The sequence below is a fragment of the Cavia porcellus genome, unplaced genomic scaffold (genome assembly GCF_034190915.1).
Source record: "Cavia porcellus strain 051 isolate PalLab524CR breed Dunkin Hartley unplaced genomic scaffold, mCavPor4.1 scaffold_27, whole genome shotgun sequence".
Classification (NCBI taxonomy): Eukaryota; Metazoa; Chordata; class Mammalia; order Rodentia; family Caviidae; genus Cavia; species Cavia porcellus.
In genome coordinates this window covers 52051945-52124033 of record NW_026947510.1, presented here as the reverse complement: position 1 = coordinate 52124033, position 72089 = coordinate 52051945, and the positions used below count along the sequence as shown (strand labels likewise).

The window sequence follows — 72089 nt, the reverse complement described above, 5'->3', positions numbered from 1 at the left end:
CACAGGTGTGATTCAGTTCTGTTATTTCTTTGCTGATTTTCTTTCTGGTTGATCTGTCCCTTGGTGTCAATGGCGTATTAAGGTCTCCTGTTTCAATTGTGTTAGTGATAATTTGAGTTTTCATTTCTGTTAATAGTTGTTTTATATAACTGGGTGCTCTAGAGTTTGGTGCATATGTATTTAAGATAGTTATCTCTTCCTCTTGGAGTTTTCCCCTCACGAGTATGTAGTGACCTTCTTTGTCCTTTATGATCATTGTTGGTTTAAAGTTCACGTTGTCTGCAAACAGAATGGCTACTCCTGCCCTTTTTTTGGATTCCTGTTGTGTGAAGTATTGTTTTCCATCCTTTGACTTTCAGTCTGTGAGTATCCTTCTGGGTTAGATGGGTTTCCTGTAAACAGCGTATGGTTGGATTTTGTTTCTTGATCCATTCTGCTAGTCTGTTTCTTTTGATTGGTGCATTGAAACCATTTACATTAATGGTTATTACTGTTGAATGCTGGTTTATTGTTGACATGTTATCTCTCTGCTGTTGCATCTTTATCTTTCTGTTCTGTTTAATTATCTGCTTTGCTTAGTGGTTTCTTCCTTTGTGTATCTAAACTGTCTTTCAATATTTTTTGCAGGGTTATTTTGGTGTTCATAAGTTCTTCAGCTGTTCTTTTTCATGGAGGTATCTTATTTCACCATCAAATTTGAATGATAGTTTTGCAGGATACATCAGTCTAGGTTGGAAATCGTTTTGCTTTAAGATCTGGAATACTTCTCTCCATGCTCTTCTTGACATTATTGTTTGTGCTGAGAAGTCTGCTGTGATTCTGATAGGTTTTCCTTTATAAGTGATCTGTCTTTTCTCTTTGACAGCTTTTAATAGTCTATTCTTGTGTTGGATTTCTGGGATGGTGATTATTACACGTCTGGGTGTAGTTTTATTTTGGTTATGACTATTTGGAGTTCTATATGCTTCACTGATCCTGATGTCAGTTTCTGATCTCATGCTTGGGAAATTTTAAGCTATTACTTCTCTAAATATCCTCTTGACATCCTTTATGTTGTCTCCTTCTTCTTCATTAATCCCTATCATTCTTATGTTATTTTTCTTTGCATCATCTTGCAGTTGTTGAATTGTTGTTTCCTGATTCCTTGTTATTTTTAAAAGATCTTTCCTTTCCTGTTCACTAGCTGCAATCCTATCTTCAAGGTCTGAAATTCTATCTTCACTTTCATTGAGGTGGTTTTTACAACTTTCAGTGGAGTTGTTTTATTTCCTGTATATCTCTGTGCATCTGCATTATGTATTCTGTTTGTTTCTTATATTGCTCGTCTTGGGAGTCTATCTTTTTGTTTAGTCCCTCTAATTTTTTAACTGTGTTTTCTTTAGATATATTCAGAGTCTCTTTCATTTCTTTTATCATTTCTTCCTTTACCTGGGAGATTATTTTAAGTTTGAATTTCTTTAAAGCTTCCTGGAGTTGCTTGTTAATTTCAGTAGCTATTGTGTCCGATATTTGAGGTGAATGGCTTATATTTTCTTCTATATACATTGCTCCCAGGGTTTCTTGAGATGGGCTGGAGGTTTGAGGTTGTAATTTGTCATTTTCTATATTTCTGTGTTTCAAGTGCTATTTGAAAGCTTCCTCAGGGTCTGTTGGAAATCCCCTTCTATGTTTGCAGCTCCTGAGACCCTGGCACCCCGTTACCCCAAGCCACTGGGCCTGCAGAACCAATGGCTCTCCTTTGCCTGTTCAGAACTCTGCAGTTCCAGGTAAGGTGGGCCTCAGGGACACTGTGTGCCCACCTGCCTGTTGGAAGCTCCACAGCTCTCCAAGCGCAACCGGGATGCGGAGGCGATGTAGACGCCTCAAACCCACCTCTCCACTTCACTGCACCCAGAAGCCTGGAGGGTCCCGAACAGTCTGGGCTTTGGGGAGAGTGCACTGAGCACTCACCACACGCCACGGTGCCTCTGGAACCTGCGATCCTCCCCTGCTTGCTGAGATATCCACAGCCCTCCAGACACATGGGGAAGCTGATGCAGGCGCCCCAGATCTGCCCAGCCCTTCCTCTGCACACTGATGGGGAGGTGCAGAAGTCCCAAACAGGCTGTGCTCCGGGGATAGCGTGGGCCCGCCCACCCGTTGGAAGCTCCACAGTTCTCCAAGTGCAGCTGGGATGGGGAGGCCCTGAAACATTTTAAAGTATAAATTCAAGTACTTTCAGCTTCTTAAAACCTATCAGAATATATTTAGGTCTATTAAATGTGTTTGTTAGATTATTGCTTTATAAAAACATTTTGTGATGTACTATCAAAACAATACTTTGAATCTGGGGGACTGGGCTCCCAGAGGTGAGAGTCCATGAACTGTCTCGAGCCCCAGGAGCGTTTAAGATCATCACTCTCAGTGGTCAAGGAACTGCACAACTCCTAGCCACACTCAACCAGCTCTGCAGGTTTCATGCCTGCCTTGGCCACTCCCAGTGACCCCCTCTCAATCTGAGGAACTGGGTGGCCAAGGGTGAGTGTCTGTGCACCACCCCAAGCCCTGGGAGAGTTTAGATCATCACCCCCAGTGGTCAAGGTCCTGCTCAGCTTCCAGCCACCTAGATTAGACTAGGTTTTGTGGGAGGTTTGTGGCCTGACTAGATTATGCCCAGCAACCTTTTTCAATCAGGGGAGTTGAGGGCATGTGAAATGAGTTCCAGAGAATTGGTCCTTGCCTGGGAGGGCTTTGGACCATTATATACAGTGGTTAGGTGCCCACCCAAATTCCTGGAACACTGGAGGTGACACGGAAGGTCCTGTGGGCCTGATTGGCTCACACTCATCAACCTCCATTCAGTCCCAGGAGCCAAGAGCATAGAAGGCCATTTCCAATATGCCTAGGGGAAGCCTTGGAGCAACTCTTGAAACACAGAAATTTAGGAAAATGACAAAATGAAAGACAAAAATGCAATCTTAAACCTCCAGCCTATGCCTGGAAAGCTTAGGAGCAATATACATAGAAAAAAATATATGCCACATACCTGAAATACTAGAAATAATAGTAACTGAAATACAGAAGCAACTCCAGGAAGCTTTAAAGGAATTGAAACTAGAAATAATCTCCCAGGTAAAAGAAGAAATGATAAAAGTATTGAAAGAGATGTTGAACACATCTAAAGAAGACATAGTTCAAAAATTAGAGGAATAGAGGAAAAGAATCCTTGGATGAAGAATATAAGAAACAAACAGAATACATGAAGCAGATTCAAAGAGATATATAGAAAATCAAAGATTCCATTGAAAGCTGTCATAATTGCCTCAACAAAATTGAAGATAGAATTTCAGACTTCAAAGACAAGATTGCAGCTAGTGAACAGGAAAGGAAAGATCTTTCAAAAATAACAAGGAATCAGGAAATAACAATTCAACAGCTGCAGGATGATGCAAAGAAAAACAACATAAGATTGATAGGGACAAATGAAAAAGAAGGGGACAATACAAATGATATCAAGAGACTATTTATAGAAATAATAGCTGAAAATTTCCCAAACATGAGAATGCAAACTGACATTAGCATTAGTGAGACATATAGAACTCCAAATAGCCATAACCAAAATAAAACTGCACCTAGACATATAATAATTATGACCTCAGAAATCTAACATAAAAATAGAATATTAAAAGCTGTTAAACAGAAAACACAGATCACTTATAAAGGAAAACCTATCAGAATCACAGTAGACTTCTCAACACAAACAATGAAGTCAAGAAGAGTATGGAGTGCAGAATTTCAGATCCAAAAGGAAAATGATTTCCAACGTAGACTGATGTACAATGGAAAACTGGTCTTCAAAATGGATGGAGAAATAAGATACTTCCATGACAAAGAACAGTTAAAGAACTTCATGATCACCAAGTCAACCCTGCAAAGAACACTGAAAGACAGTTTACATATGCATAGGAAAAAAAACACTAAGCAAGGCAGACAATTAAACAGAATGTGAAGATAAAGATGCAACAGTAGAAAAATAACATGTCAATAATAAACCAATATATAACAGTTATAACCATTAATATAAATGGTCTCAATTCAACAACTAAAAGAAACAGACTGGCAGAATGGATCAAGGAACAACATCCAACCATATACTGTCTACAAGAAACCCATATAACCCAAAAGGAAACTCACAGACTGAAAGTCAAAGGATGGAAAACAATACTGCATGCAACAGGAAACCAAAAAAAAAGGGGGGGGGTAGCTATTCTGTTTGTAGACAATGTAAACTTCAAACCAAGAATGATCTGAGGAGATAAAGTAGGTCACTACATACACGTTAGGGGAAAACTTCAACAGAAAGACATAATAATCTTAAATATATATATGCACTAAATTCCAGAGCACCCAGTAATACAAAGCAAGTATTAATAGAAATGAAAAATCAAACTAGCAATAAGACAATTATAACAGGAGACCTTAACACACCATTGACACCAAGGGACAGGTCAACCAGACAGAAAATGAACAAAGAAATAACAGAACTGAATCACACCTGTGAACAAATGGACTTGATAGACATATACAGAGGGTTCCATCCAACAACATCAGAATATACATTCTTCTCAGCAGCACATGGGACATTCTCTAAAATAGAACATATATTAGCTGACAGAATATACTTAAATGCAAAAGAGTTGAAATTATCCCATGCATGTTACTGGATCATAGCACCATGAAACAAGAAATTAATGATAAGAAACTGAAAAACCCCCACAAACACATGGAAATTGAATAATATACTTGCAAGCAATCAGTGGATCACAGGGTAAACTAAAGAAGAAATTAAACAACACCTACAAACAAACAAAAATACAAATACAACTTACCAGAATCTGTGGGATGCAATGAGAGCAGTCCTCAGAGGAAAATTTATTGCACTGAGCTCTCACATCGAGAAAAGAGAACCATCACAAATAAATAACCTGAAGATACTCCTCAAACATCAAACCCAAAAGCCAAAATAAGGGAGGAAAACTCCTCAAACCCAAAGCCAAAATAAGGGAGGAAATTATAAAAATCAGAGCAGAAATTAATGCAATAGAGACTAAGGAAACAATCCAAGGAATCAATGAATCAAAGAGTTGGTTCTTTGAAAGAATAAAGAAAATTGATAGGCCCCTAGCCAACCTAATTTTAAAAAGGAAAGAAAAAGCTCAAGTCATGCAATAAGGAATGAAAAAGGTGAAATCACTACAGACTCTGTGGAAATAAAGAAGATCATCAACAACTATTTTGAAAACCTCTACTCTCATAGGCTCGATAACACAGAAGAAATGGACAGATCCCTAGAAACGTATAAAGTACCAAAGCTGGGTCAAGAAGATGTAAAACTGCTGAATAAGCCAATTTCAATTAATGAAATTGAAAATGTAATTAAGTCCTTACTTACAAAGAAGAGCCCAGGCCCAGACAGATTCAATGCAGAATTCTACAAGAAATACAAAGAAGACTTAATGCTGATACTCATCAAACTGTTCAGTGAAATCAAAGGGAAGCAATTCTTCCTAAGTCATTCCTGGAAGCAAATATTACTCTAGTACCAAAACCTGAAAAAAACCCAACTAAAAAAGAGAACTGTAGACCAATCTCTCTAATGAAAACAGATGTAAAAGTCCTTAAAAATAATTGCAAATAGGATGCAGAAAATCATCAAGAAGATTATACACCATGACCAAGTGGGATTCATCCCAGGCATGCAGGGATGGTTCAACATATGAAAATCAATAAATGTAATTCACCGTATCAATAAAGCCAAAAGTAACAATCACACAAAAGTAAGCCAAAAGTAAGAATGCCCATCTCTATAGATGCTCTCTATAGAAAAAGGTTTTGATAATGTCCAATCCTCGTTCATGATAAGGACCTTACAGAAAAATGGAATAGATGGTCTTTACTTCAATATGATAAAGGACATCTATGACAACCCACCAACCAGCATCATATTAAATCACCAAGAACTGAAGGTCTTTACCTTAAAATCAGGCACAAGACAAGGATGTCCCTTATCACTACCCTATTCAATGTAGTACTGGAAATACTAGCCAGAGGGATTAGACGAGAGAGAGAAATAAAAGGGGTAATGAAAGGAAAAGAGGAAGTTAAATTATCATTATTTGCAAATGACATGATACTGTACATAGAAGACCCCCAAAACTCCATTAAAAGACTCCTAGATATAATAAATAAATTCATAAGTGTAGCTGGATACAAAATCAATACTCAAAAATCAATATCATTTCTATACACTAACAACAAAGTCACAGAAAGAGAAATAAGCGAAGCCATACCCTTCAAACTAGTACACAGAAAAATGAAATACTTAGGAATTAATCTCACAAAAGAAGTAAAAGATCTATACAGGGAGCAGGGGGAGAAAAAATGGTGGCTTGCTAGGAAGCTGGATAGAGAACCTCTGTGGGGAAAACAGCTTAGATGCTAGAACCCGACAACATGAAGAGGGGCAGATGATTGGAGAATGATTCTTATTAAGCCAGGAGGAAGCTGAAGGGAAAAATAAAATTAGGAAGAAGAAGGAAAAGCATGAGTGGAGGGCTGAAGCCCGACACACTCACTGAAACCTGTTCTGTGCTGTGCTGAGTGCGCCCTAGAGTTGGAGGATCCAAAGTCGTTTTGAAGCCGCAGCTGCCAATAATGGGAGTTAATGAGTTCTAGGCCCTTGATGGGAGGACAGTGTGCAGATTGGAGTGGAGCCAAGGTGGAGAGCTTTATTGGCTCTCGGTGAGTACTGGCAATTGGGTCCCGGGGCCCTGCGCATAGCACCTGGAGCCACCTGGCTGCACCGGAGGAGGCCGCAGAGTGGACCGTGCACCTGGGCACCAAAGCTGGGTGCCGCACAGATTTCTGAAGAGGCAGGATGCTGATCTAAACATGGAAAAATCACATCATGCTAGAATCTACCTCTGCAGAGGAAGGAAAAATGTGAATGGAGAGCTTGAGCCCTACACACTCACTGAGACCAGTCCACAGTGTGCTGGGAGCACCCTGGAGTCAGGCGATTCAAGGTCAAGCTGAAGCCATGGCTTCCAATAACGGGAACTGTTGAGTCCTGAGCCCTTGGTGAGAGGACGAGGTGCAGCATGGAGTGGAACCAAGGTGGAGAATTGCATTGATTCCCAGTGAGTGCTGGCAATTGGGTCCTGTGGCTGCTGTCACTGACTGGAGTACATCTTGGAGTTGGTCAGAGCCTGACACCATAGCAGCATCAGTCAGCCACCCCTGGCACAGAGAGTACTGGTGGGCTTTGCTTGGGTTGAGGTGCGCCTCTGGTTGGGACTCAGTAGCCAGGGACAAAACTGACATGACTCTGTAATGTCCACAAGGTACAGCCTAAGTTGCTGAAGGAAATTGCAGGTCAACTGGCTCAGAGGCTCAAGGCTACCCTGCACCGTCCCTGCATCCCTGCATGTACCTCAGATAACAGCAAATGGGGGAGGGCAGCAAAACCCCAGTCAGCATGCTGCAGAAAGACCCGAAGCAATATGGAGAAGGCCAGTGACCCCCCCGGACACACCTGTCTGAAAGAAACCAGAAACATGACAAGAGATAGAAATAAAAAAAACTTCCAGCTACTGACCCTGAGAAAAGAAGCCCGGAGAGGTAAATACAGAAGAGAATCAGTGCAGCAATCATGCAATATTAGACACAGCACCAGTAGACATAAAGAAATACCTTTGTGACCTCATACCCAAATATAAAACTGTACTTCTTATCTAAGTGAGGCAAGATACATAAAAACATTAATTAAAAAATGATAAGCCCCTCCAAAGAGAACACAGATAGAAGAACAGAGGAACTCAGAAAAGGAAGAGAAACCTTTGATGAAGAACATAAACTTAATCTAGAATACATGAAACAGATCCAAAGAGATTACAAGGAAACTTCGAATTTGGTATGCTTGATAGTATCAAGTCTAAGAGTAGAGGCAACTACTCTGAATAGGACAAGATGTAAAAGATATCCATTCCAGTTTTGATTATTAACTGCTTTCAAGTCCTACTTCAAAGTTGTGTTTTTATATAGCTATGTAAAGCTCTGCTTAACTATATAATGCCTGATGATGTGGACAATTCTATTGAAAATTACAAGAGAAAGTATAGTAACTACTGTAGATCACCCAATATTGTGTTCTTATATGTCTTTTTCATTTCATGTTTTCTAGAAATTTGTTTTGTTGTCTTCTTTGGATCCGTTTTTCCCTATAAAACAGAAAAGATAGATATACATATAGAAATTAACACATGGAAAGAATTTTTAAACTATTTACAGGAATGCATTATATAATACATGATGTAATAAACGGATACTCTAAAGAAGAGACACTAAGAAACCCAATGCTAATTCTGTACCATTATGATGTAAAATCAAGCAATACTATTATTTGCTGTTCAGAATGAGATTAGTTTAGTCTCATGTTCAATTTCAGCATATGTAAAGATAAAGACAGAAACTACAAAGAGAATGAGAGGCATTATGGTAGTCATTATTGACTTCCCCCAAATCAGGTCTTGAAACCTAAAAAGCCTTTATCATCCTGTAATGAATTGTTTAGTTCTATAATGTTCAATATGTTCAATGTGTTTGAAGATGGGGACAACTACTTGGAAGAAAACTAGATACAATAAGATAGACAGCGAATATCTCCAATGCACTTGCTTTGAAATCTGTGTTTCTTTGTTTTTTTAAACTTTATTTAAAGAGAAAAAGAAAAAAATCAGAAAAAAGGTGCAAGTAATAGAAATTTCAAAAAAATAAACAGTAAGAAATCACTAGCTAATAGATTACATATTGTCATCATAGAAATAGTTGTTCAAGTTACAAAATTAAAGCTTACAAAGTGGGCATTCAAACAGTGAGACTACAAACAGTTCTGTTCAATGATCAAACAAAAAACTCAGTAACATGGTTATCAATCTTATACACTTAAATATACATGCAGTGATATCCTTTAGAGCACTTTCTTTTCCTCTCTTTTTTACAATAACAATTAAACATTTTGGGTTTTATTACTCCCACAGTTCTTATTACTTTTTTTGAAGAGAATAAAACCAAATGTGACAAAACAAAACAAAGTCAAATCTAAAGGATGGACATAGTGCACGATGTAAAAACAGAATACAAGGTGATCAACAATGGTTACCATAATGCCTCTTGCTATCTTAAAAAATTGCCTATATCATCAGTTATAAGTTAACAAAAAAGTACAGAACAAAACCAATAAAAGTAAAACATTAGAGACATTACAGGACTTCAAAAGAAGATAATAGTCAAACCACAATGACTATCATAGTGAATCTTATTGTCTTCAAAGTAGTTGCCTATACCCTCAAACTTGATAATATCAAACAAAGCAGAACAGAGTAAAATGAATCAAAACAAGATGGTAAGAGCAATACAGGGCTTCAAATGAAGTTAATAGGAAATCAAAATGCTTACTATAATATATCCTGGTATTTTTCTTTATTTTTCCCTTAATTAAAAAATAAAATAAATAAGTAAAAATAAGATTGAGACAAAGGAGGACAGAACAGCACAACAGCACAGGTCAGAACAGAACAATTTAAGCAACATAGTGTTTTCATCACAAGATAACCTGACATAATAGTAGTTAGCACACTGTCTCTTACTTTGAAATATTTGACTTGGTATACTATACTATACTTCATATAGTACAGCATCAAACATATCAAGACAATGTAAAACCATTAAGACAATGTAAAACCATTTAAGAGAATGAAAATATTACAGGGTATTTAGAACAAACTAACATAAAATGAAAAATGGTTTCTATATTATCTACTTGTCTATAAAAGTTTCTGTTTGTACTATCACATATAATAAAATCCAATAAGATACAACATGATAAGACTCATGGAGACAGAAGAAAAACAGTTTGATGGGACTTCAAAACAAGATGATATTAAATCAGCACTAGCTATAATGATGTCTTATTTTATTCAAAATAGCTGTTCATAACATCACAGACAATAAAATCAAACAACCCAGCATAAAACCATTACAATTAATTAATGGAAACATTATAAGGCTTTAAAGCAATACAATGGGGAATCATGATTACCACACACGTTTATGTATTGTTATCATTCTTCCACTAGGGAAACTATTTGGTATTTATACATCTGAGATTGACTTATTTCACTTATGAGTATGGTCTCTAGCTGTGCCCATTTATTTATAGATATTTCAAATCTGAATCATTCTTTATAGCTGAGTAGTACTCCATTGTATAAATAAACCACAATATTTTTATCCATTCCGCAGTTGATGGACACCTAGACTATTTCCAAGATCTTGGTATTACAAATTGTGCTTCTATAAACATGGGAAAACATATATCACTGTGGTAATATGCTTTCAGTTCTTCTGAGAATATGCCTTGAAGTAGAATAGCTGGAACAAATGGGACTTCCAATCGCAGCTTTTTGAGAAATCTCCAGATTGATTTCCACAATAGTTGCACCAGTCTACACTCCCACCAACAGTGCAGGAGAGTTCCTTTTTCCCCACAACCCCTCCAGCATTTGTTGTTGTTGGTTTTCTTGATCTTGGCCATTTTTTTCAGGAGTGAGCTAATATCTCAGTGTGGTTTTAATTTGCATTTCTATAATGACTAATGATGATGAACATTTTTCATCTATTTATTTGCCATTTGTATTTCTTCATCTGAGAATTGCATACTCATCTCAGATGTGCATTTTTGGATTGGATCTTTGAATTATGAGCATCTGATTTTTTAAATTCTTCATATGTTCTAGCAGAAGTCCTTTGTCTGAGTGAGAGTTCACTATGATTTTTTCCCAGTTTGTGGGTTTTCTTTTCACTATGCTGGAGATTTCTTTTGACATACAAAATACTTTTTAATAAGAAGTAATACTAAGTTAGAGCAACAAGATGGCCTTGGTGGTAGCTCTGCACCTCAGTGCGACAGCCCTGGAAGCTATAGACGCTGCTGCTGGCCTTGCCACTGTGCAGCCCTGAGCGCTTCCAGGCCACTCTCGGTGTGCCGTGACAGGCCATCTCTGCACTGCTGTGCTCCAGCAGCCGCCTCAGTCTCTGTCGATGCATGCCCATGGGAGGCTGCGGGAGTTGAGAGGCTTGGCGCTCCCCGGATCCGGGCCGTATCCTGGAAGGTGTGAGGAGGAGGGTGTGTTGTGGGGTCATGGGCGTGGAACCGGACCTGCTGGACACATCGCCACCTTCACCCTCACGACTCGTGCTATGACCCGAGCCTGCGGCCACTGTGTTGAGCAGGCCCCCGCTGCCAGAGTGCCCCTGAGGTCCTCAGGTGGGCGAGTGTGTCTTCACTGTTGCTGGGCCCTTGCAGCCAGAACCCCAAAGAACCGCAGCTGTGGACGCAGCCCAGGGAGAAAGAACAAGAAACATGAGAAGAGGAACATTTGATGGAAGAAAAGAAAAAGAAAAAGCAGGAAGAAAAGAAAAAGAAGGAAGGTGCTCAGAAAAAGACTGCTGATAAAAAAAACAAAGGACTACTTCCTGGCTTCTGGAAGAACATAGCGGATAAATAGCAGCAGCCTCAGAGGCTCTCTGAGAAACCACACTTGAAATCCAGGAATGGTGCCGGGCAGGAAGTCCTAGGCAAGGGGGGATATTGTTTGCTGACCCAATAATGAACTAAATTAAGAGAAACCAACTGGAAACACAATCCCGGTGATACAGCAGGAACAGATAAGGTCTCAGCATGGAAGCCAGACCCCATGCCACTGGAAACTGTGATTTGAATTTCCTGCAGCCGCTGTTGCATCCCGGTCGGCACAATGGGGAGAGAGGCGCAAAAGCTCAGAGAGGGGGAAGCATTGAATGGAGTTGGGAGCCAGACTGGCCAGGTGCCCTGCATCGGCCTTCAGTGAGTGAGCAGATGGGGACCCTTCCATAGAGAAGGAGGCTTCAGCGGAGGACATACTCAGACCGGGCAGACTTCCCGGAAGGAAATGCTGCAGTGACTTCAGTCACATATCCCCCTCTCAAGTGGGATTGGTGGGGAGTGCCTGGCCTGCGAGACACTACTGGCTGAGACCCAGTAGGCTAGCACAACCCAGGTTGCAGCACCTGGAGGTGCACCCTAGCGGTGAAGCCTTTGGTAGTTTGACATGGAGGGGTGGGCCCTGCATTGACTGCCCAGGTCTGTGTCTCCCTGGTGTGCTGCAGTGGGCAGGAACACCTAGCCAGCCCAATTCAAACAGACTGTGGCTGACAGGGAAGGGAGCTGGGCCTCCTATATACACCTATACGTAAGGAACAAAGAATATGGGAAGGGGGAGCAACAAGAAAGGGTCCTTGGCCCCCAATCCTGAGAAACATGCAATAGCAGACATGGCACCAATAGACATAAAGCGATATCTCCAGAGCCTCATAGACGAGTTCAGAAATGAAGTTATTAATGACCTGAAGCAAGATATAAGGAGAATAGGTAGAGAAATGCTAAGCACCACCCAAGAAAAAACAGATGGTGGAATGGAAGAACAGAAACAAAGGGGAGAATTGTTTGATGGAGAAGATAGAGAAAACATAGAATACGTGAAGCAGGTTCAAAGAGATTACCAGGAAACTAAAAACTCTATTGAAAACTGGCATGTCAGATTGAAAGAAACTAAGGATAGATTATCTGAAATGGAGGATATATCAATCTTGGCTGGAGGTTATTATCTTTCAAAGCTTGAATTATTTCCCCCCATGCTCTTCGTGATTTGACGGTTTGTGCTGAGAAGTCTGCTGTAATTCTGAGGGCTGCTCCCTTGTAAGTGATCTGTTTCTTGTCTCTGACGGCTTTTAGTATTCTGTTCTTATATTGGATTTCTGGAATTTTGATTATTATATGCCTGGGTGTTGCTCTGTTTGGGTTGTAGGTGGCTGGGGTCCTATATGCCTCATTTATCTGAGTATCTTTACCATTTGCTAAATTAGGGAAATTCTCTTGGATTATTTCTGTGAATAGCTTTTGTAGTCTATTTGTGTCCCCACTTCTTCTCTTATGGTCTTAATTCTTAAGTTATAGATCCTCTTATCATCTTCTAGTTTTTGTATTGTTGCTTTTTTTTGTTATTTTTAAGAAGTTTTTCATTTCATGCTCCCATATTATAAATCTGTCCTCCAGTTCCCCTAGTTCCTCTTTATCCTGGAAGTACCTTGTTTTTCCATCAATTTCTAGGGACAGTTGTGCAGGATATATCAATCTTGGCTGGAGGTTGTTATCTTTCAAAGCTTGAATTATTTCTCCCCATGCTCTTTGTGATTTGATGGTTTGTGCCAAGAAGTCTGCTGTAATTCTGATTGGTGTTCCCTTGTAAGTGATCTATTTCTTTCTCTGATGGCTTTTAGTATTCTGTTCTTATGTTGGATTTCTGAATTTTGATTATTATATGCCTGGGTGTAGCTCTGTTTGGGTTGTAGGTGGCTGGGATCCTGTATGCCTCATACATCTGAGTATATTTACCTTTTGCTAAATTAGGGAAATTCTCTTGGATTATTTCTGTGAATAGCTTTTGTAGTCTATTTGTTGTGTCCCTACTTCTTCTTTTATGTTCTTAATTCTTAGGTTGTAGATCCTCTTATAGTCTTTGTATTATTGCTGTTTGTTTTCTTGTTATTTTTAATAAGTTTTTCATTTCATGCTCCCATATTACAAGTCTGCCCTCCAATTCAGATAATCTATCCTTAGTTTCTTTCAGGCTTGTTATGCCAGCTTTCAATAGAGTTTTTAGTTTCCTGGTAATCTCTTTGAACCTGCTTCATGTATTCTATGTCTTCTCTATTTTCCCCATCAAACAAATGTCCCCTTTTTTTCTGTTCTTCCATTCCACCATCTGTTTTTTCTTGGGCAGTGCTTAGCATTTCTCTAACTATTCTACTTATCTCTTGCTTTATTTCATTAAATACTTCATTTTTAAACTCATCTATGAGGCTCTGGAGATATCGCTTTATGTCTATTGGTGCCATGTCTGATATTGCATGTTTTCTGTCTTCCTTTGCATTTCCCTTTCCTGGATCAGTGTTCTCAGGATTGGGGACTGAGGACCCTTTCTTGTTCCTTCTTCTTCCCATACTTTTTGTTTCTTCCATACAAGTGAATGTAGGAGGCCCAATTTTTTTTCTCTTTTTCGGTTACAGTTTGTTTGAATTGTGCTGGCTAAGTGTTCCTGCCCATTGCAGTGTACTCGGAAGACACAGACCTGGGCAGCCTGTGCTGGGCCTGCCCCTCCAGGTCAATCTACCAAAGGTTTCACTGCTAGAGTGCACCTCCAGGCGCTGGGACCTGTTTAGGGCTCATCTACTGGGTCTAAGTCAGTGGTGTCTCGCCGGCCAGGCACTCCCCACCAATCCCTCTTGAGAGGGGAATATGTGACTGAAGTCACTGCAGCACCCATTCAGCAAGTCTGCCCGGTCCCAGTATGTCCTTTGCTGGAGCCTCCTACTCTATGAAAGGGTCCCCATTCCCCTCACTCACTGCAAGTCGATGTAGGGCTCCCTGCCAGTCCTGCTCTCAACTCTGTTCACAGATTCCCACTCTCAGAGCTTTTGTGTGTCTCTCTCCCTGCCCTGTAGATTTGGACGCAGCAGCAGCAGCAGGAAATTCAGATCGCGGCTTCCAGTGGCGTGGGTTCTAGCTTCCGTGCTGAGATTTTATCTGTTCCTGTTATAGCACCAGGATTGGATTTCCAGTTGGTTTCTCTTAGCTTAGTTCATTCCTGGGTCAGCAGGGTGTATTTCCCCTTGCTTAGGACTCCTTGTACTGCAGCATTCCTGGATTCTAAGCAGGGTATCTCAGAGAGCCTCCATAGCTGCTGCTATCTGTCCACCATATTCTTCTGGAAACATATTGTCATCTTAGAAACAGTTGTCCAAATTATAAAATTAAAGCATACAAAGTGGACATTAATACAGTGAGATTGCAGACAGCTCTGTTCAGTGATCCAACAAAAACTCAATAATATGTTTTTCTATCCTACACACTTAAATATACATCCAGTTATATCCTTTAGGCCATTTTCTTTCCACTTTTGGGTTTTATTACTCCCATACTTCTTATTGCTTTTTTTTGAAAAGAATAAAACCAAATGTGACAAAACAAAACAGAGTCAGAACAGAAGGGTGGACATAGCACATGATGCAAAAATAGAATACCAGGTGATCAAAAATGAGTACCATTATGCCTCTTGCTATCTTGAAAAGAGTTGCCCATATCATCAGGTATAATAGAATTGAACAAAACAGTACAGAACAAGACCAATAAAATTTACACTGGAGACCTTACAGGACTTCAAAAGAAGATAATAGTCAAACCATAATGGTCATCATAGTAAATCTTATTGACTTCAAAGTGGTTGCCTATACCCTCAAACTTGATACTATCAAACAAAACAGAATGTAGTAAAATCAGACAGAACAAGATGTGGAGAGCAATACTGGGGTTCCAATCAGGTTAATAGGAAAACAAAAAAGTTACTGTAATATATCCTGCTATTTTTAAATTTAGTTTTCCCTTAATTGAAAAATAAGAAAACAATTTAAATTAATTAAAAAAGTGGGAGATTGAGATAAAAGAGACATTGTAACAGAACAATACAGGTCAGAACCGAACAATTTAAGCATCACTGTGTTTCACCACCAGATAACTTGACATAATAGTAGTCACCATAGTGTCTCTTTCCTTGAGTATTCCTTGAGTATACTCTTTGAATATAACTTCGTATACTATAGGATCAAACATATTAAGACAGTGTGAAGCCCTTCAAGAGAATGTAAGAATTACACAGTATTTAGAACCAGCTAACAGAAAATGAACAATGGTTTCTATATTATCTCTTTGCTTATAAAAAATTTTGTTTATACTATCACATATAGTAAAATATAATAAGATACAACATGTTAAAACCCATGGAAACTGCGAACAACAGCTTGATGGAATTTCAAGACAAGATGATATTAAATCAGCTCTAGATATTATGATGTCTTGTTTTCTTCAAAATTGCTATTCGTACTATCACAGACAAAAAGTTGAACAACCCAGATTAAAACCATTCCAATTAATGAGCGAAAACATTATATGGCTTCAAACCAATATGATTGGGAATCATGATTACCACATACTTTTATGTATTCTTATAATTTCTTACACTAGGCAAACTATTTGGTATTTATACATGAGTTTGATTTCTCTCACTTACGAGTATGGTCTCAAGCTGTGTCCATTTATTTATAAATATGTCAAAGTGATCATTCTTTGGAGCTGAGTAGTACTCCATTGTATAAAAATATCACAATTTTTTAACCCATTCCTCAGTTGATGGACACTTGGGTCATTTCCAAGATCTGGCTATTACAAATTGCAGTGCTATAAGCATGGGTGCACATATATCACTGTGGTATGATGCTTTTAGTTCTTCTGGGAATATGCCTAGGAGTGGAATAGCTGGGTAAAATGGGGCCTCCAATCCCAGCTTTCTGAGAAATCTCCAGACTGACCTCCACAATGGTTGCACCAGTCTACACTCCCCCCAGCAGTGCAGGAGAGTTCTTTTTTCCCCACAACCTTTTCAGCATTTTTTGTTGGTGGTTTTCTTGATCTTGGCCATTCTTTCAGGAGTGAGATGAAATCTCAGTGTGGTTTTAATTTGCATTTCTCTAATGACTAATGATGATGAATATTTTTTCATGTATTTATTTGCCATTTGTATTTCTTCATCTGAGAAGTGTGTATTCATCTCAGGTACCCATTCTTGGATCCGGTCTTTGAATTTTGGGGGTCATTTTTTAAAATTCTTTATATGTTTTAGACAGAAGTCCTTTGTCTGAGGGGCACTTCACTAAGATTTTTTCCCAGTTTGTGAGTTTCCTTTTCACTATGTTGGAGATTTCTTTTGATGTGCATAAACTTCTTAATAAGAGGTGATCCCAATTATTGACTGTGGGAAGTATTTCCCGTGCAGTTTGAGTCTTGTTCATGAATTCTCTACCTACCCTTATGTCTTCAAGGTTTTTACCCAATTTGTCTTCCAATAGATTTAGTGTTTCTGCTTTAGTATTTAGATCTTTGATACATTTAGATTTTATGTTAGTACAAGGTGATAGGCATGGGTGTAGTTTTAGTTTTTGGCATATGGAGAGCTAGTTTTTCCAACACCATTTATTAAAGAGACTTTTGTTGTTCCAGTGAACATGTTTGGCCCCTTTATCAAAGATAAGGTGGTTGAGTGTGTTTGTAGTTGTGGTTGTATCTTCTAATCTATTCCACTGAGCTTTGGCTCTGTTTTGGCTCCAATACCATGTTGATTTTACTACAGTTGCCTTGTAGTATAAATTCAAGTCAATGATTGTGATGCCTCCTGCCTTGCCTTTGCTGCTTAGAACTGTCCTTGCTATTCTAGGTCTCGTCTCGCTCCAGATGAATTTTAGGAGTGATTTCTCAAGATCTATGAGGTATGTTAATGGTATTTTTATTGGGATTGCATTGAATCTGTATAAGAGTTTTGGGAGATTGGCCATTTTCACAATATTTATTCTTCCTATCCATGAGCAAGAGATGTCTATTTTCTGAGATCATCTTCAATTTCATTTTTCAGTGTATTATAATTTCCCCTGTATAGGTCTTTCACTTTTTTTGTGAGAGTAATTCCTAAATATTTTATTTTTTGGTTGCTAATGTGAAGGATGTGTCTTCTCTTATTTCTCTCTCTGTGATTTTTTGTTAGTGTATAGGAATGCTATTGATTTTTGAGTATTGATTTTGTGTCCAGCCACATTGCTGAATTTATTCACTGTATCTAGGAGTCTTTCAATGGAGTTGTGGGGATCTTCTATGTATAGTTCCCTGTCATCTGCAAATAATGATAATTTAACTTCTTTTCATATCTTTATATCTTCCATTTCTCTCTTTTCAAATTGCTAGTTACATGAGTCTTAACATGTATTTCTGTCCTTTCTATATTAGATGGAGAAAAAAAGAAATCCAGACAAAACAAAACATATTCCTGTAAACACATGAAATGAAATAAACATATAAGACCATTGTACAAGGAGTTCTACTATAGTCCCTGTGTTGTCTCTTGTTATCTCTAATAGAATTTGCTATATCATCAGACATAGTAAAATTTAATATTTCAGTATATAGCAGTATTAATAAAAACACAACTTTGTATATAGTATAGAACTTCAAAACCCAGCAGTTATCAAACCAGAATAGGTATCATAGTGAATCTTTTCATCTTCAGTGTAGTTGCCTATATTCTCAGATTTGATACTGTCAATCATATAAGTTTTGTTTTTTTTCTTTTTTATTTTATTTTATTTTATTTTATTTTTTTTATTTAAGAGGAAAAAGAGAAAAACACAAAACAAAACAAAGCGGTGTAAGGGTACATGTAATACAGAACTACAAAAAAAAATAACAGTAAGAAATCACCTGTTAGTAGATTACATATTATCATCTTGAAAATAGTTGCTCAAATCACAGTATCAAAGAATACAAGGTGGACATTCAAACAGGGAGACTGCAAACAGCTGTGTTCAATGATCCAAAAACATTGATATAGTCAGCTATTTAACACCCCTAAACACACTTGCTGTTATATCCGTTAGAGCTCTTTTTCTTTTTTTTTCTTTTTTCTTTTTTTTCCCTCTCTTTTTTACAACAAAATTTACACATTTTGGATTTTATTACTCCTTAGTGCTTATTAATTTTTTGGGGGGGGAGAATACAGTCAAATATGGCAAAACAAAGCTGTCAGTCAAAACCAAGGATAGACATAGCACATGGTGTAGAACAGAGTACAAGGTTATCAACAATGGTTATCAACGTTGTCTCTTGTTTCCTTAAAAAGAATTGTCTATCTCATTAGATATTATAAAGTTGGACAAAACAGTAGAGAACAAGACCAATAAAACTTAGGCATTGTAAACATTACAGGACTTCCAAAGAAGACAATAGTCAAACCAGAATGGGTATCTTAGTGAATCTTATTGCCTTCAAAGTAGTTGCCTATGTCTTCAAACTTGATACTATCATATAGAATGGAACAGAGTCTAATCAGTCAGAACAAGATCATGGGAGTATTACAGGACTTCAAAACAAGTTAATAGGAAATCAAAAAGAGTTACTATTTATATATCCTAATTTTTTAAATTTTTTCTTTAATTAAGAAAAACATAAGAAATGACTAAATAATTTTTTTAAAAGAATAAGGGGGAGATTGAGATAAAACAGGACATAACAATATAACAATAGAGGTCAAAGCATGACTGTTTCAGCAACCTAGTACTTCACCACCATATAACCCGACTTAATAATAGTTACCATAGTGTCTGTCTTTTTCCTTGAAATATTTGGATAAAACTTCATATACTCTAGCTTCAAATATTTCCATTTCAAGAAGCCCAGAATAAAGCCTTTCTAATTAATGAGTGAAAGCTTTATAAGGCTTCAAGGCCACCTAATGGGGAAGCATGATTACCACATATTTTTATATATTTGAATCATTACTTACATTAGGGAAACTATTCGGTATTCACACATGCGAGATTGATTTATTTCACTTATGAGTATGGTCTCAAGCTGCGCCCATTTATTGATAAATATCTCAATGTGATCCTTCTTTATAGCTAAATAATACTCCATTGTATAGAAATACCACAACTTTTTTATCCATTCCTCAGTTGATGGACACTTGGGTTGTTTCCAAGATCTGGCGATTACAAATTGTGCTGCTATAAACATAGGTGCACATATATCCCTGTGGTATGATGCTTTCAGTTCTTCTGGGAATATGCCTAGAAGTGGAATAGCTGGAATAAATGGGATTTCCAGTCCCAACTTTTTGAGAAATCTCCAGACAGACCTCCACAAAGTCTGTACCAGTCTACACTCCCACCAACAGTGCAGGAGAGTTCCTTTTTCCCCACAGCCTCTCCAGCAAATCATATAAGTTTTGAATAAAAGCCTCTGTGTCTCATTTCTGTTATGCTCTTTTTTTGTTATTAGTTGTCTGCTTTTCTTCTTTCTGTTTTCTGCTCCATTCATTGAACCTGTCTGCCACTGTTCCTGGAATCCTAGTACTTTTCTCTCTCTCTCTAGAATGCCCTGCAGTATTCTGTAGAGTTGGATTGGCAGTTGTGATTTTCCCAAGTTCCTCTTTGTTTTGGAAGTGTCTTATTTCTCCATTAATTTCTAGAGACATTTTAGGAAGATATATCAATCTGGAATGGAGGTTATTCTCTTTCAGGGCTTGGAATATTTTGCTCCAGGCTCTTCTTGACTTGATGGATTGTGTCTAGAATTCTGCCATTATTCTGATGGGCCTTCCTTTATAGGTGATCTGTTTCTTGTCTCTAACAGCTTTTAATATTCTTTTCTTATATTGAATTTCTGGAATCTTGATTATTATATGCCTGGGTGTAGCTCTGTTTTGGTTGTAGGTGGCTGGAGTTCTGTATGCTTCGTATATCAGAATATCATTTCCTTTTCCTTTGTTTGGGATGGTTTCCTTAATTATTTCTGTGAATAATCTTTGTAGTTCCTTTGTTTGTACCCCAACTTCTTCATTCACATTCTTTATTCTCAAGTTATAGATCCTCCTGTTATCTTCTAGCTTTTGTATTGTTACTACTTGTTTCCTTGTTATTTTTAAAAAGTTTTCCCTTTCATTCTCTCACATTGCAAAATTGTCCTCCAGTTTCGATAATCCTATCCTTAATTTCTTTCAAGCTCATTTGCCATCTTTTCATAGAATTTTTAATTTCCTAGTAATCTCTTTGAATCTGCTTCATGTATTCTATTTTTTTTATATTCTTCATCAAATGGTTCTCTTCTTTGTTTGAGTTTCTCCCTTCCTCCATCTGTGTCTGCTTGAGGGGTGCTTAGTATCTCTTTTATTAATCTTCTTGTATCTTTGTTTATTTGGATAAATATTTCACTTTTGAACTTGTCTATGCGGTACCGATTATATCTCTTTATGTCCATTGGTGCTGTGTCTGATATTGCATGTTTGCTGTTCTCATTCTCCTTTGTATTTACCTGTCCTGGGTCAATGTTCTCAGGATTGGGACCTTGGGACTTTTTTTGTATAAGTTAAGCTGCTATGGCCTGCACTGTATTACTATCCACTGCCTCCCCTCTGGGTCAGTCATGCTGCTGCTACCAGTAGTGCATTGATTTGCATTGCCTCCCCTCTGGGTCTGCCAATGTGCTGTGGCCTGTACTGTATTACTTTGTGCTGCATCCCTTCTGGTTTAGTCAAACTTCTGAGGCTTCACTGGTTTAGTGTCGTTATTGTGCGCTACTGATGTAGGGACTTGATTGCAGATAACCTATTGGGTCTCAGCCAGGTCACATGACCCAGGCCTAGCTCACTCCACCAATCCCATTTGGGAAGGGAACAATTGACTTCTGTCACTGCTGCCCCTTGTATTTGCCAGTCCTGCCCAGTCCCAGAATGTTGTCCGTCATAGCTCCCCTTTCAATGGAATGGCTCCACTCCTGTCACTCACCACAGGTTGATGTAGGCACCCTGCCAACTCAGCTCTCCATTCAGCTCACCATCCCCCGAACTCAATGTAACTGTGCCTCCAGTGAGTCAAAGCAGCAGGACCTTGGACTACTCGGCAAGTCACGGTGGGACTTGGCAAGTCATAACGGGACCTGGCAAGTTGTTGCAGGACCTGGAATGGTCAGCAAGTCGCCCACTGTTGCAGGAACACTGAACCTTTAGCTGTTCCAATAATAGCACCAGGACTGTAAGTTAGGTTGGTTCTTCTCACCTTAATTTCTTTTTGGGATGAAGGAGTTCATCTCCCTCTGTTTTGGGCTCCCCACTCTGTATTATGTTGAATTCTATGTTGACTATCTCCGGAAGCCTCTGTAGCCAGTTGTTATCTACCTGCCATCTTTGCTCCTCCTCTTGTAGTTTTCTTTTTTAGTTGGATCTTTCTCAGATTTTGGTACTAGAGTAATATTTGCTTCCAGGAATCACTTAGGAAGGATTGCTTCCTTTTTAATTTCATTGAAGAGTTTGAGGAGTGTCAGCATTAAGTCTTCTTCGTATTTCTTGTACAATTCTTCAGTGAATCTGTCTGGGCCTGGGCTCTTTTTTGTAGGTAAGAACTTAATTACATCATCAATTTCATTAATAGAAATTAGGTTATTCAACAGCTTTACATCTTCCTGACCTAGCTTTGGGACTTCTTATGTTTCTAGGAACCTGTCAATCTTTTCTGTATTATCAAACCTATGAGAGTAGAGGTTTTTGAAATAGGTGTTGATGATCTTTATTTCTACAGAGTCTGTAGTGATTTTGCCTGTTTCATTCCTTAGTGCATGAATTTGAGCTTTTTCTTTCCTTTTTACAATTAAGTTGGCTAGGGGCTTATCTATTTTAGCTTTTCTTTCAAAGAACCAACTCTTTGATTCATTGATTCATTGGACTGTTTTTTTAGTCTCTATTGCATTAATTTCTGCTCTGATTTTTATAATTTCCTCCTTTCTTTTGGCTTTTGCTTGACTTGCTCTTCTTTTTCTAGATATTTGAGGTATAGCATCAGGTTGTTTATTTGTATTCGTTCTGTTTTCCTGATGTGGGAATTCAGTGCAATAAATTTTCCTCTGAACACAGCTTTCATTGCATCCCACAGATTCCAGTAAGTTGTATTTGTATTTTCATTTGCTTGTAGATATTGTTTAATTTCTTCTTCAATTTTCCTTGTGACCCACTGATTGCTCAAGAGTGTATCATTGAATTTCTATGTGTTTGTGGGATTTTTCAGTTTATTTTATCATTAATTTCTAGTTTCATGGAGCTACGATATGATAACATGCATGGGACAATTTCAATTTTTTACATTTATTTAAATGTGTTCTGTGGGCTAGTATATCGTCCATTTTAGAGAATGTGCCATGTACTGCTGAGAAAAATGTACATTTTGATGTTCTTAGATGGAACATTGTATATATGTCTATCAATTCCATTTGTTCACAGGTGTGATTAAGTTTTGTTATTTCTTTGCTGATTTTCTGTCTGGTTGTGCTGTCCCTTGGTGTCAACAGTGTGTTAAGGTCTCCTGTTATAATTGTGTTATTGCTAATTTGATTTTTCATTTGTATTAATACTTGCTTTGTATAACTGGGTGCTCTGGAGTTTGGTACATATATATTTAAGATTGTTATCTCTACTCCTTGAATTTTTCCCCAAACCAGTATGTAATGACCTTCTTTATCTCTTCTGATCATTCTTGGGAATAGCTAGCCCTGATTTTTTTTTTTTTTGGTTCCTGTTGCATGAAGTATTATTTTCCATCCTTTGACACTCAGTCTGTAAGTTTCTTTTTGGTTAGATGGGTTTTGTAGACAGTATATGGCTGGATGTTGTTTCTTGATCCATTCTGCCAGTCTGTTTCACTTAATTGGTGAATTGAGACCATTTATATTAATGCCTAGAAGTGTTATATACTGATTTATTTTTGACATATCTTTATCTTTCTGCTGTTGCTTCTTTATCTTTCCACTCTGTTCAATTGTCTGCCTTCCTTAATGGTTTTATTCTAGGACTGTCTAGAATGTCTTTTAGTATTCTTTTCAGGGTTCTTTTGGTGATCATGAAGTTCCTCAGCTGTTCTTATTGTGGAAGTATCTTTTTTCTCCATCCATTTTGAAGTACAGTTTTGCAGGGTATATCAGTCTAGGTTGGAAATCATTTTCCTTTAGGATGTGAAGTACTTTGCTTCATGCTCTTCTTGGCTTCATTGTGTTGACAAGTCTGTTGTGATCCTGATAGGCTTTCCTTTATAGGTGATCTGTTTTTTCTCTCTAAAAGCTTTTAATATTCTGTTCTTATGTTGGATTTCTGGGTTGGTGATTGTTATATGTCTGCATGTAGTTTTGTATTTGTTATGGCTACCTGGAGTTCTGTATGGTTCACTAATCCTAATGCCAGTTTCCATTCTAATTTTTTGGACATTTTCAGCTATTACTTCTGTAAATACCTCTTGATATCACTTGTGTTGTCCCCTTCTTTTTCATTTATCCATATCTATCTTGTTTTTCTTTGCATCATCTTGCAACAGTTGAACTGTTGTTTCCTGATTCCTTGTCATTTTTAAAATATCTTTTCTTTCCTGGTCACTAGCTGCAATCTTGTCTTCGAGGTCTGAAATTGTATCTTTACTTCTGTTGAGGCAGTTTTGACAACTTTTAATGGAAGTTTTGATTTTCTTTATGTCTCTTTGAATCTGCTTCATGTATTCCATTTGTTTTTTATATTGCTCATTCAAAGTTTCCATCTTTTTGCTTTGTTCCTCTAATTTTTAAATTGTGTCTTTTTTAGATATGTTCAGCATTCCTTTCATTACTTTTATCATTTATTGTTTTATCTGGGAGATTATTTTTAATTTCAATTCCTTTGTAGCTTCCCTGAGTCGCTTCTCTCTTTCAGTTGCTGTTATTTCAGGCATGTCAGGTGTATGGCTTATTTTTTCTTTTATGTTCAGGGCTCTTAGGCTCTCTCGAGCTGGGCTGAATGTTTGAGATTGCATTTTGGGTTTTTGTCTCATCATTTCCCTATATTCCCATATTTCAAGTGATGTTCCAAAGCTTCCCATGGGTTTGTTGGAAATTGCCTCCTGTGCCTTTGGCTCCTGGAACTGAATTCAGGTTTCTGAGTGTGTTCCAGTCAGGCCTGCGGGACCTCCCATGGCATATCTGGTGTTCCAGGAAACTTGTCCGGCTACTAACCACTGTTGCTTAAAGCTGTCCCTAGGCTAGTGTCCAATAGCTGGAACTCACCTTATGTGCTCTCAGCTCCCCTGATTGAAGGAATGTCACTGGGCATGGTCTAGTCAGGCTGGGATACCTCCTGAGTCTACTAGTCCAGTGTGTCTGGAAGCTATGTGGTACTTAACCACTGGGAGCTATGATCTTAAACTCTCCCTGGGCCCATGCAGGTGTGTTGGAACTCACCTCGGGCAGCCTCAGCTCTCCAGATTGAGAGAAGGTCACTGGGCATGGCCAGTCAGGCCCACAAAACCTGCGGAGACTAGTCCAGTGTGGCTGGAAGCTGGACAGGTACTTAACCACTGGGAATAATGATCTTAAACTCTTCCTGAGACTATGCAGGTGTGCTGGAACTCCATGGACAGCTTTTTGAAGAGAACAAGAGACATTATGGCAGCCATTGTTGATTTTCCTATTGTCTGGTTTTTAAAAAAATTTTATTTAAAAGGAAAAGGAGAAAAAAACAGAACAAAAGAAAATAGTGTAAGGGTACAAGTAATACAGAGCTACAAAAAAAACCCGGTAAGATATCACCAGTTAATAGATTACACACTGTCATCTTAGAGACAGTGGTTCAGGTCACAGGATCAAAGCATACAAAGTGAACATTCAAACAGTGAGACTGCAAACAGTTGTGTTCAGTGATCCAATCAAAAACATTAATATGGTCAGCTATTTAACACACCTAAACACACTTGCTGTTGCATTCTTTAGGGCACTTTTTTCCCTCTCTTTATTACAACAAAATTTACACATTATGGGTTTTATTGCTCCCATAGATCTTACTACTTTTTTTTTGGAAGAGAATAAAATCAAACATGATAAAACAAAGCTGTCAGTCAAAACCAAGGATAGACATAGAACATGATGTAAAAACACAGTACAGGGTTATCAACAATGGTTACCACAATGCCTCTTGCTTCCTTAAGAAGAATTGTCTATCTCATTAGGTATTATAAAGTTGAACGAAACAGTAGAGAACAAGACCAATAAAACCTAAACATTGTAAACATTACAGAACTCCAAAAGAGGATAATAGTAAAACCAGAATGGGCATCATAGTGAATCTTATTGCCTTCAAAGTAGTTGCCTTTATTCTGATACTTGATACTATCATGCAGAACGGAACAGAGTCTAATCAGTCAAAACACGATAGTGGGAGTATTACAGGACTTCAAATCAAGTTAATAGGAAATCAAAAAAGTTACTATAATATATCCTGCTAGTTTTTTTTTTACAATTTTTTCCCCTTAGTTTAAAAGAGTAATAAAAAAAATTAAATAATTTTTAACGAATAAGGGAGAGATTGAGATAAAAGAGGGCATAACAACATAACAATACAGGTTGAAGCATGACAGTTTCAGCAACCTAGTGCTTCAACACCAAATAACCCTACTTAATAGTAGTTACCATAGTGTCTTTTTCCTTGAAATATTTGAATATAACTTCGTATACTATAGCATCAAACATATCAAGACAGTGTAAAACCATTCAAGTGGATGAAAGCATTGCAGAGTATTTAGAACCAGCTAACAGAAAAATGAACAATGGTTTCTATATTATCTCTTTGCCTATAACAATTTTTGTTTATACTATCACATGTCACAAAATCCAGCTAGATACCACATGATAAAACCAATGGAGACAGAAGAGCCATAGTTTGGTGGGGCTTTAAAACAAGATGGTATTAAATCAGCACTAGCTATTATGATGTCTTGTTTTCTTCAAAATAGCTGTTCATTGCATCAGAGGCAATAATATCAAACAGCCCAGAATAAAGCCATTCCAATTAATGAGTGAAAACTTTATAAGGCTTCAAGGCCACATAATGGGGAATTATGGTTACCAAATACTTTTATATATTTGAATCATTTCCTACACTAGAGAAACTATTTGGTATTCACAGATGCGAGTTTGATTTATTTCACTTATGAGTATGGTTTCAAGCTACCCCCATTTATTTATAAATATCTCAATGTGATCCTTCTTTATAGCTGAGTAGTACTCCATTGTATAGAAATATTGTAACTTTTTTTATCCATTCCTCAGTTGATGGACACTTGGGTTGTTTCCAAGATCTGGTGATTACAAATTGTGCTGCTATAAACATAGGTGCGCATAGATCACTGTGGTGTGATGTTTTCAGTTCTTCTGGGAATATGCCTAGAAGTGGAATAGCTGGAACAAATGGGACTTCCAATCCCAGCTTTTTGAGAAATCTCCAGACTGACCTCCACAAGGGTTGTACCAGTCTGCACTCCCACCAACACTGTAGGAGAGTTCCTTTTTCCCCACAGCCTCTCCAGCATTTGTTGTTGGTGGTTTTCTTGATCCTGGCCATTCTTTCAGGAGTGAGATGGAATCTCAGTGTGGTTTTAATTTGCATTTCCTTAATGACCAATGATGATGAACGTTTTTTCATGTATTTATTTGCTATTTGTATTTCTTCATCTGAGAAGTGTGTATTCATCTCAGATGCCCATTTTTGGATTGGGTCTTTGAATTTTGGGTGTCTGATTTTTTTAATTCTTTATAAATTTTAGACAAAGTCCCTTGTCTAAGAGGGAGTTCACTAAGATCTTTTCCCAATTTGTGGATATTCTTTTCATTATGCTGGAGATTTTTTTTGACTTGCAGAAACTTTTTAATAAGAGGTAGTCCCAGCTATTGATTCTTGGAAGTATTTCCCGTGCAGTTTAAGTCCTGTTCACGAATTCTATACCTACCCCTATGTTTTCAAGATTTCTATCTAATTTGTCTTCCAATAGATTTAGTGTTTCTGTTTTAATATGCAGATCTTTGATCCACTTAGATTTTAATTTAGTACATGGTGATAAGTTTGGGTCTAGCTTTAGTTTTCGGCATTTGGAGAGCCAGTTTTTCCAGCACCATTTATTAAAGAGTCTGTCATTCTTCCAGTGAACCTGCTTGGCCCCTTTATCAAAGATAAGGTGATTGAGTGTGTTTGTAGTTGTGCTTGTATCTTCTAATCTATTCCATTGATCTTTGGCTCTGTTTTGATTCCAATACCATGCTGATTTTACTACTGTTGCTTTATAGTATAACTTCAAGTCAGGGATTGTGATGCCTCCTGTCTTGCCTTTGCTGCTTAGAATTGCCTTAGCTATTCTAGGTCTCTTCTGGTTCAAGATGAATTTTAGGAGTGATTTCTCTAGATCTAGGTATTTTGATGGTATTTTTATTGGGATTGCATTGAATCTGTATAACAGTTTTGGCAAAATGGTCATTTTCACAATGTTTGTTCTTCCTATCCATGAGCATGGGATGTCTTTCCATTTTCTGAGATCATCTTCAATTTCTTTTTTTAGTGTATTATAATTGTTTAGGTCTTTCACTTCTTTCATAAGAGTAATTCCTAAATATTTCATGTTTTTACTTGCTAGTGTGAAGAGTGTGGATTCTCTTATTTCTCTCTCTGTGAATTTGTTGTTAGTGTATAGGAATGTTATTGATTTCTGAGTATTGATTTTGTATCCAGCTACATTTATTTATTATATCTAAATTAAATTTATTTATTATATCTAAGAGTCTTTCAATGGAGTTTAGAGGGTCTTTTAAGTAGAGTATCATGTCATCTGCAAACAATGATAATTTAACTTCTTCTTTTCCTATCTTTACCCCTTTTATTTCTCTCTCTTGTGTAATTGCTCTGGCTAGTACTTCCAGTACTATATTAAATAGGCGTGGTGATAAAGGACATCCTTGTCTTGTGCCTGATTTTGAAGTAAAGGCTTTCAATTTTTGGCCATTTAGTATGATACTGGCTGTTGGTTTGTCATAGATGGCCTTTATTTTATTGAGGTAAAGACAATCTATTCCAACTTTCTGTAAAGTTCTTATCAGGAATGAATGTTGGACTTTATCGAAGGCTTTTTCTGCATCTATAGAAATGATCATGTGATTCTTACTTTTGGCTTTTTGATATGGTGGATTATATTTATTGATTTACATATGTTGAACCATCCCTGCATGCCTGGGATGAATCCAGCCTGGTCATGGTGTATAATCTTCTTGATGATTTGCTGCATCCTATTTGCCAATATTTTATTGAGGACTTTTGCTTCTATGTTTATTAGGGATATTGGTCTGTAGTTCTCTTTTTCAGTTGGTTCTTTCTCAGGTTTTGGTACTAGAGTAATATTTGCTTCCAGGAATGACTTGGGAAGGATTGCTTCCCTTTCAATGTCATTGAAGAGTTTGAGGAGTGTCGGCATTAGGTTTTCTTTGTATTTCTTGTAGAATTCTGCAGTGAATCCGTCTGAGCCTGGGCTCTTCTTTGTGGGTAAGGAATTAACTGCATGTTCAATTTCATTGATAGGGATTGGGTTATTTAGCAGTTTTACATCCTCTTGATCTAGCTTTGGTACTTCATATGTTTCTAAGAATCTGTCTATTTCTTCTGTGTTATCAAATCTTTGAGAATAGAGGTTTTTGAAATAGGTGTTGATGATCTTCTGTATTTCTATAGAGTCTGTAGTGATTTCACCTTTTTCATTTCTTATTGCATGAATTTGAGCTTTTTCTTCCCTTTTTTATTTTTTACTTTTATTTATTTATTTTTGTCAGTACCAGGGCTTGAACTCACTACCGCCTGCTTGCAAGGCAGGTGCTTATGCTGCTGAGGTAAATCCTCAGCCCCCTTCTTCCCTTTTAAAAATAAGGTTGGCTAGGGGCTTATTGATTTTATTTATCTTCCAAATAACCAACTTTTTGATTTGTTGATTCTTTGGGATTGTTTTCTTAGTCTCTATTGTGTTGATTTCTGCTCCAATTTTTATAATTTCCTCTCTTCTTTTGGCTTTGGGCTTGACTTGTTCTTTTTTTTTTTCTAGCTGTTTGAGGTGTAGCATCAGGTTATTTATTTGTATTCGTTCTGTTTTCCTGATCTGGGAACTCAGTGCAATATATTTTCCTCTGAGGACAGCTTTCATTGCATCCCACAGATTCCGATAAGTTTTATCTGTGTTTTCATTTTCTTGTAGGTATTGCTTAATTTCTTCTTTAATTTCCTCTGTGACCCACTGATTACTCAAGGGTGTGTTATTCAGTTTCCATGTGTTTGTGGGAATTTTGCAGTATCTTTTATCATTAATTTCTCATTTCATAGCACTGTGGTCCGATAGCATGCATTGGATAATTTCAACTCTTTTGCATTTATTTAAATATGTTCTGTGAGTTCATATATGGTCTATTTTAGAGAATGTCTCATGTACTGCTGAGAAGAATGTGTATTTTGTTGTTGTTCGGTGGAATACTCTGTATATGTCTATCAATTCCATTTGTTCACAGGTGTGATTTAGTTCTTTTATTTCTTTGCTGATTTTCTGTCTGGTTGATCTGTGCATTGATGTCAATGGTGTGTTGAGATCTCCTGTTAGAAGTGTGTTACTGCTAATTTGGTTTTTCATTTCTGTTAGTACTTGTTTTATGTAACTGGGTGCTCTGGAGTTTGGTGCATATATATTTAAGATAGTTATCTCTTCCTCTTGGAGTTTTCCCCTAACCAGTATGTAGTGACCTTCTTTATCCCTTCTGATCATTATTGGCTTGAAGTTCACTTTGTCTGCAAATAGAGTAGCTACCCCCACTTTTTTTGGGGTTCCTGTTGCATGAAGTATTTTTTTCCATCCTTTGACTTTCAGTCTGTGAGTATCCTTTTGGGTTAGATGGGTTTCTTGTAGACAGCATATGGTTGGATTTTGTTTCTTGATCCATTCTGCCATTCTGTTTCTTTAACTGTTGTATTGAGACCATCTACATTAATGGTTAGAACTGTTATATATTGGTTTATTGTTGACATGTTATTTTTCTGCTGTTGCATCTTTATCTTTCTGCTCTGTTTAATTGTCTGCTTTGTTTACTGTTTTTTTCCTAAGTGTATCTATGAAGTGTTTTCAGTATTCTTTGCAAGGTTGGCTTGGTGATCATGAAGTTTTTCCGCTGATCTTTGTCATGGAAGTATCTTATTTCTCCATCAATTTTGAAGGACAGTTTTGCAGGGTACATCAGCCTAGGTTGAAAATCATTTTCCTTTAGGATCTGAAATACTTCACTCCATGCTCTTTTGACTTTATTGTTTGTACTGAGAAGTCTGCTGTGATTCTGATAGGTTTTCCTTTATAGGTGATCTGTATTTTCTTTCTGACAATTTTTAATATTCTATTCTTCTGTTTGATTTCTGGGATGATCATTATTATATGTCTGGGTGTAGATTTACTTTGGTTATGGCTATTTGGAGTTCTATATGCTTCACTGATCTTGATATCAGTTTCTAATCTCATGTTTGGGAAATTTTCAGCTATTACTTCTCTAAACATCCTCTTGACATCCTTTATGTTGTACCCTTCTTTTTCATTTATCCCTATCAACCTCAGGTTGTTCCTCTTTGCATCATCTTGCAGGTGTTGAATTGTTATTTCCTGATTTCTTGTTATTTTTAAAAGATCTTTCCTTTCCTGTTCACTTGCTGCAATCTTGTCTTTGAGGTCTGAGATTCTATGTTCACATTCATTGAGACGGTTTTTACAACTTTCAGTGGAGTTTTTGATTTCCTGTATATCTCTTTGCATCTGTTTTATGTATTCTGTTTGTTTCTTATATTGTTCATCCAGGGATTCTATCCTTTTGTTTAGTTCCTCCAATTTTTTAACTGTGTCTTCTTTAGCTATGTGCAGCATCTCCTTCATTTCTTTTATCATTTCTTCTTTTACCTGAGAGATTATTTCTAGTTTGAATTCTTTTAAGGCTTTCCAGAGTTGCTTCTTTATTTCAGTTACTATTATTTCAGGTATTTCAGTTATGTGGCATGTGCTTTCTTCTATGCCCATGGCTCATAGGCTTTCTTGGGATGGGCTGGATGTTTGAGATTGCATTTTGGTCTTTCATTTTGTCACTTTCCTGTATTTTTGAGCTTCAATTATTGTTCCAAGTGTGGGAGAGAGTTCCCCCAGCCTGGAATGGGGTTTCCTGCAGCGGCCCCACTCACTGGGTCCCGACTGGGAACCGTGGCCTGGCCCTCAGGCCAGGAAGAGAGTTCCCCCAGGCTGGGGTGGGATTCTGCACAGCTGCTCTATTGACTGGTTTTGAAGGCCGTAATGCCTGCATCATTCTGTTCTGATCAGCTTAATACTATTTTGTTTTGTATGAATTCATTGTGTGTGAAGATAAGGCAATTATTTAGAAGAAAACAAGAGACATTATGGTAAGCACGGATCTTCTGTTGTCTTGCTTGGAATCTGTATCACTTACATTGTTTTCTTCCGATCTGCTTTGTTCTATTTTGTTGTGTTTAGTTTTACCCTCTTTTAAAAAAAGAAACATCTAACAGAAAACTAAATTTATCTGTGTGTATGTCTGTGGTGATTATTAGGTTGGCCAGTAAACTGAGGTTCAAGGATCCAATTTAAATGTGTGTTGCACCAACTAATAGACTTGGAGCCACAATGGAAGAAAAAAAGGAAAGAAGAGGAATAGTTTCTTTACTGGAGGAGCTCTCTTCTTCACCACTGCCATTGTGTGTTGGTCTCTAGCTTCCCCAGCACAGATGTCCACCAGTGACCCTGGTGAGCTACCAGGCTTTTAGTTTCACTTGTTACTGGATCCTCTGGCTTTCTGGTTTAAATTCTTCTTCTTCTGACTACTCAGATTTATACTATGACCCTTCTGAAAATCTACCAATTAAATCCCTTTGTGTAATTATACTTTTATAGATTCTGCTTGTCTAGAAAACCCTAATATGTCTCATCTCCATTCTGAAATTTACCAGTCCTTTTAGTCATCATATTTCTTTTGTTTATGAGAAAGTTTATTGATTAAAAACAGGACTGTTCATGTGTGGAGATGTGAAAATACATTAAAATATTAGGCTACACAAAATACATATTTTGTGACTTTGTATGCTTTATACATAAGTATTATATGTTCAAAGCAGTATTAAACTTGTGAGTCATTTCAAATTTTGATTTTCCTGTACTTTTCATCAGAATTTTTGAGACATTTCCCAACAAACATATTAAGACTACAGAAACCAAAAGATTAGAATAGGCAGCTAGATAAGAACAATTTGGGAGTGAGAAGTAAGTTGTCTAGGAACAGCATACATTTAAGTTTCAAAGTCTTAAAAATTGAAACAGTTTTTAAAATTTCCTTTCTGAAAGCATGATGATTATAACTTTTTCCTTCCCTCTTCTGGTACCAGGAACTGAACTTAGGGCCTTGGGCTGAGCAGAGATACATCACCAGACATAAAAGATTTTCTTTTTTAAATGTAGTTCCAGGGATGTTTCAGACCCATTAGGACTTTAAATAACTTCTTTTTGTGATATTAGTGACTGAACCCAGGGCCTTTGAACTGAGCTACATATTCCCAGATATTTTAAAATTTTGAGACAGGTCTTATTAAGTGGTTAAGTTGCCCAGGTTGAGATCAAACTTGCAATCCTACTATGCCAGTGTCCCAAAATGCTGGGATTACAAGCATGTACCATCACACAGAACACATTTAAAAATCTAAAGCAGAAGCTACAAGCAATGAATCTCAGTGGTAGAATGTTAGTCTATCATGTGTGAGGTCTCTGACTCAATCTTCAGCACTACCCTGAAGACAAACCCTAAAGCAAATATTTCTCTTATTTCCCTTCTCCCCACCAAAAATACCTAGTAGAATGGCTAGCAGGAATGCAATGACCTGATTGTTTGTGTTTTTTGGCTTAATGTATTAGGGTGAAAATATGCAGTTCTACACAATCTGCAGCTCTGCAGAGGATTTCCGTGGGCAGATGTTTGTTCTACAATATTTAAAAATCTTTCCTGGCCAAAAATAATCAGTTACACTCATGAGAGAACAATAAGTAATACAGAAAAGGGTGGTAAATAAAATCATTTGTAATCTTTTCACACCGACGTGCAAACTTACTGGCAATATTCTAGTGTTTATTTCCTAACTTCATGCATGGTATAAAGATGGTTATACTGATTACAGATTTGCGATAAGTGATTTTTGTTTTGAGACAAGGTCTGACTTCATAGTGCAGGTTGGGCTTGAATTTACTATGTAGCTCAGGCTGACTTCAAAGTCCCAATTCCTCTGCCTCAGCCTCCGAGGGATTATAGGTGTGTACCACCGCGCCCACTTGAGATACTTTAAAAAAATTAACTAAGTATTGTTCAGCTCCTTCCTCTCCTTTTATATATTACATAAATATGAATATCTCTGAAGTGGGATCTCATTATTGCCCAGGCTGGCCTCAAACTCCTGGGCTTACCTGAGATTTTCCCAAATCAGCCACTCAAGTAGCTGGGACTACAGGCATGCATCACGACACCTGCCTTCTGTTTTTATGTTTTCTAATTTGCCAAAGACAGCATTTATTAATGCGGCTCTGAATTTGAGGACCTTTAATGTTTTCTTTTGTATATTTATATTTAATTATACTGCACAAAACTGTAAAAGTGGAAAATTTTAAATATATATTCCATCTTTTGGGTAACTAAGCCTCTCAGCTTGCAATTCAACCAGCACCAGACCACTTTATGTTTTCAGAACTCTCCAAGGTGAGGATGAGCCAATGAGTCATTTCCTGCCTGCTTCCCATCCTGGAACGCAGGTCATGTTTTCGGGGGCCCATCTGGAAGGGGCAGAGTCTATGTTCAGTCACGTGTGGATAACTGAAGGTCTGCTTGTGAGTTCCATGTGGGGAACTCCTTCAGGCTGTAACACAGAGTTTGTGGTTTGTGATCCAAGCTATTTCTGTCACAGTGTATAAAATGGATATTGTTACTTAGAAGGAAATAGAAATCAAAAGCTGAGCCCAAAAACTGAGGGTTCAGCCTTGCTGAGCTGGGTCTCCTTGGAAATCAGAGGGCCAGTCCATGCCTGCCACAATTCCTCATATTCCTTATACAGTATATTTCATATCTAAATATTCCTTTCACTTCTTTTTAATTTTTTATTGCTATGTTGTGAGTCTTATATTTTCACCACAGGAATTTTCCCCTACCTTATTAAACCCTGTTAAAGCAATTACTTCCAAGTTCCATCTGTTAATTCTAACATTTAGGTCATCTCCTGCCTGGCTCCTATTGTCTTCACTTTGTGAATGGTTACATTTTCCTTGCTCTCTCTGTGTGAAGAAATTTTATTTGTCCTGGAATTCCATTGAACAGACTATGGATTCTGCTGCATTTCTCTAATGAGTTGATGTTTTGAGTTAACAGGAAATTGACTTGTTTATCCCTAAGTAGGTAACTCTGTCTTGTCTTTGATGAAGGCAACTAAGGTTTCCTTTCATATAGCTTTCAGTCTGCTTTATGTGTGATTTAGGATCAGTCAGACACTTAGGGTTTTCCTCCTTTGGCTTTCTCCAACATTTTCACCTGATTCTCCAACAGTCATGGCTGAACAGGCATCTGTTCTCCCTCTCCCAAAGTCTAGGAAGATGGTTGGTTGGAGTGTTAGACAGGCAGCTGTTCCATGGGTACTGTTACCTTCAAGGAAAGCTGGAATGATGAACTGAGCCTGCACCTACCACTTCCTCCTATACTGACTCCTCTTCAAAATTTTCATGTTTTGGTTCACTCCCTTGATCCTAGAAACTGTGCTTTGTATTTTGTCTAGTGTGCACAGTGTTATTTTCAGACCAGTCTAGAACCCACTTAACTTGTTTGCTTCACTGATCCACTGTGTCAGCCTTAACAAGCCATGGTCCCTGCCTCACTTTCCATACAGACACAAGACAGCGCTTTCTACTCAAAATAAATGCATTGCAAGAAGTAGTATATGCTTCTTATAGAAAAATACCAGTGAGTCCATCCATTCATCCTTCCCAAGCTACTCAAGATCCAGAATGAACCATGGACCTTCTACTCGGGGAATATAACTTTGAAGAGGGTTTGAGATTGGATTTCCACATACTAGCCCTTGGTGAAACATCAGGAGAATTAAGGTCTGCAATGTGGGAGTCAGACCTCTTATTCTCTCTCTATCCTTGAGCCTTTGTTGTCCTCCAAATCTTCCTCTATATGATATGTACCATTTTCACATTGTGGATGTGAGAAAGAAATACAAAGTGCCTTTCAAAGATCTCATTGCAGAGCTGATTGCTGCCCTCCTGCATGCCAACAGTAAATGACATTTGCTTTCCCTCTTTGTCCTCTTAAACTCTTGCAGTACTCACTCCACCCCTAGCTTCCTCTGTTTCCAAAGAAGGATGCATTTTGATACAGGACTAAAGAGCTACAGAAACTCTTACCATGTTCTTTGTCCATAGACTTAGAATTTTCTAATAATAAGTGGTATTTAGTACTTCCTATTACTTTAAAATGATATGGTCAAGCCCTCTATGTAATCAAGCCCAGGTTTCACACAGATGCTTGGACACAGATGCACATAAAAAACCCACAAAGAAGACATGTTGTCCCCATGTAGGGATACAAACAAAGCAAGAAGGCACCTGGCTATGTTTCAGGGCTCCAAAATGTCATGGAATGACTGCACTGTGACAGGTGACTCTATCAGAAAAATATAAATGGCTTTTTAGAAGAAGTTTTTCTATGTGTGGGTTTGGATGATGAAATTTTCAAGAGCTGGAATCAAGTGTTTTCAGGAAAGGAAACAGCACAAGAAAGCACCTAGCTGTGATGGAAAGTATATAGCATGAAATGACAGAAATCATCTCAGCTGTTTCTCTCCTGACACCATCTCCCTAGCCCTAAAGCTTTGAGCTCAGCAAAACCACATACCAACACTAAGGAGGCTCATGATAAAGGAGATAGAAAAAGCTTTTTCAAGTCATGTGGAACTTTGTGATGAGACAGCTCACCGAACAGTGATCTTAATATAATTCTCAGGAGTCCTCCACTGGCATTGGTATGTGGCACCTAAAACATCCATATTTGACACTCACAACCCAGCACCTGATTTGTGGTCCAAGAAGTGAGTTCTATAAGAGTAGTTGGTGATGACAAAAATGATATCAAGAAGCGTTGAATGAGGTAAGAAAGATGGATATGAAGGAGAAATTCAGCAAAAGACAAAGATTATGAAGAACCAAGCAAAAATCTTGGAAATAAAAAGTGCAAAATGTCACATAAAAGCTTAGTGAAGAAGCTCAGAAATACACAGTATCCAACAGAAGATGAAATTTCAGAGCGCAGAGATGAGGTTAGTGAATTATTACAGTTAAAAATTTATCAAGAAAAGAAATTTTGAGAGCACAGGACATGATGCTCTCATGATGGAGGAAATGATGCCCATAGAGCAAGGTTTGCATTATGTCAGCTTTTTTTTTGTCACTGGCAGCTGCAACTACAGGACAGCCAAGTACCCCACCCTCAGTGAGAAAGCCCAGCATCCTTCTAGCCTGACAAAACCAGAAACCAGAGCTCAGGGCAACCAGGACTGCAGGAGACAGAGGGGAAAGTGCTAAAGGAGACGCTGAAGAGAGAAAACTCCAGAGCCTGTGTTTAAGGTTGATCCAGTGTCTGCCTGACCCTGAATCATACACATGAAGCTAACTAACAAGAACCAGGAATCAGATCTTAACTGCTTCCCATCCCAGACAGGACAGAGTCTCCTAGCATTGCTCTCCAAATCAGTTGCCTGCTAAAGGAAAAGCTAGTCATTGGGGAAATACAACAGAATTCATAGTATCTTTGCTATAGCATTCATAACTTCAGGCTCTAATGAAATGTACTTGATATAGAAAGAGGATGGAAAATTCAACCATTTTCAATAAAAAAGACAAGGGCAACCCTGAAATGACACAGATGTTGGAATTAACAGATGAACATGTGAAAGCAATTATTTTAACCATGCTAGAAAATATACTGGATTGAAATTATAGCACTCTTAAGAAAGAAGATAAAATAGGGAGAAAAAAGGCAAAAGAAAAATTTAGAAAAAAAAGAATAAAACAAACAAAAAAGTTTAGAACAAAAAAGAAAAAGTACCCAGTGTCTGAAATATAAATATTGAATGGATGTGCTTAATATCAGAATGGAAATGATAGAAGGGTGCAACATTTAGAAACCTTTTAGAAATTATTCAATATGAAGTAATACTAAGAAAATTTTGAAAAATAATTCTGTTTGGGATCTGTGGAGAAATGTCATAATTTCTGAGGATAGATGGAAAATTGGAATTTTAGTAGCAGTGAAGACAGAATGGAATGGGGGAAAGTATTAAAGAAACGATAACTTATTGGTCCCAAATTGGGTGAAAAAGAGAAATGCATAGATTGACTAATTCTGTAAATATGAAATAGAATCAGTATAAAAATTTTATCTGAGTCCATCATAGGTAACCTCTTGAGAACCAAAAATGAATGCGAAATCTTGAGAAAACCTAGAAAAATTAACATAGTTAATATAAGGAACATACACATAATATATGAGTACATATGAATAAATGCTACCTTCTAACAGAAAAAGCGTGTGTGCTTGGGTGTATGTTGTCTGGACACTTATGCTTAAATACCAATATAACTTTCTCACATCTGACTCCAAATTCTGTCATCCTTGATGCAGTTTCCAATGCTGTAACCTTCCATAAGCCTGAATGGGTAACTCATTGTACCAAAAAATGCATTGGCCCCCTCCCTGAATCTTTTAGTTGTGTTCCCTGAATTGTGTGTGTGCATACATGCATGCATGTGTGTGTGTTTGTTTGTGTGTGTGTATGTGTGAATGTGGGGCCACAAACATGCCCAGTTACCCCCAGGGCCTGTCAATACTGTCTTCAACTTACTCAGGTATCAGTGAAACTGGGATGCCATGTCACTCTGATGTTGGGCTCAGAGTTATAGTCTTCCTGATTCAGCCCCCGTGAGTGGTGGGATTACAGGCTTGTGTCACCATGTACAGCTCACCTTTGCCATTTTAAGTGTACAATTCAGCCGTGCTGATTTCTTTCACATTGTTGCCCAACCATCACCACTAACATTCCCAGAGTACTTTATATTTTAGCAAAAGTCAATCTCTGCATGCCTTAAGTAGTAACTTTCCATGATCTCTCCTGAGCACCTGGCAGCCCAAACACTGCTCTCTGTCTCTATAAATCTCACTATCCTAAGAACTGCATAAGAGTGACACCATATAGTATTTGTCCTTTTTTGTCTGGTTTATTTTCCCTTAGTGTAATTACAGCTTGCAGCATTGCATCCTTAGTGTTACAAGGCTGATATTCTGTTGTGTGTTGTCAGCTACCTTTTGCTTTCCCAGCCATTCATCCATCCATCTGTCATGGATACCTGGGCAGTTCCACCTTTGTCTATAGTGAATCATGTGGCCACGAGTATAGGCATTTAAATGTCTCTTCACATCTCTGCTTTAAATTCATTGTGGACAGTTAAATTTCCATATCCTATATTATGAATGGACTTTTATATTGTTTCGTCTAGTAGTACTATTATATTTAAGGTCATATTTTTTAATTTTTTGCATAATGGTGATGCCACATACCATCCCCTTGGTCTTTTTGTGTGTGTATGTGTTTCTGTGCTGGGAAGTGAACTCATGACCTTACGCTTGCCAAGCAGATGCTTGTGCCACTGAGCTATGTCCCTGACTATCCTCTTGGTCTTTGACTGTTAAGTCAGAGTGGGATGAGGATGGTCATGTCCCTTTCAGAAGCTCCAGACTTTCCTGGATGGCAGGCTCCCACAACTTGTTTCTTCCCCCAAGTGTCTCTTTACCATTCCTATTTTCAGTCTACCACATATAAGCCTGCTTCCTTTCCCTGGTTAAAGTTTGTTGGCAACATTCCTAAGACTCAGCAGAGAGCCTTTCAATTAAAATTCCTGCATGCAAACAGCGTGATCAGTTGCCTGTGTTAAATTGAAATCTAACTTGCTTTCAACCTAGGAGTATTAATGAGTTTTATTTTGTCAACTGTGACACTCAGTACCAAACTTTCCTGAGGCTGACACTTGCTACTCAGGGTTGACTTTCTCATGTGATGAAAGACACATAGGAACATCTTTAGGATGAAGCTGATGTCCTGCCTAGAAGTGGCTGCTGTTATCATTTCAGAAAGTTCCAGTGGGTGGCTTCCGATTGCCTCTATCTCATTTTGTTCTCAGCTTCTCCTGGGTGACCTGCAGGTCTTGTGTTGCATTTTGCTTCTGCATCTTGTCATTTTCTACTTTTTATTTTGTTTTGTGTTGATGCTTGTGGGTTTATTATGGTAGATGGCTTTATCACTAGTATCAAGGCTTCTCTAGGAAATGTGTATTCTTCAGAGATGTCTTCTAATGTAGGTGGTTCTTGGTTCTTTTGTTGATCCCAAGAACCTACCTTCCCTAATTTTTAAGCGTGAGAAGTTGCTATGTATTTGGCTCAGCACCCAGTCCTTTGGTACTGGACTACTGTGATGGTTATGACCCCAGAAAAATCACTGTGTTGTTATATAAGGCAGAAAAATCAATTATAACAGGTATGAGATCCTGATTAAAGCAGTACAGTTAGCAACAACAATAGCATCAAACACAGCCTAGCAACTGATAAACTGTGGTACCTATTAACTAGGTATTTTTAACCTTAAGAGAAAGCTCTATACGTAAATAACAGAATCTAACATACACCAGGAACTTCCATGCAATGAGTTTCCCCATGGCAGTGTGAGTTTACTCTGTTGGTCGGTGATTCAAGAGGGATGGGGAAAAAGCAGAGATATAAATGAGGAGAATTATAGTAAAAATGAGGATGATTGCCCAAGTTTTGGGAAACTAGAGAAGAGCACAGGACAGCAAGAATGAAAAAGGAAGCAAAAGAATATTGAAGCAAACCAGAAAGAGAAAAGATGATGTTCACTCTCATGCAAATACACCTTTGTCCCCCTACCTTTTGCAACCCCATATAAACCTCACTCCCTGGGCCTTTGAGGCCTGAAATTTTGAGGTACACTTCATTCCCTGTCAGTGCCCATCTGTGTCTTTCTATTGAGCTTCCCATGAGGTCACCTGGGGTGTCCTCAAGGCATACAGTGGCTTGTTGCCTGCCATGTGCCTTGTAGTGCAAAGAGTGGTGCCTCTGCTCTCTACTCTGAAAGGGCCCCATGTCACATGCTCAGCTGAGAGATGATTTTCCTCTCTGTAGCCACTAGAGAAAGGGACAAAAGGAGGAGTTCCTGTCCTACAGAACTCAGGGTAGAGAGTCCAGTTTCTAAATCAAGCCCAGCTTTTCAGGGCTAGTGTGGTTGCTACGATGCTTGCACATCTTGGGTGTTTATACACCCACATGTCATAGGTTGACAATGGTGGTTTTCTCTGGCCCTTCTAGGGCAGAGTGAGGAGTCTTTTCTGATGAATTAGAATCATCTTTACAGTGGGAAGAACATTTTTCTGAACCAAAGATTTGGTGAAAAGCCTCCCTCAGCAAGCCCCCAGTTAGACATACATACCTCACGGAGATAAGAGCTCACTCTTGGAGGTTTGCCCCTCTCCTTGTTGCAGGGTCAGTAGGTAAGTGGTCTGGCAGCTGGAGGAATCTCAGTGAGAGCTGTATGTCTTGGTTACTTTTCATACTGAGATACAATATGTGATGCCCAAAATTAGGGAAGTAAAGGTTTATTTATCTTACACATTTTTGAAGGTTCCAGTCCATACTCAACTGATGTCAAGACAGGGTGGTGTGGCTAAGGGGTAACCACTCATGGTGGCCACAAGTGCAATAATAAGAGTAAAAAAAGCAAAAAAGGGACAAAGCAGCCTCCTCCCCTCCCTTGTACTGTATGCCAGTTACCTGGCCCTGGGAAGGTGCACCCCTCACACTATCAATCACAGTGCTAGACAATGAACAAATCAAGAATGCTAGATTCAGCTCTCTCCATGACTTCATGAGGCTTTGGGGGAGACATTTAAAGAAACCACAACGCTGTTCATGACAGCTCCAGGTGAGAAATTAGGTGGCTCTGGCAGAAGACCCTAGTGAAATGCTGGCAAGCTGCATGGACAAGAGATTCTACAACAGCAGTACAATAAATGTCTTAGTTATTTTTCTTGTTGCTGGGACAAAATACCCAATGCCCAAAGTTAAGATGGAAAGACTTATTTAGCTCTTAGTTTGTAGAGGTTTCAGTCCACAAGTGGATGGGTCCGAGGCAGAATGGCACATGGCAGAGGGGCAACCATTCATGGTGGCAGAAGATAGCAAAAGTGAAGAGGGAAAGAACAAGACCGCCTTTTTCTTTCTCTTCCATTGTACCCAGTCACTGGGATTAGGGTGGTGTCTGTCCAGTCAGCAGACTGATCCAGCAGTCATTCACCTGCAATCCCAGCACCTTTCATCCCAGCAATGCACTATGAATGAGTTGCACCCTCTAAATTCAGTTGTCTTCAAGAAACCCCATGACTGGATGAGGCTCTGGGGGCATATCTAGACACAAGCTATAAGAAAAAGGATGCAGTAAGTGTGCCGGACAGGAGAGAGCACATGATGAGGCGGATGGAGACAGGGTGCTGAGTGTTCAGTTCCAAGATGCAGTTAGCAGGAAGTAACATGTGGAGGGACCTGTACTTGGCTGGTGGTGGATCATTTTTTCTGAACCATGGTGATCCTACATCTGAGGTGAACGTCACTGAGAATGATCTAGAATGCACAGGCCAAGTCTCTGTGTGGTACATCAGGGAGGGTAATGAATACCTCAGAAGCCCGGCGTGGGAGTTGAGCCACGGCAGTGTGGACGCGCTCGTGTTGGAGAATTATGGGATTAAACTTGAATCGAGTAAAATTACACAAAGGAGTGCCGCGGAGGAGGCAGCCGGGGGACCCTGAGACCCTAAGACCCTGCAACTCGCTGGAGCAGCACCTGCAACTCGCTAGAGCCGCCCCTAGCCAACTCCCTGCCGGAGGACTCGCACCTGGCCTCAGCTGCCAGCCAACTCCACGCCGCCCCGTGTTTTGTCCCCCCGGACCGGGCAGAGGCAGCATCGCCCGATTGCCTGGCCCACTGACCCGGACCTATATCCAGACTTTGCCTGAAAACTGTAGGGTCCAAGAGAATTAAATCCTGAGTGGGCCTGCAGCAGCCTCCCCGCTCCCAGCAGTGCTTGGCAGACACTGGATTTCTGAGCAGGCAAGCAGGCACCATTAGTTCAGGAGGCTGGGAGGCCTGGCTTAAATGCCTTGAGCACTTTCCCCCGAGTCCAGCTAGTTTGGTACCCTCGTTCAGCTCCAGAGAGGGAATCTTGTGGCTTACCGGTGTGCTGGACAAACTAGTCGCATCCTGGGCATCCTGAGTGGGCCTGAAGTAGCCTTCTTGCTCCCAGCCTTGCTTGGTAGACTCTGGAGTTCTGAGCTGTCAAGCGGGGGCCATCAGTTCCAGAGGCTGGGTGGCCTGGCATAAGTGCTAGGCACACTCTTCCCCCCTCCTCTCCCCCCAAACTAGTCCAACTAGTTTGAGACCCTCACTCAGCCAGGAGAGGGAACTTTGTGTTTTCCTGGTGGACTGGACCAGCGCAGCGGGTCCTGGGTCGGCCTGGGGGGGGGGTCTCCCCACTGCCGGCTGTGCTTGGAGGACTTTGGAGTTCTAGGGGAGGGGGGCGCAATCAGTTCTGGGGGCTTGGCCTGGGCTGGCCTGCACCACCACAAGTGACCCTTCTTAATCCAGGGAGTTGGGTGGCAGACACCAAGGGGCTGAGGGCATAGAAGAGGTACAACAGACCCTGGGGAAGCCTTGGAATAACACTAGAAACACTTGAAACACAGAAATAGAGGAAAACGACAAAACAAAAGACCAAATTACAATCTCAAACCTCCAGTCCATCCAAAGAAACCATAGGAGTGATGCACATAGAAGAAAATATATGCCATACACCTGAATTATCGGAAACAATAGCACCTGAAATAAAGAAGCAGCTCTGGGAAGCTTAAAAGGAATTTAAACTAGAAATAACCTCTCAATAAAAGAAGAAATGATAAAAGAAATGAAGGACATGCTGAACATATCTAAAGATAAACAAAACAAAACAAGATTAAACAAAACAAAAAGAATCTGGATGAACAATATGAGACAAACAGAATACATAAAGCAGATGCACAGAGACATAAAGGAAATCACAGAGACATAAAGGAAATCAAAAATTCCATTGAAAGCTGAAAAAACCAACTCAATGAAAGTGAAGATACAATTTCAGACCTCGAAGAAAAGATTGCAGCTAGTGAACAGGAAAGGAAAGACCTTTTAAAAATAACAAGAAATCAGGAAATAACAATTCAACAACTGCAATATGACGCAAAGAAAAACAACATAAGATTGATAGGGATTAATGAAAAAAAAGGGGACAACATAAAGGATGTCAAGAGGATATTTAGAGAAGTAATAGATGAAAATTTCCCAAACACGAGATCAGAAACTGACATCCGGATCATTGAAGCCTATAGAACTACAAATAGTCATAACAAAAATAAAACTACCCCCAGACATATAATAATCACCAACCCAGAAATCCAACATAAAAACAGAATTTTAAAAGCTGTCAGAGAGAAAGACAGATCACTTATAAAGGAAAACCTATCAGTATCACAGTAGACTTCGCAGCACAAACAATAAAGTCAAGAGGAGCATGGAGTGAAGTATTCCAGATCCTAAAGGAAAATGATTTCCAACCTAGACTGATGTACCTTGCAAAACTTTCCTTCAAAATCAGTGGAGAAATAAGATACTTTCATGAAAAAGAACAGCTGAAGAACTTCATGATCACCAAGCCAACTCTGCAAAGAATATTGAAAGACAGTTTAGATACACGTAGGAAAAAACCACTAAGCAAAGCAGACAATTAAACAGAACAGAAAGATAAAGATGCAACAGCAGAAAGGTAACATATCAACAATAAAGCAACATATAACAGTTATAACCATTAATGTAGATGGTCTCAATACACCAATTAAAAGAAACAGACTGGCAGAATGGGTCAAGAAACAAAATCCAACCATATTCTGTCTATAAGAAATCCTTCCAATTCAAAAGCATACTCACAAACTGAAAGTCAAAGGATGGAAAACACAATACTTCATGCAACAAGAACCCAAAAAAAGCAGAAGTAGCCATTCTGTTTTCAGACAATGTGAACTTTAAATCAATAATGATCAGAAGAGATAAAGAAGGTCACTAGATACTAGTTAGGGGAAAACTTTAAGAGGAAGAGATAACTATCTTAAATATATATGCACCAAAATCCAGAGCACCCAGTTATATGAAACAAGTATTAACAGAAATGAAAAACCAAATTATCAGCAACACAATTATAACAGGAGATCTTTTTTTTATTTTATCTAAGAGGAAAAAGAGAAAAACACAAAACAAAACAAAGCGGTGTAAGGGTACACGTAATACAGAACTACAAAAAAAATAACAGTAAGAAATCACCTGTTAATAGATTACATATTATCATCTTGAAAATCGTTGCTTAAATCACAGTATCAAAGCATACAAGGTGGACATTCAAACAGGGAGACTGCAAACAGCTGTGTTCAATGATCCAAAAACATATAACAGGAGATCTTAACACACCATTGACACCATGGGACAGTCAAACAGACAGAAAATCAGCAAAGAAATAACAGAACTTAATCACACTTGTATGTGACTTGATAGACATATACAGAGTGCTTCATCCAACAAAGTCAGAATACACATTCTTTGCAGCAGTACATGGGTCATTCTCTAAAATAGACCATATTTTAGCTCACAGAATATATTTAAACAAATTCAAAAGAGTTGAAATTATCCCATGCATGTATCAGATCATAGTGCTATGAAATTAGAAATTAATGATAAAAGATACTGCAAAAATCCCACAAACACATGGAAACTGAATAACACACTCTTGAGTAATCAGTGGGTCTCGGGGGGAAAATAAAGAAGAAATTAAACAGTACCTCCAAGCAAAAGAAAATACAAATACAGCTTCCCAGAATCTGTGGGAAGCAATGAAAGCTGTCCTCAGATGACAATTTATTGCACTGAGTTCCCACATCAGGAAAGCAGAATGAACACAAATTAATAACCTGATGTTACACCTCAAATCTAGAAAATGAAGAGCAAGTCAAGCCCAAAGCCAAAAGAAGAGAGGAAACTATAAAAATCAGAGCAGAAATCAATGCAATAGAGACTAAGATAATAATCCAAAGAACCAATGAATCAAAGAGTTGGTTCTTTGAAAGAATAAAATTGATAAGCCCCTATCCAACTTTATTTAAAAAAGGGAAGAAAAAGGTCAAATTCATGCAATAAGAAATGAAAAAGACAAAATCATTATGGACTGTATAGAAATACAGAAGGTCATCAACACCTATTTCAAAAACCTCTACTCTCAAATGTTTGATAACACAGAAGAAATAGACAGATTCCTAGAAACATATGAAGTACCAAAGCTAGGTCAAGAAGATGTAAAACTGCTGAATGACCCAGTTTGTATTAATGAACTTGAAAATATAATTATATGCTTACCTACAAAGCAGAGCCCAGGCCCAGACAGATTCACTGCCAAGTTCTACAAGAAATACAAAGAAGACTTAATGCCAACACTCCTCAAACTCTTCAATGAAACTGAAAGGACGCAATCCTTCCTAAGTCATTCTTGGAAGCAAATATTGCTATAGAGCAAAACCCTGAGAAAGACTCGACTAAAAAGAGACATACAGATGAATCTCCCTATTGAACACAGATGCAAAAATCCTCAATAAAATATTGGCAAATAGGATGCAGCAAGTCATCAACATTATATCCCATAACCAAGTAGGATACATCGCAGGCATGCAGGGATGGTTCAACATATGTAAATCAATAAATGTAATCCACCATATCAATAAAGCCAAAAGCAAGAATCACATATCATTTTTATAGATGCAGAAAAACCTTTGCTATGGTCCTACATTCATTTATGATAAGAACTTTACAGAAAATTGAAATAGATTGTCTCTACCTCAATATAATAAAGGCCATCTATGACAAACCAACCACCAATATCATACTAAATGGCCAAAAACTGAAGGCCTTTAAAATCAGGCACAAGACAAGGATGTCTCTTGTCACAACTCCTATTTATATAGTACTGGAAACACTAGCCAGAAGAATTAGACAAGAGAGAGAAATAAAAGGGGTAAAGATAGGAAAAGAAGAAGTTAAATTATCATTGTTTGCAGATGACATGACGCTCTACATAGAAGACCCCCAAAACTCCAGTGAAAGAACCTTAGATATAATAAATGACTCAGTAATGTAGCTGGATACAAAACCAGTACTCAAAATTCATTAACATTCCTATACACAAACAACAAATTCACTGACAGAGAAATAAGAGAAGCTACACCCTTCACACTAGCAACCAAAAAAATGAAGTATTTAGAAATTACTCTCAGGAAAGAAGTGAAAGACCTATACAGGGAAAATTATAATACACTGAAAAAAATTGAAAATTATCTCAGAAAATGGAAAGACATTCCTTTTTCATGGATAGGAGTAATAAATATTGTGAAAATGGCCATTCTCCCAAAACTGTTATACAGATTCATTGCAACCCCAATAAAAATACCATCAACATACCTCGTAGATCTAGAGAAATCACTCCTAAAATTCATCTGGAGAAAGAAGAAATCTAGAATAACAAAGTTCTAGGCAGCAAAGACAAGGCTGGAGGCATCACAATACCTAACTTGAAGTTATGCTATAAAGCAACTGTAGTAAAATCAACATGGTACTGGAATCAAAACAGAGCCAAAGACCAATGGAATAGATTAGAAGCTACAACCACAACAACAAACACACTCAACCACCTTATCTTTGATAAAGAGGCCAAACAGGTTCCGTGGAAGAATGACAGTCTCTTTAATAAATGGTGTTGGAAACACTGGCTCTCCATATGCCAAAAACTAAAACTAGATCCATGCCTATCACGATGTAGTAAATTAAAATCTAAATGGATCAAAGATCTGAATATTAAAGCAGAAACACTAAATCTATTGGAAGACAAATTGGGTAAAAACCTTGAAGACATAGGGGTAGGTAGAGAATTCATAAACAGGACTCAAACTGCATGGGAAATACTTCCCAGAGTCAATAATTGGGATCACCTTTTATTAAAATGTTTCTGCATGTCAAAAGAAATCTCCAGCATAGTGAAAAGAAAACCCACAAGCTGGGAAAATATCTTAGTGAACTGTCTGTCAGACAAAGGACTTCTGTCTAAAATATATAAAGAATTAAAAAAAATCAGAACCCCAAAATTCCAAGATCCAATCTAAAATTGGGCATCTGAGATGAATACACACTTCTCAGTTTAAGAAATACAAATGGCAAATAAGTACATGAAAAACTGTTCATCATCATTATTCATTAGAGAAATGCAAATTCAAACCACACTGAGATTCCATCTCACTCCTGAAAGAATGGCCAGGATTAGGAAAACCAACAACAACAAATGCTGGAGAGACTGTGGGGGAAAAAGGAACTCTCCTCCAGTGTTTTTGAGAGTGTAGACGGTTGCAACCAATGTGGACGTCAGTCTGAAGATTTCTCAAAACCTGGGATTGGAAGTCCCATTTGTTCCACTTCTAGGCCTATTCCCAGAAGAACTGAAAACTTCATACCATAGTGATGTATGTGCATCCATGTTTATAGCAGCACAATTTGTAATAGCAAGATCTTGAAAAGAACCCAAGTGTCCATCAACTGAGGAATGGATAAAAAAATTGTGGTATTTTTATACAATGGAGGACTACTCAGCTATAAGGAAGGATCACATTGAGATATTTATGAATAAGTAGGTGCAGCTTCAGACCATACTCATAAGTGAAATAAATCAAACTCACATGTATGAATATGGAATAGTTTCCCTAGTGTAAGAAAGAAATGATACAAATACATAAAAGTATGTGGTAATCATGATTCCACATTATATGGCTTTGAAGTCTTATAAAGTTTTCACTCATTAATTTGAATGGTTTTATTTTGGGCTGTTTGATATTATTGTCTGTGATGATATGAACAGCTATTTTGAAGAAAACAAGACATCATAATAACTAGTGCTGATTTACTATCATCTTATTTTTAAGTCCCATCAAACTGTTGTTCTTCTGTCTCCATTGCTTTTATCATGTTGTATCTTATTGGATTTTATTATATGTGATAGTATAAACAAAAATTTTTTATAGGCAAAGAGATAATATAGAAATCATTGTTCATTTTCTGTTAGCTGGTTCTAAATACCCTGTAATACTTTCATGCTCTTGAATGGTTTCACACTGTCTTGATACGTTTGATGCTATAGTATATGAAGTTATACTCAAATATTTCAAGGAAAGAGACACTATGGTAACTACTATTAAGTCGGGTTATCTTGTGGTGAAACACTCTCTTGCTTAAATTGTTCTGTTCTGACCTGTATTGCTATGTCTTCTTTTATCTCAATCTCCTCCCTTTTTTAAAATTTATTTTTTCATTATTGTTTTTTCAATAAGGGAAAAATTTAAAAAAAATTAGCAGGGTATTTTATAATAACTTTTTTGATTTCCTATTAACTTGATTTGAAGCCCTGTATTGCTCTCACCATCTTGTTCTGACTGATTTTACTCTATTCTGTTTTGTTTGATACTATGAAGTTTGAGGGTATAGGCAACTACTTTGAAGGCAATAAGATTCACCATGGTGCCCATTCTGGTTTGACTGTTATCTTCTTTTGAAGTTCAGTAATGTCTCCAATGTTTAGATTTTATTGGTTTTGTTCTGTACTGTTTTGTTCAATTTTATTCTACCTGGTGGTATAGGCAAATTCTTTTTAAGGTAGCAAGAGGCATTATGGTAACCACTGTTGATTACCTTGTATTCTGTTTTTACATCATGTACTATGTCCATCTTTTGTTTTGACCGACTGCTTTATTTTGTCATCTTTGGTTTTATTCTCTTCCAAAAAACAGTAATAAGAACTGTGGGAGTAATAAAATCCAAAATGTGTAAATGTTATTGTAACAAAGAGAGGAAAAGGAAGTGCTCTAAAGGACACAATTCCAAGTGTGTTTAGGTGTGTTAAGATAGATGACCATACTACTAACGTTTTGTTGGATCATTGAACACAACTCTTTGCAGTCTCACTGTTTGAATGTCCACTTTGTATGCTTAATTTTGTAACTTGATCAACTATTTGTAAGATGACAATTTGTGATCTATTAATTAGTGATTTCTGTTTTTTTTGAAATTCTGTATTACTTTTATCTTTTACTGTTTTGTGTTTTTTTTTCTTTAAATAAAAAAAAGAGTACCTCAGAAGTTGACTTTCAGTTTTGTTTTCAGTGCATGTTAATATTAACCGGAAAATGCCTCTGCTCATTTCGCTTTGTTGTGACTACATCCACGCAGCAAAGAGTGCCTGGGTCGGCTGTGTCAGCTGGGTCAGCGTGGTCGTGTCTAAAAAGAGTGGATTTAACCCCAGGAGGATTCTGTGGTAAGTTGGGGATTCCTCCGTATCTTTAGCCTCAGGATCTCTTTTTCAGAAAGGGTTTTTGTCTCCATGTTATTACAGATGAGCTGGGAAACATTGGTGAATGTCTCCCAGTTCTTGAACACACTTGAACAGAACAGTATGCGTTGACAGCCAGGACTGTGCCTGATTGAATCCCTCCCACTGGATCCTATGCTCAGCTGGGTCATGAAGCTCCTCATGGGTCAGCTTTGGGCTAGACTGCTGGAGAGAGAGAGAGCAGGACATGCAATGCGGGGGCAGGGGGAGGGTCAATGGGGTTGGCTACATTTATGCAAAATTTTAAGGTGGTGGAGAACAGGCGATTTGAAGATGAACTCAGGGAGCTGCTACTGAGGCCTGAAGGGACAAAGCATTTCTCTTGAGGTACAAGGAATAAAGAGGGTGTCTTGCCCACTCACCCTGTGTCTGAGCACCTATCAGTTCTGGGCTTTGTGGAGAAATTGAAGTCTTGGGAGCAGTTGGGTTGCCCAGGGTCCTGGGAAGGAGGCTGGAAATGTCGGCCAGCTTGTACCCACTGGCCAGCTCCCAGCCCTCTGTAAGCATATGGGGCGGGAAGGAAAAGGCAGAGTCTGGGCTTCCTGTGGGAATGGAAAAAGTACCGGGACTTGGGACTCAGTGGGGAGGTTGCTGAATGGTGTCCCCAGCACCACCTCACTTTGTAATCCTCACATGAAAGGCCACACTGCGCTTGTGGCAGGGCAGACCTCTGTGTCTCTGCAAGGAGACAAAGCAAAAAAAATAGGGAAGTGTGAAAATTTGTGCTTTAGTTCCTGAGGCAAGTGTCAGCTAACTCTGTCCACCAAGAGCTGCGGGACAGTGAGAACTCACTGTCCCTCCTGAGCCTCAGCCTTTTTCCTCTGAGACTGGAGTTAGAATTCTTTGTTTTACTGCGCCTTTAGGTGACTGCTTTCTACTCCTTGGGTGGGTCTTCCGCAGGCAGTGGGAGACTGGGCAGCAGCAACTGTGAGCCAAGAGGTCACAGGGGCTGCAGGAAATCGGCAAAAACAGACCCACACTGGCTTCTCATCGAGGCGATGCTCAGTGGGGAGAGTGTGGCCCTTCCTGCTGCATCCCAGCATTGCTATTTGCTATTAAACTAGAAAAAATTATACATTGGCAACACACACACTGTCATGGACTTTCACACTAGGTGGCCAGACTGCTCTGTGGAGCTTGCTATGTTCTCCTGAAATACACAGTTCCAAGGGTGTTTATGTCAAGCCGCTTCTCTCTTCTCCCCATTCTGGGTAAGCGTGGTACAGGAATCCACAGTATTCATGGACTTCCCTCTCTGCCCCTGCGTAGTTTGAAGTCTCCTCCTTTGTTGTGAAAGCCCATCTGAACACCACCTTCAGGACCTTGCATACGTTTCACCCTGCACACTGTTGCCCGTGGCTCCGGGCAGGGGAACCATGGAGGAGTGGACAGGCTACACTGGAGGACATTTCTGTGTTGGATGGGAGCTGTGGTTATCTTCTCAAGCTCTGCAGTCTTTCACACCCACATTGATTGCAAAGGGAAAAAGAGCAACAGCAGGCATCGTGTTGTTTTATACCCAGTGAGTTTAAACATGCCTCTCCTCCTCTGAACTGTGTTTGCTTATCGTGGGGCTCAATGGAGCAACAAGGCAGTGCGAAAGTGACTTCCACCCAGTACACCAGATTCCCTGGCTCCCTTAGTGAGCAGGAGCAGATGGATCAAGGCAGTTGAGCTTGACATCTGGCCTCGGGTGTCACCACAGAAGGGAACTCTGAAACCCTGGGACTGAATCCTGCTGCTCTTCAGATAGTAACTGGGCCCCTGATTTTAAAAGCATGTCTGTTTCTCATCTTTGTAAAACATTAATGCTGAAGGAAGATGATATGAAGAAGTGAATGAGAACTTTGAAATATATGGTACATTTGTCCAAAGGCCCGCACATCAGCAAGATAACCTGTGTGGAATATGAGCCAGATTCCTGGTTATTCTCTGCCAAAAGGAGACAGTTTCCCAAGACAGGAAAAACAAGCAGAATTTTTCAGGCATGAGGGAAGCTGAAGCTGGGCCATGTGCCCAGACGCTGGTGCCCTGTGTTTGTAAAATGCCTCTCGCACCCTGTGTTGGGTCAGGCTGGGAGAGGAGGGCAGAGGCCACACTGGTTATCTGTAGGTGCCCAGTGGAGCTGCAGCAGAGAGCACAACAGGAGCCTGCTGGGTGCTCTGAGTCCCCTGGGAGACAACCACCCACTGAAGCATGCTGTGGACGAGAGCCTGGAGTGTCCTCCACATTCCAGGAGGCTTAGAAGGGCTTGGGGCAGCCAGCAGGGAGGAGGAGGCCTGTGAGCAGGGCCCATCCCAAAGAGGAAGACATGGAAAGTACCCAGGGGAAGCTGTGACCCCAGGGACAGAGAAACTGCGGAAACCTCTGCTCTGCTTTCTGTGGGGAACTGAGGCCTCAGTTGCTAGGGAATGCAGGGCTCTGTGCCCAGGCCATGTGAGTGGCTAACAACAGGGCCAGGGTGACACAGTGTAGGAATGCTCCCAGCACTCTCCCCTTTCCTTCTACCAGTGGCCTTTCCAGATTTGGGCGGATAGCAGGGCATCTGAGATGAGCCCCACTAGGACAGGAGGGGGCACTTTCCACATCGCCACAGGAATGAGGCCCTTGTTTACAAGGGTCAGAAACTGGCCTAGAGTGACCAGAGAGGACGAGACTCAGGGTACACACTCATTCACAAACATGTGGCATCATCTAAAACTCCATCCTTTCTGCCTGCCCACCCCTTGCTCTCTTGGATGCTTAATTCCCAGTCCCAAATGCTGTCCTGTCTCTGGCGACCTGGAGCATGGAACATCCCAGAAAAGGATGCGGCTGACAGTTCTCCAGTGGCAATGACCTTTTTGTAATAATTCCTAAGTTTCCCTTTGTAGATTTGTCCTTGTGCCATGTTGGCTGGGGTGTGGGCAGTGAGAATTTGAGAAGGACCACTGCCATTTTTCTTTTTTAAATAGCAGCCATAGAGCTCAGGAAACAGAGGACGCTCTGGCTGATGTCCTTGAGGTCTATGCTGCCATTCCTGGGTGGGGACGGATGCACATGGCTGTCCACTGTTTCTCCAGCAGGCTCCAGTTCCTTTCCATCACTTGTTTCTTCCTCTCCTCCAGCCTGGACACCGTGTGAGCTGTAAGGGAAACTCAGAGACGCAGCAGCTGACGCCATGGCCGGCCTATCCTCCACAGGTACTTACACCTCTTCTTGAATCGTGGATTTGTGCTTATGAGGAAGACATGATGTGGAATCTCCCTGGTTGAGTTATGGTGTTCAGCACTCAGGGACAGAAAAGGGAGCCCCAAGAAAGGCTGATGGAGTCCCTGTCCTGGGCCTGTGACGATGGGTCTCAGGGTCCTCTCCTCTGGGTGCAGGTGCTCACTTCCTCCCCACCCTGACTCCTAGCCAAGGCCTCAGGTGGGGCCAGGACAGCCTCGGGACAGTGTGGACAGGAGGGGTGAAGAGAAGGGGAGAAGAGAAAGGGAGAGTAGCAGGGACAGCTTGGAAAAGAAACTTTTCCAAAGAAATAACATGTTTGAGGGCATGACAATGCAGTTACCATGAAATATCACAATTATCCAGTAAATATACTCAATTTTTATGTGTCAAGTAAAAATAAAAAGTTTTAAACCAGGCATGGTAGCACACGCCTGTAATCCCAGCACTTAGGAGGGTGAGTCAGGAGAATCCTTGTGAGTTTGAGGCCAGCCTGGGCTACATAGTGAATTAAGGATGGGCTCCTGGACTATACAATAGTGAGATCCTGTCTAAAAAAATTATTTTCCCAGGGATCATTATGGTCACCTAGGATGTGACAGCAAGGGTGAGCCTCTCTAAACTTGTAGAAAATGAAAGATACCTTGACCAGGGATAGGAGAAACCCTTGTAATAGGAGTTAAATGAGAAGAGGAATTTATTGTAACAAAAGCGAGTGTCTGAGACCTTGGAAAAGGGATCCTGACCATTCTGAGACCATGGGACCCTCGCCACCCTATGTCCAGTATGCAGGCTTTCTTGGAAGAGGACCGAGCTACCCAAGTGCCGGAGCTGGCTCTTCAGTGCTGGTCCAGATGGTGGAGTAGGCTCACGGGCACTCTGCCCTCCCCACCAGGAAGATGACTGAACGTGAGATGTGTGTATGCCAGGGCTTCAGAGAAACTGAGAGAGTGGTGTAGTCACAATGCCACCCTGCACTAGGGTTTTGAAGACTAGCACTCTGTAAGTGGCACCCACAAGTGGCAGGACTGTGGTGACAATGAAGGTTGAATAATGCAGAAAGAACTAGTCACCCACTCCACCCAGGAGAAACCACAGGAATTGCTGTGCTTGTGGGACAATCAGGGTGCTGCCCACACGTGTCAATAGGACCCCACGGGGGGGGGGCTCTCAGGAAGCCTTGCTCAGGACTGCAGAGGGCAAGAGGACGCAGGACTGTGCCAAGCATGGGTCAGAAAGCGAAGCTCTGGAGACGGTGAACAAAACAGATCATGAGAGCGGGACAGAGAATGTGCCCTCTGTCAGAGGCCTTGAAGTAAGCAAAGGATTGTGGAGACCTGGAAGCAGCGAGCCAGTGAGGGAGCCAGTGTGGGAGTTAACTGCACTTAGGGCTCAGAGAAGCCATGAGAGAAGGGGAGCGCCAGTAGCATTAACATGCGCAATGCTTAACCCAGCTGGCTTCTATTTCTTTGATGTATTACATTCATTGATTTGTGTATGTTGAACCATCCTTGCATTTCTGGTCATGATGTATGATCTTTTTGATAATTTCTTGCATCCTGTTTGCCATCATTCTGTTGAGAATTTTTGTGTCTGTCTTCATTAAAGAGGTTAGTTTTCATTTTTGGCTTGATTTGTGTCTGGTTTTTGAATCCAGGTGCTGGTAACATCCAGGAATGACTTTGTAGCTGCTTTTCTACTTCTGTTTTATTAATGATTTTGAAGAATATTGATTTAGATCTTCCTTAAATTTCTTGCACAATTCAGTGATGAATCTAGTGGACTTTTCTTAGTTGATAGGCTTTTAATTGCTGCTTCCAATTCATTGCCTGTTAAAGGATTATTAAGGGTTTTAAATCATGGTTCAATTTTGATAATTCATATGTATGTCTAGAAATCTATTCACATCTTCTAAAGTCTCCAGTTTTTTGGGTCACAGGTTTTTTTAAGTATTGGTAATAATCTTTTGTATTTCCTTGGTGTTCATTATGATTTTATCTTTTATTTACTTGTAACTCCATTGACTTGTGTCTTTCCTTTTTTTTGGTGAGATTGGTTAAGAGTTTGCATATTTTTATGTTCTTTCAAAGAACCATCTCTTCTACTCATTGATTCTTTGTATTGAGACTTCATTGAGTCTCAATTTCATTAATTTCAGCTCTGATCTTTGTAATTTTCTTACTTGTACGAGCTTTGAGTTTGTACTGTTCTTGTTTTTCTAGGACTTTTTGGTGCATCATTATATTCTTTCTTGGGGCTCACTGTGTTTTTTTGGTGTGGGCATTCACAAAAGTAGACATTTTCTTAGGACTTTTTTATTGTGTATCATAAATTCTTGTATATTGTACTGTTGTTATGATTTGATTCTTCCTTTATTTCATCTATGAGCCATTGGTTATTCAAGAGTGTATTGTTTAATTTTTATGCATTTCTATATTTCTGTAGTTTCTTTTTTATTGAAAGGAAAAAACAAAACAGAAAAAGGATAGAAATAATACATAATTTCAAAAAAAATAAAAAGTAAGAAATCAGTAGTTGATAATTACATATTGTCTATTACACATAGTTGTTCAAGTTACAAAAGTGAAGCATACAGAGTGGATATTCAGACAGTAAGATTGCAAACAGCTCTGTTCAACGATCCAACAAACAGTAATATGATTATCAGTCCTATACACTTAAACATAATGCAGTTATGCCCATTAGAGCACTTTCTATTTCTCTCTTTTTTACAATAGCAATTACACATTTTGGGTTTTATTACTCCTACATGTCTTATTACTTTTTACACTAGAGACACAATGTGATATTTAGAAATATGATTCTAGTTTATTTCACTAATGAGGATAACCTTCAATTGTCTCTATTTGCCTATGAAGGCCTCAAGATCATCCTTTTTATAGTTAAACAAAATTCCATTGTATAAAAATATCACATCTTTTTTATCCACTCTGTGGTTAATGGGCATCTTGGTTATTTCTAAGATTTAGCTATTACAAATTGTGCTGCTATGAACATGGGTGCACATATATCACAGTGATATGACCTTTTCAATTTGTCTGGGAAAATACGCAGGAGGGGAATAGCTGGGTTGAATAGAACTTCCAATCCTAGTCTTCTGAGAATTCTCCAAACTGATTTCCATAATGGTTGACCAGTCTACACCCACCAGTAATGGGGCAGTGTTCCTTTTTCCTCACACCCTTGCCAACATTTGTTATCAGTTGATTTCTTGATGCAGCCATTTCTTTCCACAATGAGATGAAATCTCAATGCTGTTTTAATTTGCATGCCATGAATGACCAGTGATGTTGAACTTTTCTTCATGTATTTATTTGCCATTTATGTAGCTTCATCTGAGAACTATGTGTTCATCTCAGATGCCCATTTTTGGAGAGGGTCTTTGAATTGGCGGGGGGGGGGGGCTTGATGTTTTTCAATTCTCTATATGTTCTGGATATAAGTTTTTTGTCTGAGGGATTGCTGGCTATAATTCTTTCCCATTCTGTGGGTTGTCTTTTCACTCTGTGGGTGATTTCTTTTGAAGTGCAAAAACTTTTCAATAATATGAGATCCCAGTTGTTGATTTTTGAAGTGTTTCCCATGCAGTTTACAGTTTGTTCATAAATTCTCTGCCTACCACTATGTCTCCAAGACTTCTACCTACGTTGTCTTCCAGTAGATTTGATGTTTCTGTTTTAACATTTAGGTCTTTGATCCATTTAGACTTTAGTTATGTGCATGGTGATATGCATGAGTCTAGTTTCAGTCTTTGGCATGTGGAAACTAATTTTTCCAACACCATTTATCAAAGAGGCTGTCCTGCTTCCACTGCACATGTTTGGCACCTTTGTCAAATATCGGCTGGCTGAGTGTCTTCGTAGTTGTTTTTGCATCTTCTAATCTGTTCCTTTGACCCTCAGGTCTATTTCTTTGCCAGTACCATCCTGATTTTATCATTGTGGCTTTGTGGTATAGTTTCAAGCCAGGAATTAAGATGCCTCCGGCCTTGTATTTATTGCCCAGAATTGCCTTGGCTATTCTAGGTTTCTTCTGTTTCCAAACGAATTTAAGGAGTGTTTTCTCTAGATCTGTAGTTATGTTAATGGCATTTTGATTGGCATTGCATTAAATTTGTATAATAGTTTTGAGAGTATGGCCATTTTCACAATATTGATTCTTCCTAGCCAAGAGCAAGGAATATTCTTCCATTTTCTAATATCCTCTTCAATCACTGTTTTTAGCAGAGCACAATTTTCAGTATACAAGTCTTTTACATTCTTAGTTAGGTTGATTCCTAAGTATTTCAGTTTTTTAGATGCTATTGTGAAGGGTGATATTTCCATAATTTCTCTTTTGGTCAGCTTTTTGTTTGTGTACAGGAATGCTCTTGATTTTTGAGCAGTGACTTTGTATCCAGCTACACTCCTGAATTTCTTTATCACTTCTAGTAGTCTTTTTACGGAGTTTTCTGAATCTTCTATACAAATATGTCATCTGTAAAGAGTGATAATTTAACTTCTTTCTTTCCTATCTTTTTCCTTTTATTTCCCTCATTTATCTAATTGCTCTGGCTAGTATTTACAGAACTATGTTGAATAGGAGGGGTGATAGTGGATATCCTTGTCTTGTTCCTGATTTTTAAGTGAAAGCTCTCAGTTTTGGTCCATTTAGTATAATGTTGGATGTTGGTTTCTTATAGATGGCTTTTATATGATTGAGGTAGACACCGTGTATTCCGAGTTTCTTAAGGGTTTTTGTCATGTGTTGGACATTACTGAAAGCTTTTTCTGCATCTATTGAGATGACCATGTGGTTTTTGTTTTTGCTCTGTTTATGTGGTATATTACATTTATTGATTTGCATATGTTAAACCATTCCTGCATTCCTGGGATGAATCCCACTTGGTGTGATGTATAATCTTCTTGATGATTTGCTGCATTCTATTTGCCAGTATTTTATTGAGAATCTTTGCATCAATGGTCATTAGTGAGATTGGCCTATAGTTCTCCTTTTTGGATGGGTCTTTCCCTGGTGTTGCTATGAGAGTAATTCTTATCTCCAGGAATGCTTTAGAGAGGATTGCTTCTTTTTCAATTTCATTGAAGAGTTTAAGGAGTATTGGCATCAAATCTTCTCTAAATTTCTTATAGAATTCAGCCATGAATCCATCAGAACATGGGCTTTTCTTTGTTGGTAAGATTTTAATTACATTTTCAATTTTAATAGCTGATATTGGATTATTCAAAATTGCTATATCTTCTTGGTTGAGTTTTGCTAGTTCATAAGTTTCTAGAAATCTGTCCATTTCCTCTGTGTTTTCCACTCTATGTGAGTAGAGATTTTCAAAGTAGATATTTATGATCTTTTGAATTTCCATAGGATCTGTCATAATTTCCCCCTTTTCAGTCCTTATTGCATGAATTTGGATTTTTTTCTTTCTTTTTCTTGATAAGGTTAGCCAGAGGTTTGCCAATTTTATTTATTATCTCAAAAAACCAGCTCTTTAAACATACATTAAACCTTTGTATTGTTTTTTGATTTCAATTTTATTGATTTCTGCTCTAATCTTTACAATTTTCTCTCTTCTATGAGCTTTGAGTTTAACTTGCTCTTCTTTTTCTAGAAGCTTGAGATGAAGCTTTATGTTGTTTATTGTACTCATTCTGTTTTCTTGATATAACAATTTATTGCTATATATTTCCCTCTTAAGACCACTTTCATTGCACCCCACCGATTGCAGTATGTTTTTCTGCATGTTCACTGAATTGTAGGTGTTGCTTCATTTTTTCTTTAATTTCATCTGTAGCCTGCTGGTTGTTCAAAAGGTTATTATTTAATTTCCATGCATTTTGCAGGTTTTTCAATTTCTTTTGTCATTAATTTCCAATTTAAATGCGCTGTGGTTGGATATTACGCTTGGGATAATTTCAATACTATTGCAGTTACTTAAGAATGTTTTATGGGATAATATATGGTCTGTTTTGGAGAATGTCTCATGTGCAACTGAGAAGAATGTGTTTTTCAATGTGGTTGGGTGGAACACTCTGTAAACATCTAAGTCCAATTGCTTGCAGGTATGATTCAGTTGTATTATTTCTTTGCTGTGTTTTTGTCTAGTTGATCAATCTCTTTGTGACAATGGGCTGTTAAAGTCCCCTGTTATAATTGTGTTCTTTGGTATTTTGTTTTTCATGTCCTTTAGTATTTGTCTTATATGGTTGGGTGCTTCTGTATTTGGTGCATATATATTTATTACAGTTAGTTTTTCCTCTTGAATTTTTCTACTAACGAGTATGTAGTGATCTTTTTTATCTCTTTTAATCATTTTAGTTTTGAAGTTCATATTGTCTGCAAATAGAATAGTTCCCCCTGCTTTTTTCTGTGTTCTTGTTGCATGAAATACTGTTTTCCATCCTTTGACTTTTAATCTATGTGTTTCTTTTTGGTCAGATGTGTTTCTTGTATACAGCATATTGTGGGATCGTGTTTTTTGATCCATCCTATCAACCTATTTCTTTTGATAGGTGAATTCAGGCCATTTACATTTATGGATATCACTGATATGTACTGGCTCGACTTTGCCATGTTATGTTCCAGTTGTTTGCTTTCTGCTTTTTCCCCTCATTTAATTGCTTGTCCAGCCTGGTGGTTCCTTTTGTTGTTGTTCTGGGGATTGTGGTCATTTTTATCTCAATCTAGTATGTCTTTCAATACTCTTTCTGGGGTTGGTTTGATGGAAGTGAATTTCTTCAGTTGTTCTTTGTCATGGAAGTATCTTTTTTTCTCCATTAAATTTGAAGGAAAGTTTTTCTGGGTACACCAGTCTGGGTTGAAAGTTGTTTTCTTTCAGGGCTTTAAATACCTCACTCCAAACTTGTCTTTAGTTGAGGGTTTGTGCTGAAAAGTCTGCTGTGATTCTAATAGGCTTTCCTTGATAGGTTAGTTGTGTATTTCCTCTAACAGCTTTTAGTATTCTGTTTTTATGCTGTATGTCTGGGATCTTAATTTTCATATGGCTTGGTGTATATTTATGTTGGTTGTGACTGTTTGACATTCTGTATGCCTCACTTATGTACATTTCAGAGTTTTTCTCTGTGTTTGGGAAATTTTCTGCTATTACTTCTGTGAATATTTTAGTTATGTCATTTACTTTGACTCCTGATCTTCACTGATGCCTATTAATCTTACATTGTTGCTCTTGGCATCATCTGAAGCTGCTGGATTTTCATTTCATGCTGCTTTGTTATTTTTAAATTTCTCTCCTTTCATGATCGCTAAATGCAATCCTGTCCTCAAGGTGTGAAATCCTATCCTCAGCTTCATTTAAATGATTATGCCATTTCTGAATAGAATTTTTGTTACTTGGATGTCTTTTTGAATCTGTTTTATGAACTGTGCTTGTGTTCTATATTGTTCATTCAGGGTTTCAATCAGTTTCCCATGCTTCTGTACATTTTTAAAAGTCTATTTCTTCTTTAGCTGTGCTCAGAAACTCTTTTACTAAGGTTGTTATTTCTATCTTTACATGGCAGAGTACTTCTAATTTGCTTTCCTCTATAGCCCCATAGAGTTGTTTTTTGTTTCACTCCCTATCTTTTCAGAGATTCCTGGTGTATTACTTTTGAAGTCCTATGTTTCAATGTCTCCTGTTCTTGCTCCTGGTGGACTAGATGTTGGAGATTGCATTTTCCTTTTTTCATTTTGGCATTTTTCCCTTTCGAGTTGATATTTGATCCTTCAATCCCACTAGTATCAACAGTTGGTAGTGTGTATGTTGGGGTCCTAATGTAAGCTTGATGTTTGTCCAATTGCTGGGTCCCTCAGTGAAGACCTGGGCCAGTCACCTGATTTCCCACTGAAGGCCTTTTTGGTGAGTCCTATATTCTTCCTGGGCTGAGAAGCCTAGTAGTATTGATGTACGTCAACTTTTAGTTCCCGCTATTACTTTATCTTAAGGTTATTTCAGGTCATCAAATCTCCCTGTGTATAGTGTTTGTGTCATCTGAGGCCCTACTGTGTCCCTATTGTGTGCCTGTGTGTCTCATAAGTCCTTTTGATTTTCTCCAGGTTGGGGGAGTCCTTATTGGCATATTCCTCACCCTGCCTGATGTTTTCTGTGTGTAGGAAGGTGTCACCACATTCTTGCCAGACTCCTCAAGTTCTTACAGTTAGTCGGAGGGAGCTTTACTACTGGCCCTATTTACCTACTGTACACCTCTTTTTTAGAGGCATACTCACCATACTGACTAGAGCCTGCTGAGATCTTTTGTTTGGATGAGGCAGTTACTGAATCTGCTTTCAAGCTAGCACAGTTAATCTGCTACAGTCCAAGGTTCTGGAAGAAAGGTTGGGAGCTAAAGATCAAAGCAGTATACGGTTCAGGAAGTAGGGAGTGTCCCTGAGGGGCCAGCAGATGTCCTGGGTATTGGTGTACGCTGGGTGCAGGCCAAGCTCCCAGGACAAGGTAGCTCTCCTCAATGCTGACTGGGATCATGCAGAAAGTGGGCAGCTGCGTGGGCTAAGGTCTGAAGGAAGCACTTATTTCACAGTGCCGGTGGGAGTCCAGCAGGAAGCTCACGGCGACCCAGGCCAAGGTTCCAGGGCGGTGTTGCATTCCTCAGTGCTGGTGAGAGTTGTGCCTATTTCCAGGTTTTGAGCGATGGTTCAAAGCTTCCCAAATGCACTGGGAATTTTCCACTTTTGGCTCCCAGGGCAGACTGCTGGCAACTGTTTGCCACTTGGAGCTCGCTGAGTGCAGGCCAGTTGGGCCCGTGGGGACTCCTTGCGTCCTTTGGTGATTTCAGACAGAGGGCATAGTCTTACTGTCTGGGAGTGAAGTTCTAAGGCTTCTTGTGAACTGAAATTAAACCCGTGTGCAGTTCAGGCCTGGGACTGGGTTCCGGGCTCTGCTTGCTTAGAGGTGACTGGGCGTGGCCCAGTTAGGCCAGTGGTACCTCTCATGGGTCTTAGGGTGATTTCAGACCCAGAAAGTGATCTTACCACCTGGGAGCAAAGTCTCCAGTTTTCTCATTGCAGTCAATTTCAACCTACATGCATGGTCAGGGCCAGGGACTTGATTCGGGGGGGCCCCCTTGGCTGCTTGGAGGTGGCTGGGTGTGGCCTGGTTCTTTTCTTTATCACTGGTTTCTTTTAATTGCACTATGGTCTGAAAACATGTATGGGATAATTTATTTCTTTCATATCAACTTAATTATACTTTATTAAGAAATATGGTCTTTTCTGAAGAAATTTTACGTGCTACTGAGAATAATGTGTATTCTGTTATTTTTGGATAGAGCGCTATGTAGGTATCTATTAAGTCTCTTATTCCAAGGTTTTGTTCAACTCTGATGTTTTTGTGTTGATTCTTTTGTCTATTTGATCTATTTGTGACAGTGGGGCATTGAGGTTCCCATCGTAATAGTGTTGATGTTCACCTGATGTTAGATACCAATCATGTCTGTTTTATGAAGCTGGTTTCACCAGTGTTTGGTTCATACATATTTATGTTTTCTTTTCCGGTTGATTTGATCCTTAATCAATAAGTAGCCACCTTCTTTGTCTCTTCTGATCATTTTTGGCTAGAAGTTTACCTCATCTGAAAGTAGGATAACTACTTATGATTTGGCTTTGGGTTTCTATCTCATGGAATATTAATTTATATTCTTTGATTTTTTTAAACTATAAATTCTCTTCTGGGTTAAATGTATTTCTTTTTTCTTTTCTTTTTGATACTTTGTTATTTTAAAGATAATAAAGCAAAACAAAACAACACAACAAACCAAAACAATACAATGAGAACGACTTTGGATTTCAAAAAGAAGACAGTAGGGAACCCATAATGATTACTGTACTGCACATTGTTATCCTCCAAATAGTTGCTCAGACATCTAGATACAGGCATGCAAAGTTAATCACATAGTACAAGTTCTTAGTTGTTTCTTTAATTACTCTAATTTCAGATGTGTGGCTTCTAATTTCTTTGATATGTTTCCCAGATTTCGTCTGGATGAGATATAGGCATGCAAAATTAATCAAACAATATAAACACTAAGTTGTTTACCCATTTCAGTTGCTACCATTTCAGAACTTTTCAGTGTGTGACTTCGAATTTCCTTTGTGTCTAAGTTTCCTGAATTTGTTTTGGGTTGGGCTCACCATGGAGCATGACTCCTTCTCCTCCAGGCCAGTGGCTGCTGGCTTACCAGGGAGCATGTCTTCTTCTCTTCTGGGCCTGCAGTTGCTGGCTCACTAGTGGGGGAAGTAGAGGGCGAGCTTCTTCTCCAGGCTGCGGTAGTGGGTTCACTGAGGGGCATGGCTTCCTGTCCTAGGGACTCTGGTGATGGGCCTGGTTTTCTTATTTTTGCTGAATTACTGGATTATCTCTTTGTGGGGTTCAAGTCTCACTTTAGATCTTTCCTGGGTCCAGGTGACCCAGTTCTCTCCTTATTCTCTTCCTCATGTTGCTATATTCCAGTGGCTGAACCCCAAATCTTGGAGAGCCTCTTTCTCTGCTGCTTACCACTCTGCCATATTCTTTGAAGTCCAAATGCATTTCTTATATATCCCATACTGTTAGATTTTGTTTCTTGTCCTTTTGAATCTATGACTAGGTGGCTTAAGTAAAAGATGGCCTTTCCTCATAGTTCTGGGAGACAAAGTTATTCAATATGTGGCAGGTGGCAGGGCTGATTTCTGGTAAGGGCTGTATTTTTGTTTGCAGAAGGAGCCTTCTTACCTTATGTGGCTATAGCTTTTCTATTTTCCATGAAGATACAAGAAGAGAGAGGGAATGTGAGGGAGAGAGAGAGGAGCAGAGAGTGAGACAAAGGGAGGAGAAGGTGAGGTTTGCTGTCTCTTCTGTCCTTATAAGGACACAAGTCTTACGAATTTGGTCTCTAATTTTACAACACATTGGATCTTAATTACTTTAATGCCTTATGGGTCCTATCTCCAAATACAGCCAGGCAGTTAAATCTTCATCATATGAAATTTGGAGGCATAATTTTGTTCACAAAAATCACTACATCAAAAAGTATCACATCTATCCAACCATTGTGGCACACACCTATATTCCCAACTCCTCAGGTGGCTGAGGCCAGAGGATGGCAAAGTCAAGCCCAGTCTGGGCAACTTGGGAAGACCTAGTCTCAGTATAAAATGAAAAAAATCAAAGACTATAAGCTTTGTGGGTGAGCATTTCCCTAGTACAAATAAGGCCATTGGTTCAACCCCTGGTAATGGAAAAAAAAATAAAAAGCAAAACAAAGTAAAAAAGCCCACAACCAACGTAAGAGATGCTCAGAAAGATGAACATTTAGCCATTGACACTGCCCTGTATCCTTTTCTCACCTTGTTCATTTTCTCCCAATTTAGAGTGCATGAATTTCATTGAGAATGTCAGTAAGTGTATCACGGACTCCACGAGTACAGATGATCTGCAGAGACTGTTAAATTATGATAGCATCTGGAAGATGTTTGTGAAAGAAGCTGAATTGTCCAGGTATCTAACATGGTGCCCATAAGCAATGCCAAACTGACCTCCACCAAATCGGATTTCTCTAGGCATACATGCCTTCTCCAAGTGGTTTCCTGCTTGATGGTGACCCTTCTTAAAATCCCTAACGGAAATTTCCTCCCTGTTAATACTTGGCAGCGAATGGCCTTGGGTTGATGGGAGTTGGGCATCTGCTTGCTATATGACTTTTGCAAGTTATTTTACCATTTTCTGACTTAGTTGCTTCATCCATTATTTTTTATTCTAAGAAAAACATGATAATGCATAGACAGTGCTTAGCATATGGTGACACACAATATGTGCTCAAGCAAAGACAGATTGGGAAGAAACTAGGGCCAAGGCTCTCCTCTTTTGAGATGCCATCCAAGAAGGACTGACTTTTTTGTTGGCTCAAAACAATTAAACATGTTCAGTGCATGTTCCTTGGGATTCCACATCAGGCCATTTTTCTCCCCAACTCAGGAACTACACAAATGCAGCAGGATTTTTCTGTGGCCCAGAAGACAAAGAGGTCAGAGTGGAGTTGGACAGAGCTGGGTGGAAGGCTTGTGCCATGGATACTGAGTGTCAGCTGTGTGTCAGGCCCAGCGATTCAATCTGATAGCACTGTGGTGAAGGACCAGGAGTGAGCTGTGGGATTAAAGGTGGGGGACTAAGTAACTTACAGATAATATCTTTCAAAAGACCTAGAATGACCCACACAAGGGTCAGAACCAGAGCTCAGGGTTGAGGGATACGGACAGTTGAATGCAGAAATTTAAGGAGTCTGAGGCCGCAGGGTTGGGCCCAGTGTGAACCAAAGGACGAGCTAAAAGTTCAAAACACTGGGAGGCCACAGCTCCAGCAGAAAATACGTGGCTGGGAGATGGGATGCTTTGTCCACTTGCTGTGGTCCATCACTAATGAATATAGAGGGCTATGGGTTTCTGGGTGCTGGCAGTTTTCAGTTGTGATTTTGGAAACCCTTTTATACTAGTAACTCTTAGCCATCTGGAAAGCAGTGTGACTTACTGACCATTTCTGAAGAGGGAATAGTTTTCTCTCTACCTGTGCCATTCTAGAGACTATAAGAGACTCAGAAGTCCTCATCAAAGAGGAAAATATTCCTTCTCTTAATCAAGTCCAAATTCAGGTCCTTTTAGGCTTAGTAATACATATATAGTGTCTTACAAATCCTTGTACATTGTGTTGATTGCACAAATGTGAAGCTGTGACTAACCAAGGTATTTATTAGGTGGGTGATGTCAGACATTCATCCTGAATTTCAAGGTGCTGGGTTCAGGAGTGGAGTGGATGTATCAAGATGCAGTTAGGTAGTTGCAGAGTCAGAATGGAGGCAGTGCCAGGAGCCAGGTCTTGATTCCCTTCTAGTATGAAGGTAATGGGCCCCAGTGACATTCAGTTGGGAAGAGCAGAGAGCATCAGGATGGGTCAAGAACTGATGGTAGACCAAACAACAGGCAGACTCTTCTGGTTCTGGGGTGTCATGTCTAGTGCAGCTCTCAAAGTTTGCAGGTGGAAGGATGGGAAGACAATGAAGAAATAAAGATAAGAGACAGAAAGCTGAGGTCAGGTGGAGCCATCTTGTGGATGGGAGGAAAGGAACTGCTCAACCAGCATGGTGCATTTACTTACAGATTCGGGAGGTTAACATCCATTTCAACCCTTCTATCTAGAAACTTGCTTGCCTGGCTCACATGGGCACCTTGTGGTCTTGGAGCTGGAGCCGCTTTACGTGGCTTTCTGTGTTCTCAGGGCTGGACTTGCTTTAAACCTGCACCTGTGATTGATCTCCAGATTCAGTTGCTTCCCACACTGGTGTTTCATTCTTTCTATTTTAATTTCCAAGCATTAGTCAAACTGCAGAGTCTGAAAACACAACAGGCCCTAAGGCCACTCTTATTGTTGACACCAACCACCTTCAGGGTTGATGACTCTAGAGAATTTACAGAACTCACTGTAAACAGCTGTGACAGAGCTCACCACCCAGAAAGGACACAGTTAAAACCAGCCCGAGGAACAGACACATAAACAGAATCTGGAGAGTTTCAAACCTGAACCATATATTTTCCACAGGACACAGTGAGGTCCTGTATTTAATGTGAGACAACTCAGATGGAGAATTGCCCATCGCTGTGGCTCACTCTGTGACATAAGGCATTATTCTGACATATGTGGAAACAGTATACAGGACTTTAGACAGGAGGATTGTGGAGATGAGGGAGAGAGATGGAAAGAACTCAGAGACAGTAAAGACAGCTAAGGATTAAGATCCAACAAGCAAAGTCAGGGGCGATAGTGAGCTAACAACCACCAGGGACATAAAGAGGAGGGCAATCTGGCAGTGAGGTCTCAGTGTGTCTCTTTCTAAAGCAGATCATGGAAAACACGTCAAAGTCAGGAATGGGGACTTGAACAGATGTGAAGAATGCAAGCTTTTCAGTAATCTGACTTGATAGGGTTTTTGCTAAGCCCAAAGGCACAGGGCTGACATGGAAGGCCAAGTCCACACCTATTTGAGAAGAGACTCAAAAGTTTCTCACTAAATTTTGGTCAAGGAAAATGTTATTTTTTTAACCCACTCATTGATATCTAGAGTTTTGGGGAGCTGAATCACACACTGTCTTCAGGGTTTACCTGAAGACTCCTTCCTATCCCAGAGGTTAGTTGCTTAGTATCGAGTTCCTCTGAAGGACAGAAATGATCCCATACCCACCGGAACACCATCATGTGAAGGCTGAGTATGTTTTATGAATAATGTTTTAGATTCTAGAGTTTTTTTATTTTTGAAGTGATTTTTAATACATCATGAGAAAATAATGAGATGTGGGTGCAGGACCCACAAGTAAAGGGTCAAATTCGTTTATGCTTTTTTATATAATGTGAAAGTAATTTTATATAACATTTTTAGCATGCCTGCATCTTGAATGTGACCTATTTAGTTATATCACATGTGAGATTTTTCTACCTGTGACATTATGTATATGTTCAAAAGCTTTGAGAGTTGGGAGCATTTTTAGATATTGGATTTTCAGATAAGTTGTGTTCAAACTGTGTGGCATTGTAGCCAAAATCTCTAGTCACACACAGATATTCAAGAGGGCAAAAGGTTCCAAGTGTCTACAGACCACTTGCCAGTAATGAGGGGAAGAGAGGAATCTTCTTGAGCTAGACTGAGTTTTCACTACATACTAAGTCTCTCTGAGTGAAGTTGCACTTTTCTCTTCTCTTTGCTCATCTGCTGAGCTCCTCTTCTACCTACAAATTGGTAGCTGTCACACTGACTGGAAGAGAGAAAGTATCTCATCAAGCAGCTGCCTCTAAAGAGAATCTTAAGATGAACACATCCCATCTGTGATGTACTAAACGTGGTCACTTGTGAAGGAAAACTTCTGTGCATTTGTAAAATGTCTTTCTATTTGATTTACAGTAAAGCCCCTGTAAGTTTTGCATGATAATTCCTATTGAGCCCATGTTACAGATAAATAAAGTGCTTTTCTTAACACCAGATCTTTACTGTTGCAGGGATGAAGCACAGGAGTTGAATGATTGTTTGAAGAATCATACAGCAAACAGCAAAATGATGAAGCAAAAAAGAATCCCAGTGGATATCTTGACTAAGGAGAAGTTTTTGGAAATATTTCCTAAGGAGAAAGCAAAAATTGAGTCATGTATACAAAAACTTCAAGAGCTTGCGAAAGAGATTGATAAGACACACAAGGGTTGCACCATCTCCAACGTGGCCACCAGCTCTGTTGGGGCCGTCTCTGGGGTCATGAGCATCGCTGGCCTGGTTCTAGCTCCCTTCACAGCAGGGGGCAGTTTGCTGCTCTCAGCAGCTGGAGCAGGTCTGGGAGCAGCAACTACTGTATCTAGCACTACCATTATGATTGTAGAAGAAACAAACACCCGCTTAGCTGAAGCTAAAGCCAAAAGTATTCTGTCAAGCAGTGAGCACAGTGTGAGGAAATTGCTAGGAGATGAGATTTTTCTTAAAATTGGTATAAATTTTTATACATTCTTCTGTAACTTGAAAACAATGGCAAGGAACATCCGTGCTCGCAGGATAGCCCTAGCCAACCCTGGCTTAGCAAGAGATGTCATCCGCTACATAACCAAGGGGGGACTCTCAGCCCAAAGGGTTTGGCAAGTACAAAAAACATTTCAAAAGACAGCCTTGTCAATGAGCAGAGGAGCCCGGGTCGCAGGTACAGTGGTAAATGGTTTCTTCCTTGGGCTGGATGTGTACAACATTGTGCAAGATTCAAAGCATTTGCAAGAAGGGGCAAAGGCACCCCTAGCTGAAAAGCTGAGGCAGAAGGTTCTGGAACTGGAGGAGAAGTTGGAGGAACTCACCCAGATCCACAGGATTTTGTGTGAAATGACCCCTCCCCACAAAAATGCATAGGTAAGGGTACATGTTCTGGACAGAGTCATGGACAGATGAGAAATTATAATAGGGGGAAAGGGATGAAATCAAGACCATGCAACTAGATATTAAGGGACTCGGCACTTTTGTGGGTGACCATAGTCAGGGAGGGGTTAATGCAGATTAGTTTGGTTAAAAGGAGGGCAAGATGCAAGGATAGTTCAACCACGAAAATGAATATACATGGTGTAGTACATAAATAAGAGCAAGGATTAGCATTGTATCATCTCATTTGATGCAGAAAAGGCCTTCACAAAATTCAACCTCATTTCCTGATAAAAGGCTGAAGGATCTAACAAGAGCAGGATTACACCTCTAGGGTTCATTTACCACAAATCCACAAAGCCCATCATTCTGAACAGAGAAAAACTGAAAGAACTTATTCTAAAATTGGGGACCAGGTGAAGTTGCCCACTTACTCTACTGCTATTCAGTGTAACTCTTGAAATTTTAGACAGAGCAATTAGTCAGGAGAAAGAAAAACAATGTACATAAGAAAAGGATAAGAAGAAAACAAAACACCTAAGTCAAATTATCCATATTTACAGATAACACAAATCTTTATTGAGAAATTCTAAAGACCCCACCTAAAGACATTTATAATTGATAAACAATTTCAACAAAGTAGCAGAACACACAATCAACCTGAAAAAGTCAAACACATATCTAAACATCAGTAATGAGCTAGCTGACAAACAAATTAAGAAAACAACTGCATTTACAAGCACTCTCAAAAAAGGTAAAAACAGAAATGAAATCTAGTGTCTAGGAATCAGCCTAATCCAGATGAAAGACTTCTACAATGAAAGTTAGAAAATACTGGGAAAAAAAAAAAACCAGAAGGTGACATTAGAAATTAGAATGCCTTCCCCCATGTTCCTTGGAATCAAATCCATTCCTCAGTTCTTTACCAGCCCTGGAAACCAAATTGTGCTGCTGTGGTCACAGCGCAGAAGACAGAATGGTGGGAAGACTGGAAGCCAGGAGCTTCCAGCAGGCCTGGGAGCTGTGGCATGACAAGGTTAGCGGACTCCTGTGGGCAAACTCTCCTTTGTTTGATAATGTGCAGGCCTGGGTTCAGAGATGTAGTGGGGGCCACTTCCCCTGGACATGAGGAGATTACTTCTAGAGATGCAGGCCAGGTGCTTGGGCAGTAACCTCAGGAGCCCAGATCGCAGGTGAAATCACCACAAGTGTCCTCTTTTGATGGATGTGTGCTACCTTGGGCTAAACTTGGCTTCTCCTATGAGAACACAAAATGTAAATAAAGAGTAAAATAAAACTTAAAACATAAGAAATAGGCAGATAGATGTTTTGCAAGTGGAAAGGGAACCAAATGGGAGAGGATGGAAGAAAGGAAAGAGATTTTAAAGAAAAAAATTAAGATGTGTTATGGATCCTTCCTGGTAAGCAGCAGCGGTGTGAGCCAGCAAGCAGAGGGGCACCAGGGAGAGAACAAGTCAGTGTCTCCCATGAGCCTATGGGGAATCAAAGGGGTCCCCTCAGTCCCATTAGCAACTGGACGGTGTCCAGGTCAGCTGGAGTTGATAGCAACTGAAGCATATAAAGCAACTAAATACCTGTATTGTTGGGTTGATCATGCTGATGTGGGGCCAGAGGTCTGAGCTTCTCTTTTAGAGGATGACCCTATCTATACAATATAGGAAATATGAGAGATTTGCTTCTGTCTTATCTTTGAAGGCAAATGTTTTTACTGTTTAGCCTTTTCCTGATTAATTATTTCACTCTATTCAATATTCTGTTTTGAATGATTTTATAAAGTTCTATTTTTGGTTTAATTTTGCTATATGTGGGATGCACAACTATTATGAAGATAACCAGATATACTAGGGTATCTACCACTGTTATCCTGGTATCCTGCTCTGAAGTTCTGTACCAGTTTCACTGCATTGTCTTGATTAGCTTTGTTCTGTCATGTTTTGTTGTATTTTACTATCTTCAAAAAACGCTATGTACATATATTAACTCTCTACAAAGAGTATAACCCTTAGGTACCGCAAACATACACTGAACTAATAAAAAGGCAGACTGACAAAGCAGGGATGTTATTATTGGTTAGACTTAAAATGCCCCTCAAAATCTCATGTGTCTGGAGGTTGGGATTTTGGAATGTGGTTGGTCATGGTGGCACTATATTCATCAATTAATTAATTGATTTTATGATTGAGAAGCCTATTAGGCTGTGTTGCCTAATTGGAGAAGGGGGGGGGGGAGGGACGTGGCTGTGACCTGAAAGGGATTATTCTTGTACTCACACTTTTCTCTCCACTTCTGGCTGCCACGGGTGGAGCAGCTTTCCTTCATCAGGCGCTTCCACCATGCGGAGCCAGCCAGCCATGGACTAAACCTGCTAAAACCATGAGCCAAAGCAAATCTCTCCAAGTTGAAGTCAACTGTGTTAGGTGTTTTTCCAAATACCAGGAAAATTATCAATACAGAGGAGGAGATAAAGTCTATGTAAATGAATGTTAAGGAGTTTGAATTCTTTGTGGTTTCACAGTACAAAGAAAATGATAATGCAGATAGCAAGTG

At 39.2% G+C, this 72089-nt stretch overlaps 1 protein-coding gene across 1 annotated transcript; it reads left to right on the top strand.

Annotated features, from left to right (window-relative positions):
* The first annotated feature begins 50120 nt into the window (after nucleotides 1-50120).
* LOC100728147 (apolipoprotein L3-like) lies at nucleotides 50121-71593 on the top strand. Its single transcript, XM_013153218.3, has 4 exons — nucleotides 50121-50304; nucleotides 53487-53561; nucleotides 64966-65092; nucleotides 68633-71593. Exons 2-4 carry the CDS (start codon nucleotides 53540-53542, stop codon nucleotides 69513-69515), a joined length of 1032 nt encoding a protein of 343 aa, XP_013008672.1. The 5' UTR covers nucleotides 50121-50304; nucleotides 53487-53539; the 3' UTR covers nucleotides 69516-71593.
* The last annotated feature ends 496 nt before the right edge of the window (nucleotides 71594-72089 follow it).

Excerpts from the sequence above, each read along its gene's own strand:
- LOC100728147 (XM_013153218.3), top strand. The coding sequence starts at position 53,540 with ATGGCCGGCCTATCCTCCACAG. Across the intron at positions 53,562-64,965 it reads GGCCGGCCTATCCTCCACAG|AGTGCATGAATTTCATTGAG; the intron begins GTACTTACACCT and ends CTCCCAATTTAG. Across the intron at positions 65,093-68,632 it reads AAAGAAGCTGAATTGTCCAG|GGATGAAGCACAGGAGTTGA; the intron begins GTATCTAACATG and ends TTACTGTTGCAG.